This window comes from Homo sapiens, chromosome 12 (genome assembly GCF_000001405.40).
Source record: "Homo sapiens chromosome 12, GRCh38.p14 Primary Assembly".
Lineage (NCBI taxonomy): Eukaryota > Metazoa > Chordata > Mammalia > Primates > Hominidae > Homo > Homo sapiens.
The window spans coordinates 87751252-87823340 of NC_000012.12; the positions used below are offsets into that span (position 1 = coordinate 87751252).

At 36.0% G+C, this 72089-nt stretch overlaps 1 long non-coding RNA gene and 2 pseudogenes across 2 annotated transcripts, besides 1 other annotated feature; 2 read left to right on the forward strand and 1 right to left on the reverse strand.

Annotated features, from left to right (window-relative positions):
- Nucleotides 1–17560: 17560 nt before the first annotated feature.
- On the forward strand, nucleotides 17561–54498 carry LINC02258 (long intergenic non-protein coding RNA 2258). Its single transcript, NR_149056.1, has 4 exons — nucleotides 17561–17593; nucleotides 28266–28531; nucleotides 44484–44637; nucleotides 54457–54498. It is a non-coding gene; the product is annotated as a long intergenic non-protein coding RNA 2258 (long non-coding RNA).
- On the reverse strand, nucleotides 31634–33460 carry MKRN9P (makorin ring finger protein 9, pseudogene; annotated as a pseudogene). The gene has a single exon (NR_033410.1). The product of NR_033410.1 is annotated as a makorin ring finger protein 9, pseudogene (transcript).
- Nucleotides 69346–70545: an enhancer, noted in NCBI's record as "MED14-independent group 3 enhancer chr12:88214374-88215573 (GRCh37/hg19 assembly coordinates)". NCBI's record gives its function as "activates an origin of replication core promoter dependent on BRD2, BRD4, P300/CBP and CDK7 cofactors, and independent of MED14, by STARR-seq in HCT116 cells {active_cell/tissue: HCT116}" and the evidence as "EXISTENCE:reporter gene assay evidence [ECO:0000049][PMID:35650434]".
- On the forward strand, nucleotides 69670–70218 carry GADD45AP1 (growth arrest and DNA damage inducible alpha pseudogene 1; annotated as a pseudogene).

Here is a 72089-nt window from a genome sequence, read left to right on the forward strand (position 1 = left end):
CTTTTGAGAAGTGTCTGTTCATATCCTTTGCCCACTTTTTGATGGGGTTGTTTGTTTTTTTCTTGTAAATTTGTTTGAGTTCTTTGTAGGCTCTGGATATTAGCCCTTTGTCAGATGAGTAGGTTGCGAAAATTTTCTCCCATTTTGTAGGTTGCCTGTTCACTCTGATGGTAGTTTCTTTTGCTGTGCAGAAGCTCTTTCGTTTAATTAGATCCCATTTGTCAATTTTGGCTTTTGTTGCCATTGCTTTTGGTGTTTTAGACATGAAGTCCTTGCCCATGCCTATGTCCTGAATGGTAATGCCTAGGTTTTCTTCTAGGGTTTTTATGGTTTTAGGTCTAACATTTAAGTCTTTAATCCATCTTGAATTGATTTTGGTATAAGGTGTAAGGAAGGGATCCAGTTTCAGCTTTCTACATATGGCTAGCCAGTTTTCCCAGCACCATTTATTAAATAGGGAATCCTTTCCCCATTGCTTGTTTTTCTCAGGTTTGTCAAAGATCAGATAGTTGTAGATATGCGGCATTATTTCTGAGGGCTCTGTTCTGTTCCATTGATCTATATCTCTGTTTTGGTACCAGTACCATGCTGTTTTGGTTACTGCAGCCTTGTAGTATAGTTTGAAGTCAGGTAGTGTGATGCCTCAGGCTTTGTTCTTTTGGCTTAGGATTGACTTGGCGATGCGGGCTCTTTTTTGGTTCCATATGAACTTTAAAGTAGTTTTTTCCAATTCTGTGAAGAAAGTCATTGGTAGCTTGATGGGGATGGCATTGAATCTGTAAATTACCTTGGGCAGTATGGCCATTTTCACGATATTGAGTCTTCCTACCCATGAGCATGGAATGTTCTTCCATTTGTTTGTATCCTCTTTTATTTCATTAAGCAGTGGTTTGTAGTTCTCCTTGAAGAGGTCCTTCACGCCCCTTGTAAGTTGGATTCCTAAGTATTTTATTCTCTTTGAAGCAATTGTGAATAGGAGTTCACTCATGATTTGGCTCTCTGTTTGTCTGTTCTTGGCAATAGATGCAGAAAACGCCTTTGACAAAATTCAACAACCTTCATGCTAAAAACTCTCAATAAATTAGGTATTGATGGGACGTATCTCAAAATAATAAGAGCTATCTATGACAAACCCACAGCCAATATCATAATTAATGGGCAAAAACTGGAAGCATTCCCTTTGAAAACTGGCACAAGGCAGGGATGCCCTCTCTCACCACTCCTATTCAACATAGTGTTGGAAGTTCTGGCCAGGGCAATTAGGCAGGAGAAGGAAATAAAGGGTATTCAATTAGGAAAAGAGGAAGTCAAATTGTCCCTGTTTGCAGACGACATGATTGTATATCTAGAAAACCCCATTGTCTCAGCCCAAAATCTCCTTAAGCTGATAAGCAACTTCAGCAAAGTCTCAGGATACAAAATCAATTGAAAGAATATTTTCATTGAAAAGTCCTGAATTAACTACGACTGGCTTGTGGGTAAATGAATATGGTAGGTTTTTTGAATTTTCATAGGAATTCTACTTCAGAAAAGGCTACTACTGTTTTCCCCTCTCCAGATATGATTAGACTTGATTAGTAAGGTTCAACTGTTCACAAAGATGGTGAATGCCATCCCAACACCTATTGGAAATTGGTTTTATATTTAGATTTATATAACTCCTTATATGAATATATTTAAATAAATGGGAAACACCTCCACTGTCTCAGAATGAAACAAGACTTACCTGTGTTATAATTTGTGTTGAGTCGCTTGTTAAAGGCAAGGGCTGAAGATATGGTAACAATGTCTACTTTATATTTTTGGTCCTAACTATGCCAATCTAATTAGAATTCCCTGTATCAAAAAAATGCTATCTTTCAATTATTGAGAGGCATTTTAGTGTGACTTAATGTCATACCAAATAAAGAATATTTAACACTTCTCACATTTTATCAATGATCTATAAGATCAGATGCTTTTAAAAGTTAGTGGGAAAAGAAATAGTAGCAAGTTATACTTTTGTAATCTTTGATATCTAAGTGAGACTAAATTATAATTTAGAATTGTCTTTAAACAGCTATTCAAATACATTTAAAACTGTAGTATTACTGTGTATGTGTAATTGGTAATGGTGTTTTTTCCAACTCATTAGAAGAATTAAAGTAGAGGAGATATACACAAATTTTTAAAATATGTGTGATTACAAGACTTAAGGTAATTCAAAACAAAATCACAGACTTTTTAAAAAAGACATATTTAGGAGGAGAAACAGAGAGAAGTATATAGATTCATGATACATTTAGGAAGTAGAAGCTACCAGCCTTAATAATTGTGTTGTGGGAACTAGCAGAGAAAAAAAAATGAATGTTTCAAGCATGCTTACAGGTATCTATATTTTTACAACTAGGTGAATGGTGTTCCCATTCAATAAGTGAGATAAGAACCTTGAGATAAGAACACTGAGATAAGAACATTTTATTAAAAGGAAAAAGTCTTCCCTTTCAGGAAAGAAAGGTGGTAAAAAATAGCAAGGGAAGGCTCTTTCTTTGATGATCAGCAAAAAAAAAATTACACACAAAAGTGTATTTTTCAAAACATCAGAGGAAAATTTGAAAATAAATTCCCTAAATTTTTATTTAAAGAAGTTAGGAAAGAATAGCAAAATAAAGATAAGAAACGAGAAGTAAATAATTACCTAAGAATATAAATCAATAAAATACAATGCAGATATACATAAAAGAAATCAACAGATTCTAAAATAAGTAATTTGAAGTTAATAAGAAAATGTATAAACCCAAGAAAAACTAAAGGAAAAAATACAAATTGCCAATCTCAGGAATAAAAATGTAACATTATTACAAATCCTTAGGGATGAAAAAGATAAAATACTTAGAACAAATGTGTAACAATAAATTTGATACTTTTGATGAAATGGAAAAGGTCAAGGTATTATATCAGACACAAGAAAAATGCTAAGTGTTGTATCTGACACAAAAATAAATTAAGGTCTAAATAATCCTAGGTCTGTGCAAATGTTAATAGATAAATAGAAACTTTCCCAAAAATAAAAGCCTAGGACCAGATTGTGAATTATTGGAAATCTTTCAGGAAGAAATAAAACTATTCTTACACAAGCATTTTCAGAAAATACATTACAAACGGAATATTTTCCAATTCATTTCATAGGATTAGCATAAGACTGATTCTAAATGGCTAGCACACTACAAGAAACAGCATAGGCCAATATCCCTCAGGAACATATTTGCCAAAATGTTCAACATAATAGTTTTAAAATAATCCAATAAAAAAAAGAATATGACTAAGTGGAGCTTATTTCATGAATATAAGGTTGGTTTTAATTATGAAAATGCATCATTGTATTATACTACATTAAGAGAATAAAAGGGATCAATAAGGCCATGGCATTGTTATGATCAGAAAAAACCAACAAGAAATAAATTGAACTTCCTTATCTAATAAAGGGCACCACAAAAAACTACATCTAACATGACATTTATTGATGAAATAACAAACATTCCCCACTGGGAATTTGACTGTCATCTCATATTGGTAGAGTGGGAGCCATGTGAATAAGTGAGATTATTAGACAGAATATAAACTGAGAAAGGAAGAGAGCCTAAGATGATTTTTGAGGAATTTCAACACTAAGCTGTAGAAAGAAAAAAGACTGAAAATACCACCCAGAAATGCAGAACAATATACATGAGACCATAATGTCATATATTCCAAGGAAAGAAAGTGTTTCAAGAAGGAGAGCAGTCCGGGCACAGTGGCTAACGCCTGTAATCCCAGCACTTTGGGAGCCAAGGTAGATGGATCACCTGAGGTCAGGAGTTCAAGACCAGCCTAACTAACATGGTGAAACCCTATCTCTACTAAAAATACAAAACATTAGCTGGGCATGGTGGTGGGCACCTGTAATCCCAGCTACTCGGGAGGCTGAGGCAGGAGAATCACTTAAACCCAGGAGGTGGAGGTTGTGGTGAGGTGAGATCATGCCATTGCACTCCAGCCTGGGTGACAAGAGCAAAATTCAAAATTCCATTAAAAAAAAAAAAGGAAGAAGAAGAAGGAGAGCATAGGAGAGCATAGGAGAGCATGAGCATGATCTTTATTATTATTTTCTTCTCCCCCACTGCCAGAAACCAAGTTTAGGCCTGTATAAGTCATCTCTTGCTGTGTAACAAACCAAAAAATATCTTTATTATACAATGATTAAGTATTTACTTTGACCATTGACCATTCACCAGTGAGTTAGTTGGGGTTCAGCTGATTTAGACCGGCTTTTTAGCTGGATAGCAGTAATCCGAAGGTCCCATCTGGGTCTGCTTCATTGATCTCTTACTCTCTTTGAGAATGTTGTGTTTTCTTGTTTGTTTGTTTTCTCTCATGTAAACAGCAGAGATGCAAAAGGGCAAACAAATATATGATTTACCAAAGCAAATCACATGACTGGGCCCAAAGCCAAGAGGTGAGGTGCATTTTTACTGGAGGGCACTGCAAGGTCAACTATCAAAAGGCAGATCTGGAGAGGGATAATAGTGATAGTTGTACAACAGTGTGAATATACTTAATGCCATTGACCTGTACACCTAAAAATGGTCAAAATGTTAACTTTCATGATGTATATTTTACTACATACCAAAAAATAAGTCAACATTGACAGTAAGCAGGAAATTCCATCCTTTGCAGCTATTTAAACTAAGGACAAAACCTTTCTTAGATGCCAACATCAGTGTATGAGCAGGTACCTAGTTTCACAAAATAGCTTTGCAAGGGTGGAGGAAAAGTACCTACATATAAAAGCAAGAAGCCAGTAAATTAGATCATGGAGAATCTTGAACCTGTGAAAGAAAATGAAATAAAATTTTACTAAATAGCAGTTGGAGAGGTCATGAGAGGAAAGATAAACCACAAAATGTTTCCATAGACTTGAATAAACAACTGAAGTCACTGTTCATCATCTTTCAACATCTCTCAGTTGGGGGTAACCTCATCAACTAACCAGTAAGAACAGTTTTGCAATTTAGGATTTTTGCCAAGCCCATGAACTGCCTCTGAAAACACTTTTGTGGAAATCCCCTATGAAAAACATCTCCTACACTTGCCTTAGAAGTCCTAAGAGGTTGAGACTGGATCCAAATATCACTGCCTGGAGGACCCAGCTGGGAAACCAGAAAAGAATCATGCTGGCCGGGCACGCTGGCTCACGCTTATAATCCCAGCACTTTGGGAGGCCAAGGTGGGTGGATCACGAGGTCAGGAGATCGAGACCATCCTGGCTAACATGGTGAAACCCCGTCTCTACTAAAAAAATACAAAAAAAAAAAAATTATCCGGGCGTGGTGGCGGGGACCTGTAGTCCCAGCTGCTCGAGAGGCTGAGGCAGGAGAATGGCGTGAACCCGGGAGGCGGAGCTTGCAGTGAGCCAAGATCATGCCACTGCACTCCAACCTGGGCATCAGAGTGAGACTCTGTCTCAAAAAAAAAAAAAAAAAAAAGGAATCATGCTGCCCCTCATCTGTCATGTCACCACACTCCTCTTACATCATCACTGTACATCTCTACATCATCTTGGCTACTCTAATGTCATCACAATGGCTCCAAGGCATCACAGCTTCTCTTTCAGCTTTTTGTAGCTGTAAGGATTACCTAAACAGGATTGCCACATCTTTCTAGAACCCTCTGAGAATCCAGTGAAAAGCTCTATGCTTGCTCCCTGAGAAAAGCATACAGCATTGTGCAACAAGTTCTGGGTGACCGCACAAGTGAAAGTTAAGAGCCGACGCATTAAAGTAGCTGAAATGGGGGACCTCTAGAAGGTTAAAGGACCAAAGGAAGTTTGAGCACCAGCCTGTACCCCATCCACCCTTGCCCAAGCCAACCATGGCTGCCCAAGCAGTCCTAATGGTGACTTCTGCGGGCCCTAGACATTTTCCCTTAGTGGGCCCCTTCCTCCATATAAAAATTTTACTTTACAACTGATTGGTGTAATGAGGAATATACCAATATTATCTGCTAAAACATTTTTTTCAACCTAAAATAAATAGCACAGGGCATAGGTATTGGAGGGAGTGGGAAATTGTGCCAGTAACTGAATCTACCAAAAGGCCCTATTATCTGGGCTATTTTGTTAGTGTCATCTAAAGTAAGACTACAACCAGAGGCTTTTAATTACACTGTGCTTGTCTGAAAATCCCTAAATTGCCTCCAGTAGTCACAGATACATTTTGAGGGATTTGTTATGCAGTAGTCACCATGCCTGGTGCCACATTAGGTTGCCACCATGGGCATAGCTGATAAAGTCAGCAATGGCCATCCATCCTAAAGATAGTGTGAAATGATCCAAGAGGCTGACAGTCTGTTTAACAGAAGCACTCTGTACTGGATAATGACTGATTAATTCAACCAAATTAATTGTCTTGTGAGAGTTTTAATTTGAGATGGAAAGAGGGGCTGGATCATACCCATGCAGATTAATAAAATTGTTATTAGGTCTTCAGACCTTCTCTCAAGAAAAAATGTAACTACTGTTACAATCTTAACAGCAGTGAATGACACTTCAGGTCTCCATGTGGGTTGGCTGTGCTGTTACTGAGAATTTTTCCTGTCCTTAGGTACATGTCTTAACCAAACTCATACTTCTCCAATCTATCTTCTAATTTTCTGCTAGATTAATTTTTCTTAAATTAAATGTTTTATCACTCACAGGACAAAATACACACTCTTTCTATATTTTAAAGAAAAGGAACCTCAGATTATTGTGACCCTTAAAGAATTTCCTGAACAACATACAGATTATAATGTGATGTTATTTATAAAATATCTCTAGTTTATAAACTTGAAAATCAACATGCAATTCTATCAGGCTGAAAAATCTATTATAGACTTTAGTACAAAGTGGATTGTTTTTTAATTTTCCCCGTTAGGTAAGATCATGTACTCAAGTAATACATTATTGTAAAGGATCATGCACTGGTTACACTTCAATTTGAGCTCACAATAAATTTATTTTTAACATAAATAAACATTAAGAATTTAAATTTAAATGTATTGTAGATGATAAATTTGTACAGAACAGTCAAAAGTAAGATATGGTACTGACAGAAAAAAGAAAAGTAAATATTGTTCTTTGATTGTAAAGCTACCAGGCCTGACCAAAACTTCATCCCTTTTTCAGTACATGTAAACAGCATTCCTTTTAGAAGTATCTGTGATTGACTAAACTGGCATGAAAACTATTATGTTACTGCATATACATATGTGTGTGTGTGTGTGTGTGTGTGTGTGTGTGTCTGTATGCAGAAACTTTAAACAAATACTAGCACTTGTAAGTTGACATTCTCTTACAGTTTTGTAGGACTTTATGAATGATTCATGATTTTGTGCCCACATATTTTTTATTATTAATATAACTTGATTATTTAATTATTATGTTACCTATTACTTTGACAATAAAAACAAAATAGGCCCATTTAGAGAAATGTCTTTTATGAAAATTTGAAATGGGTCATTGGATTCTTATTTACAGTGGTGTCATTTAAACTTACGTTTCAATCTTTTTAATTAAAAAGAAAGCAGCCCTATCTGCTATATGACAAATCAAGACAGTTATCAGCTTTGTATTTATTCTATCTCTATTTGATGCTAAAGGTAATGTGTTACTGACTCAAGTATCCCTTACAGTATTTCCTAATTTTTCTTCTAAAAGTATTTCAACCTCCTTGGTTTAGTCCGAGCTTCTTATCAAGGTATTCTATCAAACTCTTCATAAGCAGGCAAAAGCCTTTCTTTCCAGGCACAACAATAAATCTTTTATTGCAACAAATTTTCTGGCACGATGCAAAATATAAAAATTCGATATTTCCACCTTTTTCCTTCTTTCTGAAAGTGCCTCTCTTCAGTTGTCAAAAATAATTTCAAAGTCTCATTTTTAATATTCAAATATCCCAATCTCTGTGGTGACTTCCCTGAATATTATCTAACACATTGCTTGCTTAGAGTTCCCATGCTGAGAATCATTAGCTATGGAGTCATCATGTTCAGTTGTGCAGTTTGTACACTGCACAAAAGTAGCGAAGGGCAAGAAAGATAACATAAATCCAACCTGTATTCCATTCGCCAAGCCTGTATCCTGGCATCGGCCTGAATCCTCCAGGGGAAAAAAGGGGGAGGATGAGGTCACCTCTTTTATATTTCAAAATACCATCAGTTTTCTAAACCATTTAGTGATAGGACTATTTCTGTTTGGAGGAAGAGCTTGTTCTAATTGATGCACTCAGAGAGTAGTTCCTTCTAATTCACACTCAGTTCTTAGACTAGCTGCAACCCTCACTAACTATAGTATCTCATAGTTACCTCTATATACAACATTTTTCTTGGGCAAATTGTGACATGAGGAAAAACTAGATACTTATTGAACTGTAAATAAATATTTACCCAGTAACTACCCTAGAATCTAGCACATAGAAGATTCTCAGTAAGTGGCAGGTATTCAATGCATTATTCCTCCAGAGGACAAAACTGGGGAGAAGCTTGTATCAAATTTGAGATCCAGAAATGAAACTCTACTATCAGCATTCTTAGCATATTTAGTTGGTTATGATTTAAAATTACTTATCATTATTTTCAAATTGATTATTATATCAATTCATATAAATGGCTAGGATGCCTTTGAATTCAGAAAATATCTACTCCAAAATAAAATTGATTTGTTTTAATTATATATACAGAATTCATGGGATAAAATTTCCTTATTAATTTCTTCACAGGGAGGACAAATGCCTCATTAATTTTAAACATATCAATCTAAGAACACATCAAATAGAATAATGACTGACATTATCAGAAACATAATACACTGCATACCAAAATCAAATTGCTTGTTATTCACCCAGAACAAATACACACCTTTATTTGTGCTTTGTAAGCCTCAAGAGGAGAAATTCAATTGGTATTTAAACTAAAATGGAGGCTGAGAGATAGGCTAGGAGATATTATGTGGTGAGACTACCATTCTATTATTAACAATAATACCTTAATGTGTCATAGTAATGTGTACTATATATGTAAGGATCTCTCTTGTAAAAATACTCTTTTATATTAGGAAATTGTTTAATACAGATATGTCTTTATATCTAACTCCTAGTTTGAGTCAATACCAATGTAAAATGCAGTTCATACACTACAGATGGATTCTGCTTTATCTGAAAATGTGTAACTGTTTTCCCACTGTTGGTTTCTGTGATTTTGTCTGTGTTAATGGGGTTTTAACCATGACTGCACTTACTTATTCATTTCAATACTCACGAATCTTGAGCACCAAGGGAAATGTTAGGACATTAGCAAACAGAACCCATGGGGAATTTTTATGTATAGGGAAATCCACATTCGAATATTTTTAAGACTGTTAGCTGCAGCTTTGTTTATTAGAGAGAAAGTAAAAGGAATTAATGATGCTGACATACATTTCACTTCCCCTACTTTTCCAAACAAAACTTATAAAAGTCACTATGTTTATTATACCTGGTTCAATCCAGGTGTAAAATACGTCTTTACTCCAAAATTAGTTCAGATTTTTAGGTTTGAAGAAGGGAATGCCTTTTTTTTTTTGCTTAAGTCCATTTATTTATTAAGCAAAATTACTTGGAATCTATTATAACTGATACTGTGTTGTGTGCAATAGCACAAAGATTATTCAGACACACCTTGTGCCTCTTACAGGACACAAAGCTGAGTAAAAATCAGCTTTAGAGTCCCTACTCTAAAGAGTTTACAGTCCAGTAGGGAAGACAGGCATATAAAAATAATTATCACAAATATTGTAAGCGGAGCAATCATAACATGCACAATATATTTCAGGACCTTGGAGAGCCTGGAAGCTTTAGGAAGGTCTTTCCAAGGAAAGTGGTGCTTGTGATTTCTCACTAACAGTTATACAAGTCAATGGGTGAGGAAGTAGCATGGAAGTCCATTTCATAGAATACGGCAATGAATTATCATTGGGGGAAAATGAGGCCAGAGAGGACACAGAGCTCACATCAGGAAGGGATCAGGTATTCAGCAGGTGACTGGCATGATCAATGTGTGAATGAATGGAGGGCAGACATGAAGGGGCACAAGACCAAAAGCAGAGAAACCAGTTGGAGGACTTGAGTAATTTGTTTAAGAGAGAGACAATGAGGGTCTGACCACGTTGGAGTGGTAAAGACAAAGAAGAGAACACATATGCAGGTCAATTATCTGGATGTTTTGGTTTATTGGAGTGAAAAAAAAGGAGGTGAGAAGATGGGAAAGGGAATAGATAATGAGAAAAATTGAACAGAAACTCAGTTATAGAAATGTCAATAGCTGACTATTTTAAACAATCTAGTCTGTTTAAAATAGTTTAAAATAGCTGTGCCTTACTCCCTCTGGGTGAATTATCCATTACAAACTGTGGACACTCGCTTTTGCCCTGTGACTTGTTTTAGCCAATGAAATGGGAACAGAAGTGAAATGGCCACTTCTAAGAAGAAATTTTAAGAAAAATTGCAAGGTTCTTCTGGGTTCTATTTTACCTCAAATATAATAAGATCAACAATGTCTCAGATAGGGGCTATTCCTTTAGCCAATGTTTCACATGAGGGCTCTGACTGAAGACAATGTATGGAGCACAGTCTTGCAGCAGAGCTGCTGCTGGCCCAAAATGCACATGTAGCATAAGAAAGAAAGAACCATTTGTGGTCATAAACCGTTGCCATTTGTGGGATGTTTATTTTTAAGCATCTTTTGTCTCATTAATTCAACAGCTAACCTAATATTAGTCTAAGAATAGGTAACTGCCTAAATAACTTATTGAGGTGTAAATGAGGTGAATTTGATGGGAGCTTCGAGTACATAAGTGGTGATAAAAGGAGCCAAATTGTAAATCATCATGAGACATATACAAAGTATAGTAGCTAATTTAACTCAAGTAACTGCAATAATTTTTTTTTTTTTTTTTTGCCTTGAATCCAAAGAGTAAGCTTAGGATCCAAAAAGAAAGGGTTTTATTTTCCGTTATAGCACTGGAGTTTAATGAGCAGCAGCAAAGTGGCTAAAGGACAGCAAAAACCTACAGTAGGTCTTCTGAGAAATGTTGAACTGTCTTAAAGAAGATTCTGCAACTTGGATAAAGGCAGAACACAAAGCCCAGGTGGATACCCATTAATGGTGAAAATATGCTTAAGTAATTTCATTTCAAGAGGCTGCACCTGCAATCCACTGAACATTTACATATATACATATATCCGAATATTCCCCAAAATACAACTAAAGATACTCTGGCATTTTTAAACTGCCAAATGGCAGAAGCTACATTGCAGTAAATGAAATGAGAGGTGTCCATAGAGAATGAATAAATGTAAAAATCATTGAATATACACTTGACCCTTGAAAACCAAAGGTTTGAACTGTGCAGGTCTATTTATATGTGGATTTTTTTTTCAACCTAACATGCATGGAAAATGAAATATTCATGGGATATGAAGCTAGCATATTTAGAAGGCTGACTTTTTCTATAGGTGGTTCCACAGGACAGAATTCTGTGGGATTTTAGTATGCGGGGAATTTGGTGATTAAGGGGTGGTCTTGGAATCAATCTGCCATGTGTACTCAGGGATTGTATCCTTTCAAGGACAGTTTCCACTTCTTTCTGCTTCATACTTCTGTGTAGTAGCAATAAACATTTATCCAAGATAGAATGGAGACTTTTTTGATATTTGAAAATTAATAAAATATATGTTACCTATACCTTTGCTTAGGAGGCTACCTGAAGATGGTGCTTTAAAAAAAAGAATTAAGTTTGCAACGAACATATGCATGCATGCATCTTTATAATAGAAAGATTTATATTCTTTTGGGTATATACCCAGTAATGGGATTGCTGGGTTGAATGGTATTTCTGTGTTAGGTCTTTGAGGAATCACCACACTGTCTTACACAATGGTTGAACTAATTTACACTTCCACCAACAATGTATAAGTGTTCCTTTTCCTCCACAGCCTCGTCAGCACCTATTATTTTTTGACTTTTTAAAAATAGCTATTCTGACAGGTGTGAGATGGTATCTCATTATGGTTTTGATTTGCCTTTCTCTAATCATCAGTGATGTTGAGCTTTTTTTCATATGATTGTTGGCTGCATGTATTTCCTCTTTTGCAAAGTGTCTATTGCACCATTATTCACAAAAGCAAAGACATGGAATCAACTTAAATACCCATTAATGATAGACTGGATAAAGAAAATGTGGTACACATACACCATGGAAAACTATGCAGCTATAAAAAAATGAAATCATTTCCTTTGCAGGAACATGGGTGGAGCCAGAGGCCATTATCCTTAGCAAACTAATGCAGGAACAACAACAAAAAATACTGCATACTCTCACTTGTAAGTGGGAGCAAAATAATGAGAACACATGGACACATAGAGGACAACAACAGATACACCCTATTAGAGGGTGGAAGGTGGGAGGAGAGAGTGGATCAGGAAAAATAACTAATGGGTACTAGACTTAATACCTGGGTGATGAAATAATCTATACAACAAACTCCCATGACACAAGTTCATCTATGTAACAAACCTGCACATGCGCCTTTGAACCTAAAATAAAAGTTAAAAAAAAAAAAAGAACTGGACTGAAAATGAGGAAGATGTGGAAGCCAGAAGAAAACAAAAATTAAAAACTATCCAGTAAAGCAGTGAGGGAAATGAATAGGAGCTATGTGACAGTACTATAGTGTTGGTTGTAGCAGAAGGGACTGAGAGCTTGGGAGGAAAGGGTTCTGGTTAGGATTTCTAACTTAGTAGAGAGATGTAAGAAAAATCACAGTATAGAATAAACACAAATAGGGTAAGGAAAAATAAAGGCAATTAAAATTAAGAAAAATACAAATAAGGAATTAAATTCATGATACATTACCTGGTTCTGCAAGCAAATAATATTTACATAGCAACAAAATATTAACATAGCTTACTTATTTTCTTTTTATAATTTTGAGAATTTAAAACATATATAGAAGTACAAATATAACAAACACACATTGCTGCACCACAAATTTTGCCGTATCTATCTCCAAGTGTTCTATTGTATGAAAAAAATTTTATGGAAGAAATTGAAATACTCATTGATCCTTATATTGCCTTTCCTCATTTTGAGAAACTGCTACTACCATAAATCTATGTATCTTTTGAAAGTTTATAGTTTATATAAATATTTGTTTATAGATTTTTAAAACTGTTACATACACATACTTATTCTTTACCAATGCAAGCTTTTCACCTTTAATGCTGTGTGTGTGCCTGTGTATGCATTTGAGTGAAAAGTCTTGCATTCTACAAGATGGCAGTCTGTGCAAATACCACTCCAAAAAAATAGGGCTTATGGGGAAAACAGACCTGGGAGAAACAACTGAAAATCCATACAACTTTATAATCAGAGCACCAACAAAAGCAATAATTTTAATTTAAAAAATTAGCTCAATTAAAAATATTCCCAGTTATTACTTTAAAATAAAAAGTAGCTTGATAAAAGAGGATGCAAGAGAAGTTTGAGGCTGCTGAGTTAAGAGAGACAAGGGCAAAATGAAAAAAAATGAACAAAGATTAGAAAATACTGCACCATCAGCTTTGCAAAGACAGAACAGGTGGCCAAATTAGGCCAAGAGAAGACCACAGAGAGGAAGAATATCAGAAAAAAGTACTACACTATATTGATTTCTATGTAGTTGGCTCTGGCTGTATTAGTAGACTTCGAATCAGCCACTGTCAAATGCTGGCACAAAATGTCAACATGTTGGGGGAAGCAGCACTAATGAATTGCTGCAACATACTGTTTTCTTAGTCACCAGTTATATATGTGCTAATTGGCATGACAAGAAACATGAATTGCAGCTGAACATACTACATACAGTATTATTATGTCTGTATGTCATTTGCATAAAAACATCACACTGCAAAATAACCACCACTCACTTCACTTACCTTTTTTGCTCAACAATATGTTCTTGAGATTTATTCACAGTCATAGATATATAGTTAATTCATTCCTTTCAACTACTGAGTATTATCCATTCATCTGAATTGTTCTGACAGTCTCTATTTTAATATGTGAATTTAAACTTCTGCATTTATAATTATAAATATATTTCTAATTATTTACAATAATTTGGCCTTTATTACACTCTTTCTGATCCCTTTTTTTAATTTTCCTGGATGTACATGATTTTGTTTTAACGGTTTAGTAATATGTATATAGTTTCTATTCTTTCATATTTGCTCCACTCTCTTCATGGTTTATAAATAATGTCTAAAATTAATCATTGCTCATCCCCTACCAGCAAAAGATAAGGAACCTTAACATAATGGAACTTTTCCTTAATCTCCTCTACACATTATTTCATTTTATTCTTATCTAGAATTTTCTATTCTAATCTAAATTTGTTCATATTACTACTGCATTTACTCTCACAGTAAGTAAATATTTAGGTTTGACATTTATTCTATTATTTTATTTGCAGGCTGTTGTTTTATGCTTTTTACCAAAATCATGTAGCTTTTTTTCAGGGATGGTCTATGGAAGTAAACTCCTACAGCCTTTGTATATCTTTATTTTACTGTCACTTCTGAATAATGATTTAATTGGGAATATAATTCTAGGTTGAGAGTCATTTTCCTTCAGCTCTTTCTTTTCATGTATGTATTTCTGTGGATGAGAAGCCTTCTGTCAACTTAATCTTCCTTCCTTTATAAGTTATCTTCATATTTACTTATTTCTTTTAAGATTTTCTTATCATTGATGTTACACAATTTCTTTCACTGTGTGTAAATTTATTATTTATCCTATTCAGATCTCAGTAAACATTTTCAATCTAGAGTTAAACATTTGTTTCTGGAAACAAGAAATTATTTCTTCAATTATTTATTTTCCCTCATCCTAAAAAGTACTTTTGAAAAATGCCTAGTAAGCATACATTTATCAGTCTCTTTTCTGATCTTAACTTCTCTTTCATATGTTGCATTTCTTTGTACTGTTTCTGTATGGTTTGCTTTGTTATACAATTAAATATACCATTTCTCTTTAAATAAGTGTAGTTTACCATTCATCTCTTATATTGGTCACCCTCTTGTCCTGTAAGCAAAGAGTATATTTTTTATTTCCCAGACTTATTTAATTTCCTTCACCCATCTGCAGACCCTTGTTTGGTAACTTTCTGTTATTGTTGCAGGGACATTTTATCTCTTTAAGAACTACATACATATTAATTCTAATGTCTTTTAAATATAGTTTCACCCTGCAACCTTTAATTATCATGTCTAGTTTCTATGCAGACTTTTGCATTATATATATATACACATAGACATACATATATATGTGTATATATACACAGACATACATATATGTGTGTGTATATATACACATACACATACATATATGTGTGTGTATATATACACATACACATACATATGTGTGTGTATATGTACACATACACATACATATATGTGTGTGTATATATACACACACACATACATATATATGTGTGTGTATATATATATACCTTTCATTTTGTCAGCAAGCTCAACATATTTGAGGCTTTATCATGAAAGTGTTTTCTGGTATGCAGTTTCCATTTGCCTGGGTCCATCTCTCCAGGTGGAACCAGTAATCATACATTGGTTGGTAATTCTGTGCCAGCATTGGCCAAGTTTCCCGTTCTAAATGGCTGCCTCTCTTTCTTCCTCAACTCTTGGGAGGTTGTGAGAACCTCCAGCCCTATTTCTTTTTTGACCAAGCTTTGAGTTTTTTTTCTCCTTATTCTTGAACTTAGTCTCTTCTTCTGATGGGCCATATGGTCACTTCTTATTTAAAATGGTATTTTTTTCTCTTTTTCTGGCTTGTTGAGATGATTCTCTTGGTTTTATGCACACCTGTGCATTTTGAACTGATATGTGCTTGTGTACGTATGTATGAGTATAAACATCTTTTTATGCATTCACAAGAGAGAGAGGGAGGATTAAGTTTCTTTTCACTCTGCTATCTTAAGAAAAAACTATAGTTAATTGATTTCTAACTTTTAATTTAGAAACCCCAACTTCTGGCACTTTCTACAAACCTCATTATTCTTTCTTTTGTTCACTCATTCCCCACTTAAAAAACAAAAGTCCTGAAGTTGAGAACATTGTTTACTGATGTCTACCTACCTTGTAAGAAAAAGTACTTAAACACACTTAGGTTCTCAAAAGCTGTGCCAAATGAAGAAATATATAAATTAAATCACCATAAACAAATTATGGTTATAAAGAATAATGTAAATGTCATCCACCCTGGCATTATAAAAGTATAAATCCAGAGACTGGGAAGAAAGGAGAGTCAAACAATAAGGAAAATAGCAGATGCATTAGTATCCTCATCATATAAATCAAGGATCAAAGCTGCTGGCTACAGTTAAAGGAGAGGGAAAATCACAAGTATAGTCCTTCATGTTGACAATTAATCAACAGAGGAAAAATTTTATATCATGGTATAGTGGTGGCATTAGGAGGATAGTAGATATTTCCCAAGTCAGCTAAGTTGTCTTCTATTATAATAAGAAGTTAATATATAAAAATCAAGAAAGTATATTATTAATAGAAATGGAGACAGCAACCTGAAGAAACAGTTCAAAGAAACTATTGCTTAGACTATAGCTCACAGTGCTTCAGGTGAATGCAACTAGTAATTGGAAGTAGTGAGACTATGGACTAACGCTTTCATTGTAAGCCCTTCGAAATACTTGATTCATTTTTAATATGTGCATATTTTATTTTGATAAAAATAAAGCAATGTTGTTAGATATAAGGATGGAGCAGGAGAGACTGTGGAAGAAAAACAAAATGAAAAAATAAAAGGAAGAAAGAGTCTGGAGTATCTGGTTTTGTATTCCTTTTTGTTTTGATTTTCATGGTTGATATTCATTTAAAAACCTGAACATTTTTATTTGTGATATGCAGGGTTAAGCAGCCTAATGATCATGAGGAAAACATCAACCAAGCAAGTATAGAAGTAAGCATCGTTTGCTCTTATAAGAAGGAGAGAAAATTCATGGAACGATTAAACAGTTAAAAAGCACAAAGAACACCATTATATTTTGTACATTAGTAGGCCAACAACAAAACAGTAATATTGATTCTTTCCCAACAGAAACCAAAGATCAATCTCTTGCCCTAGAATAAATAGATTTATTTCCAACAGAAAGTAAGAATTAATTCTTGCATACAACATTTTCTTGACGGGTAAACTATCCTTTATTTTCCTCAAGTCTCATGATCAATGGCTATAAATTTACTAAACGCAGAGGCAGAAGAAGTTTACTAAAAGCAGCTTTGAAGACGAAGAGAGATAACAAGCCTGTGAAGACTGCTCCTCTGACTCCCATACATCACACTAGAGAAGGAAACGTTGTGGTGACAACAGTCAACTAGAAGATGAACACTAAGGCCTGGTGATTCATCATCATCATCAATCCATTGGAAAAGTCTGTTCTGGAACTCTCTGGCTGTATTTGTTCTGATTCATCTAAATACCGAGGTGGTAGGTATTCACTGTAATCATCTTCAAAATTGATTTCATTATTGAAAGCTTTAGCAGTATCGTGAATATTTAATGACACTAGAGAAAAAAATAGGCTTTAAAATATATCTCAAAATTGCCAATGAAAATGCTCAGATTGCAAACAACAGTTTCTAAGGTGAAAAGTGTTATTGAATAAATGCAGAGACAGCTGTTTTCGGAAAATGACATTTTCGCCATTCCCGAGTGAGACATGTTCTTACACATCACAATATTAATAGTCACGTTGTGTTACTTGATTTAGTGCAACATAATACAGTGTGACTAATGCAGGCCGATGGTACAGATTCATGTAAGAGGAAAATCCATCACCTAGGAAATGTGGAACAAAGATTCACTTTTCTGAAAACAAAGGTTAAATAAATCAAAGTTTTCTGAAGAAGGAAAAGTCATGCAAAAGAGAGTTTTATTCCAAAACTCATTTCAATCACCTTTGCAGTGATCCCTGGATACATTAGAGAAGGGAATAGGCATCAAACATGAAAGCCTTTAAGCTGTTTGAACTAAGCTGTACTTAGTGCTTCTACAATATTTTCCTCTGTAGTACCGATCTTCTAAAGCAATAGCTCCTTCACCAATCTTACCATGCATTGCCCAGATGACTGCTACACATGCCCAGCTGACAAAGTGTAGTGTCCTTTCTCCATCAGCATCTCTAAAAATATACTAGGCTATTGAGGAGATAACACAAAACCACTTTTAAAGTCCACCTTTTACGGCCTACTAAAGAGATAGAAATATGGAGGGAAAAAGGGTCACTACAAGCCTATGGTTGCTTTTTGGTTATGTTTATTTATCTGTATTCTTTCCTTGTCAAGAATATATATGCATCCTTTTCTATCTAATAATATGCATTGGACAGGTAACAATATACAAAAATTGGACCTCTCAGTAAATATTTTGAAACAGGAAGGATTTTTATTTTACTTCTCAGGAAGCTGCATTAAGAAATGTAAGAGGAAAATGTCCTGCATGGGTATTTGGACTTTACTATCAGCACCAAAGTCGTTATATTCTAACAAAATGAGGTCATTTTAATATCGTCACTTCAGGTATTGCTCAATGAATGTCTTCTTTATTTCCTTTATCTCAACGCTGCAATATTGCCAATTAACTCAGAGAATATTTTAAGTCCAAATGCTAAGTGTTAGAAGCTTTTAAAATTTTTTCCTAATTAGACTATATGCCCTTAAGCTTATTTTTCACAATTATTGAGCATTTACTTTTTTGCTTATTACTTTATACATATTATGCTATTTGACGCAGCAAGACTGAAAGATGTGTACTATTATTTCAGTTTTCCATATGAAGAGGTCTGGTAGAGTTGGTATTTTAGTACAAATTTGTCTGGCTTCAAAAATACACTTTTGCATCACCTACAATAGAGTGCTTCCAACATTAGAAATATTCAATAAATAGTCATAGACTTTAAAAGTTGAAAGCGACTAAGGTCTTCATTTACTTCAATGCCCAAACAAGCTACAAAACATCTATATAACATTTTGACAACTGGTGATCCAGGCACAGTGGAGGATTTCATTGTCAGAATCTTATTTATTCAAGGTTATCTGTACTACTTACTGGTGGGCAATTCTAACCAACAGAAAGTTCTTCAAACTAAACAGAATTAAGCCTCCCCAGACAATGTCTAATGACATTTGCAAGTTAAGTTCAATGCAGTCACTGAGAGTAAACTAATTTATTTATATATATATATATATATTTATTTATTTATTTATTTATTTATTTTTGAGAAGGAGTCTCACTCTGTCACCCAGACTAGAGTGCAGTGGCACGATCTCAGCTCACTGCAACCTCCACCTCCCGGGTTCAAGTGATTCTCCTGCCTCAGCGAGCCAGGTAGCTGGAATTACAGGTGCACACCACCACGACTGGCTAATTTTTGTATTTTTAATAGAAATAGGGTTTCGCCATGTTGGCCAGGCTCATCTCGATCTCCTGACCTCAAGTGATCTGCCTGCCTCGGCCTCCCAAAGTGCTGGGATTACAGGTGAGAACCACCGCACCCAGCCAGATAGTAAATTAATTTAAACAAGCACTGCCTGTGCTAGATAGATTGTTACACTGGCAGCTTCTAATGAACCACAGCTCCCAGTATTCACGTTCTTGTATAGTCTCCTCTCACACAAAATCTCAGCTTGGTCATGTTACTTGATTTAGCCAAAGGATTAGTGACAAGCATGATGCAACTGGAGGGTTAGCAAATTGAGGCTTATTCTCTTGGAAGCCAGGGGCCATGGTGTAAAGAACCTGAGCTCGTCACTGAATGAAGAGAGGTCATGTAGCAAGACACCTTGGAGGATAAGAGGTAGTCTTGGACACTGTAGCCTTAGCCAAACTCCCAGCTGATTGCAGCCTTATGAGCGATCACAGCTGTATCATGAGAAATAATTTGTTTTCATTTGTCACTACTAAGTTTGAAGATGGTTTTTTACACAGCAATAGATAATTGGTACACTGCCTTTAAAGGCTCTTACATCTATTAAAGGAGAGATATCTGCAAGTAACTAAAACACACATACATGAAAGAACAAAAACATATATATTATGACAATAAAATTAGCTTTGCCTTTATCAAGGCATCTATCCCAACTTCTGTCATGAGAAGATTTTCAGATCTTTTGACTCCCTTAGATGGTGTACCCAGAGTGTGTTATTGTATCAGTTGCATATATAAGTGGTTCATTTAATAAAATGATCTTGTTAAAGAGAATGTTGATGCTAATAAGAGTATCTATCACTTCTTGAATACTTATTAGGTACCAGGCAGATTTATTTAAATTCCTTTAATAGCTTCCTATCCATGTACTATTATTTTGTCTAGATTTTAGTTCCAAAAACTGGGGCACAGAGTTATTTTGTGAGTTTGCACAAGATTATATAGCTATGATTGGCAACCACAAATTCAAACCTAGGTACATCTGGCACTGAAATTTGTATCTTTATCCACTATATTCTCCACAGATCCACCTCAGGTAGTACTTTGAGGATACACAGTGAAGTAACCTCAAAACATATACATAAGTAAAATGAATTGTCCTCTGTGAGTTAAAATATGAAATCAATACCTAACGTATGATATAAAAAGTAAGCAAAGATATATTAAGGAGACAAGATGAATTTCAGGCTTGAGCAAAATATGGTTGATAATTAATGTCATTAAATACACCTAAGGACAGAGTGGAAGCGATTTAAAGAACAGACATATTTAGAAACTGAAAAAGAGGTGTCAAAGAAAAGCAGTGGCAGAGGTAATTTAGAAACTATTCCAGGGGAAGGTATCCTGACAGCTGTATGTTCAATTGATGTTGTAGGTATTTTTCCATGGGGAGATTGATTCATAAGGTGAAACAGAATGATTCAAATATTGATTTGATCCATTCAGCTAATTTTCTTTGTTCTTCAGACACCGTTCTGATTATAATTTGACTTTTCATGACCCATGGCAGATCTGTAATTTGGTGTCCCAGTTTCTGTACTTCAGTCTAATTAAATCTAAAACACTAAGATAACCTTGGCTGACTCCATCAAGGTGATATTGCGCTGTGGTCTCTGGGTATTCAGCCAGTCTTGCCATAGAAATTTGACCTCTTTAAATGTCAAATTTGTCTTTAAATTAAAAGGTATTAGTCTAGTCAGTGCTTGTCTCATCTATACCCACATTTGAGGAAATCTCTAGCCACTGCCCCTGTTGAATGAGCAGGGAACTACATACCCCTAGCCTTATTCCTTGCTGAATGAAATGAGGTTGCACAAATCACCTACATATAATAAAGTATGATATAGAGAGGAAGTGTCTGGGCTCTAACAGCTAGCTACCTCTGGGATTCAAATACGAGCTCTGCACAAAGTAGTTGTGAATTTTTTTTTTTCACTTTATTGCCATTTGCAGATACTGTGCTGTTTTGTTCTGGTTTTACAAATTGAATGTTTGTGGTGAACCTGCATCAAGCAAGTCCATTGGCATGATCTTCCCAGAAGTATGTGCTCACTTCGTGTTTCTGAGTTACATATTGGTAATCCTCATAATATTTAAAATGTTTTTATCATTATTATATTTGTTATGGTGATCTGTGATCAGTGGTCTTTTTTCATTTATGAATCATTTATCACATACTGTTTTCTCTTTTTTTAACTTTTATTTGAGGTTCAGGTATACATGTGCAGGTTTGTTATATAAATTGCCTGTTGCATGGTTTTGGTGTACAGATCATTTCATCATTCAGATAATAAGCATAGTATCAGATAAGTAGTTTTTCAGTCTTCAACCCCCTACCACCCTCCAACTTTAAGTAGACACTGGTGTCTGTTATTCCTTTCTTTGTGTCTATACATTCTCATTGTTTAGCTCCTACTTATAAATGAGGACAGGCAGTATTTGGTTTTCTGATCCTGTGTTAGTTTGCCTAGGATAATTGCCTCCAGCTCCATCCATGTTGCAGAAAGGGACATGATTTCATTATTTTTTAGGGCTGCGTAATATACCATGGTGTATATGTACCACAATTATTTTTTCCAGCCTACCATTAATTGGCATTTATGGCCTTTGCTGTTGTGAAGGGTGCTCAATGAACATGCATAGTCATGTGTCTTTATGGTAGAATGATTTATATTCCTTTAGGTGTATACCCAATAATGGGATTGCTGGGTAGAGTATTAATTGTTTTAAGTTCTTTGAGAAATCACCACAGTAATCTTGTGTGATCAGTGACTGAACTAATGACCAAGCTAATTTACATGCCCACAACGACTGAACTAAATTACATTCTCACCAGCAGTGTATAAGCACTCCCTTTTTTGCTGCAACCTCACCAGCATCTGTTGTTTTTGACTTTTTTAATAATAGCCATTCTGACTGGTGTGATATAGTATCTCATTGGGATTTTGATTTCCATTTCTTTAATAATTAGTGATATAGAGCATTTTTTCATACATGTTGGCCATGTATATGTCTTCTTTTGAAAACTGTCTGTTCTTCTCCTTTGCCCACTTTTTCATGGAGTTGTTTTTTTGTTCACTTATTAATTTGTTTAAGTTCCTCATAGATCCTGTATATTAGACCTTTGTTGGATGCATTCATTTGCAAACATTTTCTCCCATACTGTAGGGTGTCTGTTTACTCTGTTGATGGTTTCTTTTACTGTGCAGAATTTGTTAGTCCCATTTATCAATTTTTTGTTTTGTTGCAATTGTTTTTGGAGTCTTCATCATGAAATCTTTGCCAGGGCCTATGCCCAGAATGGTATTTCCTAGGTTATCTTACCAGTTTTTATAGTTCAAGGTTTTATATTTAAGTCTTACATCCATCTTGAATTGATTTTTGTATATGGTATAAGGAAGAGGTCCAGTTTCAATCTTCCGCATATTGCTAGCCAGTTATCCTAGCACCATATATTGAATAGGGAATTTTTCCCCATTGCTTGCTTTTGTTGACTTTGTCAAAGATCAGATGGTGGTAGATGTGTGGCTTTATTTCTGGACTCTTTATTCTTTTCTATTTTTCTATATGTCTGTTTGTATACCAGTACCATGCTGTTTTGGTTACTGTAGCCTTATAATACAATTTGAAGTCAGGAACGTGATACCTCCAGCTTTGTTCTTTTTGCTTAGGATTGCCTTGTCTATTTGGGCTCTTTTTGGCTCCACATGATTTTTAAGCAGTTTTATCTAATTTTGTGAAGAATGTCATTGGCAGTGCGATAGGAATAGCATTGAATCTATAAATTGCTTTGGACAGTACGGCCATTTTAACAATATTGTTTCTTCCAATCCATGAGCATGAAATGTTTTTTCATTTGTCATTCTGATTTCTGTGAGCAGTGTTTTGTAATTTGTTATAGAGATCTTTCACCTCCCTGGTTAGCTGTATTCCTAGGTGTTTCATCTTTCTGTGACTTATTTTAAATGGGATTGCATTATTGATTTGGCTCTCAGCTTGGAACTCATTGGTGTATAGGAATGCTACTGATTTTTGTACATTGGCTTTGTATCCTGAAACTTTGCTGAAGTTGTAAGTCATCAGATTCTCCAAGGTTGAAATGAAATTAAAAAATGTTAAAGGGAGCTAGAAAGAAGAGGCAGATCATGTACAAAGGTAACCCCATCGGGCTAACAGTGGACCTTTCAGCAGAAACCCTAAAAGGGGGGGGGTCTATATTCAGCATTCTTAAACAAAAGAAATTTCAGCCAAAATTTTCATATCCAGTTGTGAATTTTTTATTTTCTTTATTTATTTATTTATTTTGAGACAGTCTCACTCTGTTACCCAAGCTGAAGTGCAGTGGTATGATCTCAGCTCACTCCTGACCTCAAGTGATCTGCCCACCTCAGCCTTCCAAAGTGTGGGATTACAGGTATCAGCCACTGCTGCCAGCCCCAGTTGTGAATTTCTACAAGTCACTAAACCATGCCCTAGTTTTCATGTCTACAAAACAGAAGTAATAACAGAATGCCTAGCACAAAGAACTGTAAACTTTAAATGAGTCAATACACATAAAACATTTAGAATAGTGCATGGCAGGTACTAAGCACTCAATGTTAGTAGTGATTATAGTGATGATGATGATGACGTTGATAATGATGGTATCTGGTTCATCTTGCTCAAAAAGATGAACTGAGCTGTAAAGAATATGTCTTTTATCATTTACAAAAGAGACATAGAAAAGATCCACCAGTTTCTGATCTGAACTGTCAAGCTTACTGTTTCATGAGTAGAATGAGAAAGCAGACAAAGGTGGTCAAGGAGATGAAAATAAATCACACAAATAGAGACAAGCAAAACTGAAAGAAACCATGAAACTCCTGAAGCATGAATAAAGTATCCTTCATTCCAGATTTTCAGTTTTTGGTTAGTTCTAGTGCTTCTGACGTAAAACTTAATTTGTTTCTTGTTATTAGATGATTATGAAATTGCCACTTGTGTCCTTACTGTACACAATGCCCTTCTCCCCACAGCCATTTAGCTGGCTTTCTCATTCTTGCATCTGCAAAATGTACTTTTTGAAATGTGTATCATTGAATTTTTTTTAGCTACTCCAGTCTTTTCCATCCTGTTCTGCTTCTCTTGGCATTCATCATTTGAATCTGCCAAATCAGTAATGTGAACAGTGTTATAATTGGAAATATAAAATGATCTGAAATCCATAGGAAATTAGATTGAAGTGAATATAGGAAATACAATCACCTCCCAGACACAGAATGGATTTTTAAGGGCTCAGTAAGATATGCCCCAACCCCCACCAGGACCTAAACCAGAAGCATTTAATTGCTTAGGGTTATCATTTCATTAACACAAATTCTTGACATTCATATCCAACAGCTGATCCTCAGCTTTCTGTTTATTTCTCTCTTTTTGTCGGCTCCTGTCTGTTCTCTGCGTCTCCGTCTTATCTCCTTTGTTTTTGTTTTTCCTTAGCTTCCGTCAAAGCTATCACTTCTAAAGCACTGAATTTTAAGCTCCCTCCTCAAATCTCTAAGGAGTCTGTGCACACTTTCTGAAAAAAAAAATAAACTGTATATCATACAGCTTAGACTCTAATGGTTAAAATTTTATTAATGGGAGCAGATTGACGGTATATTGGCACTTTAATTAAAGAGGGTTATGGAATGGCATTTTAAATAGCAACGCCATTTTCTAAATTGACATAGCTCCATTATAAGGAAAAATTATTAAATTGAACCTCAAGTCAAACAGTTTCTCTTCCAGTAAGATAGGACATTTTAGTGTAAATTTTTAATCTGCTAACAAAATATTCACTACAAAATAAAAGGATTTTCCCTATTTTATTATTTTTGCCTCGAATCTTAATACTAGAGAGGCTCTAAAATTAGTTCCAGATACTTCAAAAAATAAATTCTAAGTGCTGCATGACTTAGAAGGAAGCAGAAATACATTTCTGGACAAATCTAGTGGAATAGCTACAAACTACATGTTTCTAAAAATAGTTGTTTCCATTTCTCTTGACAGATACATCATACCTTTCCTATGATCTCTCTTGCATCTTAGAAAGGAGCCTCGGGTCATTGAATCTTAGCACTAGAGAAAATTGCTTGAGATTTACTTAGAGTCAAACGATTTGGTCTGGTAAAGTTAGACCCACAGTGCTGGCCTTTAGTTAACAATCTGAGGCATTTTTCAACCATACCTTGCATTATTTGCAAATCAGCTCCAATATCTTATACTACTCATACAAAGTTCTTGACTCAAAAATCTTAGGATGTGGAAGTTTCATTATGATTTTGGCAAGGACATTATGCTATTTTTAAGATAATGAAAAAATCCTCTCCTTTGTCATTTTTAAGATTGGTGTCCTAAAACAAATCTAGGAACATATTTTTTACAGAAAACTTTTGAATTTTGGGTTTATTGAAAAAAATAATTTTGTTTTGCTTGGTTTTCAAATTATAAAACAATTCAAATATGTATACAATAGTAGAGAATAACATAATACATATATGTTTACTAAATATCCAGCTGTATTAAGTTTTAAGACTTCAGTATCTGTACTTCAGCTTATTTTTAAGATAAAACGCAGAGGTGAACCTTCTGTGTATTACTCTGATCCATTTCTCTCTTTCTCTGAAGTAGCTACTATCATACTTCTCTCATTTATCATTTTCATGAATATTTTATTTGTTTACTGAATGTTCATGTATCTACAGGAAATATATAGTGCTTATATGGTAATAAATATAATAATCTAAACATAAGCATGTTGAAACTTTCTTGCAACTTGTTTTATCTTGTTGGTAAGTGTAGCTCTAGTTCATTTGTATAAAAGACTGTCATTTCCCATTTCACAAACATGTTGCTGTTTATTTCTTCTACTATTGATAAACATTCTGATTGTCCTCAATTTTTTTACAAATGACTCTATAATGAATGTTTTTATCACACCTCCTTCTGCATTTGTGTGGATTTCTCTGTGGTATGTACTTAGTAAAATAATATTTAGGTTATTTGGGGTGTTTTCTCTTCAAAATGGCTATACCAATTTTAGACTCTATGTATACTTAGAGTCCATCAGAATGTACAGAAATTCTCATTTGTCTACATCTTCAACTACACATGCTATTCCCAGGTTTGTAATTATTTGTGCAACTAACATACATATATAATAGTTTGTTTATTTTAATTTTGATTTCCCTGATTACAATAGAGGGAGAATTACTGCATTAGTTTCTCTATTATAATAACTTACCATGAACTTAGTGTCTTAAAACAACAATGCAACTTTGTTCCCTCACACTTATAGAGGTCAAAAGTCTAAAATGGGTTAGCTAGGCTGCATTCCTTCTGGAAACCAGGACAACTTTGCCTTTTCAGCTTCTAGAGTTTGCCTGCATCCCTTGGCTCACAACTCCTTCTCCACATTCCTCCAACCTCTGGCTTTCATCATCACATACCCAACTACTTTCTTATCCTCTGCATCCCTCTTATATGGGGGCCTAGTGATTACATCGTACCCACTCAGATGATCCCAGGTCATCTTCCCATTTCATTATTCACTTTTATAGAGTCCCTTCTACCATGTAAGATAGCAGTTACAGGTTCCAGGAATTGGACGCAAACAGCTTTGGAGGGGGCCTTTATTTAGCCTACCAGAAATAGGATTGACAATTTGGAATTTCCTCTAAAAGACTTCATATTTATATCAATATACCTATTCTTTGCCTAAGTTGTCTTTTGCCTAGGTGATTTGTGAAAGATTTTGTTTTTGAGGGAAAATTTTATGAATAGTGTCAATTATAGACACTAAAAATGTCTTCTATTCTGTGATATGTGTTTTTACTTTTGGTTTTGTGCAATTTTAAATTTTTTACTGTTTTTAATTTTTATTCTTTGTGGGTACATAGTAGATGCGTATGTTTATGGGGTAGATGAGATATTTTGGTATAACCATGCAATGCATAATAATCACAACCTGGAAAATTTGATATTCATCCCCTCAAACATTTTTCCTTGTGTTAAAAACAATCTCATTGTACTTGTTTAGTTATTTTAAAAAAATGTAGAATTAAATTATTAAATATAGTCACATCTTTGTGCTATGAAATACTAGGTCTTATTTATTCTATTTTATTTTTGTACTTATTAACCATCCACACCTCCCCCACCTCCCCTGTACTCCCCTTCCCTGCCTCTGGTAATCATCCTTCTACTCTCACTCTTCATGAATTCAACTGTTTTCTATACTCATAGAGATACCACCTTAATGGTCCTGGATAAGATCCAGAAGAATTCTTTGGATGACCAGACAGTGACACTTGTTATTTTATCTTACTTTCTCCCAAACAAACAGAGTCTCTCTCTCTGTGTGCTAAGCCACCTGGAACTGAGGATGTGGTGATGCAAGCACCCCTGAGGCTGCCACGACTGGCACTGTGCTAGGTCAGACCTGAAGCTAGCACAACAGTAAGCCTTGTCCAAGGCCCTTCCCTTCAGGGCGGCAAGCTCCCCCAGACCCTGGGAGTGTCCAGAGATGCTGTCTGGGACCCAGAGACTGCAGTAAAAAACATGAACAATTTACCTGATGTTCTATTCTAGTGTGGCTAACCTGGCACTCAAACCACAATACAAAGTCCTTTCTGCTCTTCCCTCCACTTCCTATAGGCAGAAAAGCCTCTTCCTGTGGCCCCCACCACCTCCAGTCCACAGTGAATTCTACCAGACCACCACCAACGTTCACATAAAGCCCGCGGACTCTTCCATCAGATTTTGGTGAATGCTGCCAAAACTGGGACTGACCCTTCAGGGCATTGGGCTGCTATTTGGCCCAGGGAAGGTCTGGAAATTTACCTAAGAGACCGGGCCTGGACTCAGGGACCCCAAAAGCCTGCTAATTTCTCTACCCTACTGTGGTCAAGCTGGTACCAAAGGTGCAAGAAAAAGTCCCCTTTACTTTTCCTTCCACTTTTCTCCAACAGAAAGAGTCTTTGACCATACCCAGCACAACTGGGATTGTGCTGGGTCACCCTAAACCCAGCAGATGTAAGAGCCCAAGGCCCACAGTGTACTCCCTGGGAATTGCTGCTGGTTTTTCAGGGCCAAAGCGCTCTTCAGTCAGCAGGTGATGACTCCTGTTAGAACTGGTTCCTTCCCTTCAAGGCAGTGGGCCAGGATGTATGTAGAAATGTGTAGTCTGGAAGCTAGGGCCTCACCAATCTGCCTGGTGCCCTATACTACTGTGGCTGAGCTGACATCCAAGATGTAAGACAAAGTTCTCTTTACTCTTTGCTCTCCTCTTTTTAAGCAGTGGGAAGGAGTCACTTTCATTTCTGTGAGCTGCACTGCCTTGGGTTGTGGGAGGGATGGCACAAGCACTCCCTTAGCTATCCCCAGCTGGTAACTTCCTAGGTCACATGCCACCCTAGTCAACTGGCTCTGAGCCCAGCCCAACACTAGGAGTTGCCTAGGAATTGCAGGTTTTGTGTCCTACACTGGCTTTCAAGTTTACTTTGGACCCCAGAGCTCTTTAGCCCATAGTGGCAAGGCTTGCCAAGAAATCAAGTTCTGACTGCTGGGACTGGCAATTCCTCTCTGACTAGAGCTCGTGTTACTGCTTCCTCCATGTGTGGATGCTGACTGAGCCCAGGACAGCATTATTCTCCTCTGTGACCAGGGAAGCACTGAGTTCAATATAAAGACCCCCAGAAGCTGGGCCCTGCCTCCCCAAAATGCACAGATTCTCTTTCTGTGCTGCACAGCTGCTGCCAGGGTATGGGGGAGGGGTGGCATCAGTAATTCAAAACTGTCTCTCCTGCCCTCCTCAATGCCTCTTTTAAGGATATGAAGTTAAAACAAGATGCTGTGGTTGCTCACTTGGTTTTTGGCTCTAGTGATAGTGTCTCTCTTTGTGCAGATATTGTTAAAATTTGATGTTCCAGTTGGGTAGATAAATGGTGTAGGCTTCTATTCTACCACCTTGCTTTGCCCTCCCCCGCAGTTTTTAATTTTATTCACTACCCCCTAGTTATTAATTTTATAGTCACCTTCTCCTTAAGAGTATGTTCCTTTCTTATTTTTAAAAATTAGTCACACCCCTTTAAAGGTTTTAATGTTCTAGTTTCACATTTGTATTCATCCGTTCTCATGCCGCTAATAAAGGCATACCCAAGACTGGGTAATTTATGAAGAAAAGGAGGTTTAATGGACTTAGTTCCACTTGGCTGGGGAGGCCTCACAATCATGGCAGAAGGTGAAGGAGGAGCAAAGCCTTACATGGTGACAGACAAGAGAGCATGTGCAGGAGAACTCTCCTTTATAAAACCATCAGATCTTGTAAGACTTATTTACTATCACGAGAACAACATGGGAAAGACCCACCCTTATGATTCAATTACCTCCCACCGGGTCCCTCCCATGACACGTGAGAATTATAGGAGTTACAATTCAAGATGAGATTTAGGTGGGGACACAGCCAAACCATATCAACATTTAAGTCTTTACTGTTCCTAAATTAATTTTTCTGTATAATATGAATGAGAGTAATTTTTTTCCATTTGAATAAATTGTTCCAGCATTATTTATGGAATAATCCAGTCTTACACAGATAACAATGCTGCTTGATTTACATATATTCATAAAATTCCATACTGTTCCCAATGGTCTGTTTGTCTTTTCCTGCATTGAGAATACAGTATCTTAATCATTGCAGCTTTAAACTCATTCTTGACCTCCAGTAGAACAACTCCTTCCACCTCATTATTCAAAATTGTGCTGACTCTTCTTGGTTCTTTCTTCACTCTTTCATATAAAGTTAGATGTCAGCTTCCTGGTTCCTTAAAAATTCCTGTTGGATTTTATTTTATTTATTTATTTATTTATTTATTTTTTTTGAGACAGAGTCTTGCTCTGTCACCAGGCTGAAGTGCAGTGGCGTGATCTCAGCTCACTGCAACCTCCGCCTCCCAGGTTCAAGCAATTCCCCTGCCTCAGCCTCCCAAGTAGCTGGGATTACAGGCACACACCACCACGCCTGGCTAATTTTTAGTATTTTAGTAGAGACAGGGTTTCACCATGTCGGCCAAGATGGTCTCGATCTCCTGACCTCGTGATCCACCCGCCTCGGCCTCCCAAAGTGCTGCGATTACAGGCGTGAGCCACAGTGCCCGGCCTCTGTTGGAATTTTAACTGGGATTGCATTGAATTTATAGACAATTTTGAGGAAGTATCAACATCACTCTGTTATTGTAACTTAATTCATGAACACTCTCTCTACATATACATACACACACTGGTTGTTTTTTTCTTTTTATATTTTCAATGTTTTATAATTTTCTCCAGAATGATTTTGCTGCTTTTGTTTGTTTGTTTGTTTGAGACAGAGTCTCAAACCGCTCTGTCGCCCAGGTTGGAGTGCAGTGGTGTGATCTCTGCTCACTGCAGGCTTCACCTCCCGGGTTGACGCAATTCTCCTGCCTCAGCCTCCCGAGTAGCTGGCACTACAGGCGCCTGCCACCATGCCCGGCTAATTTTTTGTATTTTCAGTAGAGATGGGGTTTCACCGTGTTAGCCAGGATAGTCTCAATCTCCTGACCTCATGATCCACCCACCTCGGCCTCCCAAAGTGCTGGGATTACAGGCTGCCCCTCTTTAATTAAAAATAAGAGGTAACATTGTTTTTGTTCCATTGAGACTGGAATTTTTATTTTCTGTTTACTTTTTCTTATTATTATTGGTGCCTGAAAAACCCTTTTAATAATTTGTCCATAGATGCTATTTTAAGTTCTACATAGATAAGCATGTCTTCAAATAGTTATTGTTTTCTTTCCAATTCTTACCTCTCATATCTTTTCTTGACTCTACTAAGGACTTCATAGTTTTTAACTGTAAGCACAATCTCATCATCTTCCTGACTCTAAGGAAACCTCTAAAATTTAATAATCGATTGGTATTGTTTGCCAAGTTCCCTTTTTCTTTTTTATTTATTTTTTGTTCTTTTTTATTTTTCTAGTTCCCTTTTTCTTTTTTTTTTTTTTTTTCAGAAAACTAACTTTAAGATTTATTTTTCTAACTTTTTTTCAAGAGGGAAAACAACACACTCCTTGGGGAAAGGTGAGGGGTTGAAAAGACAGGCCCTGGGTAAAAATTCTTATGCCAGCACCTGGAGTTGACAGGCCTGCCTAGGAGAGAACACAGGCACTGCCACACCACCACAGGGAACAGCTGCTGTCTGGGGTCAGCAGACCAGTTCACACGCCACACAAGGTTGCTATAGATCCAAGTCATAAAAATCTTCCAGCTCCTCATGAAACAAGTCGCTCTCATCTTCAGAGTCTGTTAGTTCATCGTCCCCAACTGCAGCCAAAAGCATAAGCAACAACTCACCCAGCTCAAAGGTGACAACCTCTTCTTCATCGTTGTCAAAGGGGCTGCTGTTCTCTCTTTCCTCAATGAGTTCCCAGAAGTGGTTCCTTCATTGGGCCGGGTATCTGCTTGATGTTCCCACCTTCTGTCTCTGTGGCTCCTCTCTACGGCCATCAGGGTACACATGCTTATAAAAACCGTTCCCTCCAAACGGGCAGCTCCCATGTCCTTCATCAAAATACCTGCACGCCTTGTTGCTCATTGCCTCCTTGTATTTCAGAATGAGTTTCTGCTTCTCTTCTTTCTCCTCCACACAGTACTCACTTGGAACGACAAAGTTAGATGTGATCCGACATTCTGGGCAGGACTTTATGATCTTGCTCTCAAACTGCTTAGCACTCCTCCACTTGCGAATGCACTTAAGACAGTAGGTGTGGTTGCAGTTGGAGAGGATCCCGAAGCGGTGCTGTCTGGGGTTGGCTTTCTCATAGATCATCTCCATGCAGCTCTCACACACCATTTCCTCGCTGCGCTGCACAGCAAATGAGAGCTCCCTGTCTTTCTCATGGGCCTCAAAGCATGATTTTATATGCTGTGATCTCTGGGCAGCATCCATCAGATGCAGGACCTGCAGCCACACATGTCACACGAATCTCCATATACACACAAGTTCTCCCGATATCGGCACTCTCCCACTGCAGCATAGGGGCACAGCTGCTTCTTTGTTTCCACGGCAGTTTGCTCTTTCTCTGATTCTTCCTTGGTCACTGAGCCCTGCAGGGGTGCTTCAGTGCAGGAAGGCGCAGTGCGGCCACAGTAGGGTTGCCCAGGAACAAACTCAACAGCATTCACCCAGCCCTCTGAACCTGCTCCTACAGTTACAAAGTTTGAATTTCTTGACTCAGCTTCACCCGTATTCATTTCAACAAGTGGTCCGACTATCCATGAGAGACTTGAGGAAGCAGCAAGGGATGACTTTGTAGTTAGCTCTGTAGCAGTTGCTTCTTTCTGTTTCAATGGCTTGCTATGTTCATATCTGCAGCAGTCTCCATAAATACAGTACCCTGGCTGCAAACTCTTGTACACTACATTATACGGACTGTCAGAGAGGTCATGCAACTTGCAACAGTTATCTCCTTCCTTATAAACCCCATGCATAAAATACCTGCAGGTGACCTGTTTAGTCCAGCTGCCGCCGCTGCCATCGCTGCCGCGGCCCCCTCGCCTGCCCCCTGGGGACAGAATGGTGACTGTGGGGATCCTGGTAGGGGAGGCCGCTGCTGCCGCCGCCGCCGCTGCCGCCACTGCCGCCCCTGATGTTGTGGCTGTTGGTCTGAGAGCTGCAGCCTCCGCCATTACTGTTTATCCCACACAGAAAAGGCCCCGGAACTTCCGGGATCACATAGTTCCGGTCCAGCTGCTGGGAGAGGACTGAGAGGCCCGGCGAAGGGAGGGGTAGGACACTGAGGCACCCGCTCAGTCCCTGCCTGCTCCACGTCTAGTTCCCCTTTGCTAAGTGCAAGTTTGCTAAAGGTTTTTATCCTGTATGGTAAACTTCATCAAATGCGTTTTCTGCATCCATCAAGATGTTTATTTCCTAATCTTCTTCAACCTATTAATGTAACATCTTTAACTATAACCCATCCATAAATTCCTAAGATAAACACCTACATAGTATGATCTATGTAGTATATTTCCTTTGAAAACTGCTGAATTCATTTGCCAATATTTTCTACAGAAATCATAGGAGAATTTAGTCTATAGTATTTTTTTCTGATCTGTATTTTATATGAAGATCACATTTGTCTACATTCTCTATTTTTAAAATATTTTTATATAAGATCAGGATTATCTGTTCTTAGAATGACTGGTAGAAAATATTTTGTAACACGGGTTCGTATTAAGATAGCTAGGAAGGATAGATGGATGATAGGCTTGAGCAGAGGGATTTTGATTAATAATTCATTTCTTCAATGTTTGATGATTTATTGACATTTCATGTATTCTTGAATCAATTTTTGTAATATTTTTCTACAAAATATCAATTTTACCTAGGTTTTCAAATGTTCGTACTATTCTCATTCTTTTTTAACCTGTACTATATCTGTAATTATATCCCTCTTCTTTGTGCTTCACAGTTTTATACCTCAATCTTTTTAATGGCTTATTAAAAATTTTTTTGTTTAGTTTTCCTTTTTATAGACTGCTTTTATAGAACAGTTTTTGTTCCTGTTTAACCCTATATTTCTGTTTTTTTTTGTTTTGCTAATCTCTACTCTCACTTTTATTGTTTCCTTTAAGCTACTTTCCTTAGGCTTATTCTATTGCTTTTCCCCAGCTTCTTAAATTGCATGTGTAACATATATCTTCACTCTTTCATGTCTTTTCTTTGCTGGAACTCATACATTTTGGCATATAGCAATTACCTTTAAGTTCAGTTCTAAATACTTTTAAATTTTCATTGAGATGTAAACAAAAAGCTGCTAAGAAGTGCAGTTTGTCCCCAAACATATAGTTTTGTTTGTTGTAAAATCGCATTTCATCAATAAATCCTGATTTCACTTTTTTTCTGATGAGAGTATGTGGAGAGTTATTTAAACATGTTTTACAAACTAATATGTAGTCAATTTTTGTAACTGTTGCATAGTACTTGGGAAGATATTTTTTACATGTGTTAGGTATATGTTCTAATAACTAACTGATATGGTTAGGCTTTGTGCCCCTACCCAAATCTCATCTTGAATTGTAATCCCATAATCCCCATAATACCCATGCGCGTGTCTAGGGAGAGACCAGGTGGAGGTAACTGAATCATGGAAGGCAGTTTCCCCCATGCTGTTCTCATGATATGAGTTCTCACAGATCTGATGGTTTTATAAGGGGCTCTTACCCTTTCGCATGGCACTTCTCCTTCCTGCTTCTTTGTGAAGAAGGTGCTTGCTTCCTCTTTGCCTTCCATGGCGATTGTAAGTTTCCTGAGGCCTCCCCAGCCTTGCTGAACTGTGAGTCAATTAAACCTCTTTCCTTTATAAATTACACAGTCTCAAGCAATTCTTTATAGCATATGAAAACAGACTAAAACACTAACTCATAGTTGTATTTTGCTAATTTGGCAACTAAAGTATTCTAGTCTTGCAACAGCTTTTCTTTCTTGTTTCATCAAATGGTTTTTGATAAATTTGTACTAAAACCTCTCCTTTTTCTTCTTTTAATTTTACATCTTTTCTGAGTGGCTACTGAGAATTTTATAAATTTTTATAACAAGGTATCTAATAATATTAAATATCTCTTTCTCCTAAATATCATAAAGGTTTTAGTAAACTTTACCCAATCAAATACAACCATTATTTTATGGTTTAAGTTTTATTTTTACTCTTTTTAAGCATAAAATGGTGTATTGTTGTTCATTTAAATTTAAGTAACATACTTCATCATTTTGGGTGATTGTGTTATTACTTTATTACATACCTTGCCTCTGAGTTTTCTTTTCCCATGCTGATGCTAAAATAATCCTTAAACATTCTGTGAAGGTCTAGAGATGGTATACTCTTTTAATATTTACAAGTCTGAAAAGTAACTTTATTTCACCTTCACTCTCAAATAATAATTTAGCTGGGCATATTATTAAGGGGTGATCGCCATTTTTCCTAAACATATTGACTATATATCTTCACTCTTTTTTCAGTCTTATACTGTCCCTGCTGAGAAATTTGATAAATTTTTTACTCCCATACAGGTAATCTGTCACTTTGCTCTCATAGCTTTTAAAATTCTAGAAGGTTACCTTTCCTTTCCCCCACGTGTCTACCATCAACTATAAAAATCAACTATAAAGGGAATTTTGATGGAGGGAAACAGACTACAAGATTCAAACTTTTATACTTGTATTTAATAATAAGATCCAACCTGAGTCAAAACATCCCAATTTACTTAATAAATAATTATGGAGTATTATATTTGCCAGACAAGCAGCTAGGTATAGGATATACTATGTCTGACATGGTTTATCAAGATACATGGAGGCAGAGGCATAGGCACACAGCAATTACATTTTATGGTCCTGAATGGCAAGGTTAGCATACACCATTCGTTTCTTTAATATTGTTTTGTTGAATAATTCTTATCTTCAATTTAAACATTTTTGACTTATTTATATTATGTGATAAGGTTTACCACGAAAGCTCTGACTTAATTTGGCCTAAGAAAAAATTGATGTATGTATGAATAAATCCAAGAGTCCCTGTAACTTATTTATTTATTTTGCAGCTTTATTAAGGTATAATTGACAAATACTATTATAAATATCTATGATATACAACATGATGTTTTGATATGTGTATACACTTTGAAATGATTACCATAATCTTGCTAAACTAACATATCCATCACCTCACATAGTTATCTTTGTTTGTGTGTGTGTGTGTGTGTGTGTGTGTATGTGGTGAAAACATTTAAGATACACTCTTAGCAAATTTCAAGTGTCTAATACACTATTATTAACTATAGTCACCATATTGTACATTAGATCTCTAGAATTTATTCATCCTATCTAACTAATCTTAACTAATTTTGAAACAAAATGTCCCCGTTTCTTCAACTCCCTTGCCCCTGACAACCAACATTCCACTCTGCTTCTATGCTTCCCCACATGTAAGTAAGATCATGCAGTATTTGCCTTTCTTGCCTGGCTTGTTTTACTTAGCATTATGTCCTCTAGAATCACCCACCTTGTCACAAATGTCGGGATTTTTTTCTCTTTTAAGGTTGAATATTATTCCATTATTCATATGTATCACCTTTTCTTTATCTACTTGTTAATGAACACTTAGGTCGTTTCCATATCTTGGCTATTCTTAATAGTGCTGCCATAAACATGGGAGTACAGATATCTCTTTGATGTACAGATTTTATTCCCTTCTGGTATATATACAGTAGTGAAATTGCTGGATTATAGATATGATAGTTCTATTTTTAACATTTTTTTAGAAACCTCCATACTATTTTCTATAATAGCTATAAAAATTAACATTCCTAACAACAATGTACAAGGATTTCTATTTTTTTATATTCTGACCACATATGCTTTTGTCTGTCTTTTTGATAATAGTAATTCTAGCAGATGTGAGGTAAAATCTCATTATGGTTTTTTATTTTCATTTCCCTTATGATTAGTGATATTGAATGTTTTTTCATATACCTGTTGGCCATTTGTATGTCTTCTTTTGAGAAATGTCCAATCAGATTCTTTCTCCAGTTTTTAATTAGATTATTTTTTCTTCTTATTGAGTTGATTGAGTTTCTTATATACCTACTTATTAACCTGTCATCAGATTACAGTTTACAACATGGTTCTTCTTAAATTCTGTAGGTTGTTTCTTTATTCTCTCAATTGCTTCCTTTGTTGTCCAGAAGCTTTTTAGTTTGAGGCAATCTCATTTGTTTATTTTTGCTTTTGTTGTCTGTGCTTTGGGGATTATATTAAAAAATTATGGCACAGACCAATGTCAAGAGGCTTTTTCTTATATTTAAGTCTTTAATCAAATAGCATGGTGCTGACATTTAAAACACACACACATATAGACCAACTAAACAGATTAGAGACCCCAGAAATAAATCCATCTATTTATGATCGATTGATTTTCATTAAAAATGTCAAGAACACACAACAGGGAAAGGACAGTCTCTTCAATAAACTGTGTTGGGAAAACTGGATATCCACATGCAGAAGAATAAAATTGGACCTTTATCTCAAACTACACACAAAAATCAACACAAAATGGATTAAAAACTTAAACATAAGATGTGAAATGTAAGATTCAAAAACTACTAGAGGAAAGTATGCAGCCCGGATCTACTGGGGCAAGCCTGGATCCTAAATTCACTAGAATATGAGGCCTTGGGGGCTGGCCTGGTACCAGGGTTCACTGGGGCAGGTCTGGTGCTGGAGTCCACAGCAAAGTTAGGTGCTCACTTTAATCTTCTTTTCCCACACAAAGGGTATCTCTCTCTCTCTGTCTCCATGCTATACTGCCTGGGCTTAGGGGAGAGGTGACATACATAATGTGATACTATCTTTCCTAATCTCTTAATGCGTCTTATTTCTGTGCTCCATCCAGGTGCTGTAATAGCTCACCTGGATTTCTTAGTTCATGTGAAGGTATTTTTGTGCACAGATAGTTATTCAAATTGATGTTTCTATGAGGGGGCGAGTGCTGGAAGTTCTATCCACCATCTTGCTGACGTCTCCTATGAGGTGATTTTTTTTTTTAAAAAAAAAAAGCTCTCAAACAAACCAGCATTTTCTCTAAAATCATTCTGACTGATTATATTAAACACAGTTTAAGGTGAAGGCCCAGCCCATGAGCCACAGACACATAGAACTGCTCTCATATCTATGGAGCTGGGACCATAGAGCCAAATGATGCTGATGTAGCTCCAATTATCTTAGCCTCAGCTGTGTGTACTTAAGGAGGACATTTGACACAAATGAGGCAAATGAGGTTCTTATCTCCAAATGTGAATTCTAGTCCTAAACACTGCTTATCTCCTACTGCCAATTCTAACTGAAAGCATGTAAACTTGACACCTATGAAGAGGTCACATTTTTCCTTTATACAGAAAAGCAGAGAAAATTGGCCTATAGACACACAGAGAATCAAACATAGGAGATCATACAGCCTCTGAAAGAAAGCCCCAGAAGAAAATACTTGCCTTAGTTACTCTAGGACTTCCAGTAAATTGTCCCAGTCCCTCATCAGGTCAACAAACCATCTTGCCTTTCAGGTTGTGACAGAGCTCTTTAAGATATTTATGTATTTTATGTAATGCAATTTAAGTAGATGTCTGCTATTGTCAATCTGAAGGGGCATAAATATATGCCCATTTAGTCTACATAATTTTTCATAATAAAGTTCATTGATATTATTGATTTCCTAACAGCGCTATAATGCCTTGAGTTTATTCTGTATTTAGAGAACTCCATGCAAATTTCCCAAAGTGCTATATGAAGACACATCACTGAAGAAATATCTTCTACTCTCAGGGACGTTACAGTCTAATAAGTGATTGAATTAAATATGAAGAAAAACAAAATATTTTAAGAAGTATGTAAACTTTTCTCTGTAAGCATCAGCATTCCTAGTGCTCATATTTTCCTAAAAAATTTATTTGCCCAAATTAAATTAAAGATTCTAGCCAACTTAATACATTATTTGTGAGAGCTTTTTTGATGAAGAAGAAAATAAGATACATTTTTGTTAATTCAAAATAATGTCTCCTTTACTCTGAACATCATACTTCTGTCAAAAGCTATTTATTTATATGTACCCTCTTAGTTAGCAATAAGAATAATACCATGAGTAAATTACTTGGCAGACGAAGACTTTGAGACCCAGTAAGGTTAGGTGGGTCTCTAAAATAGGAGACCAAGTATAAAAAAGAAGACTTAAAATATTTTCAAGAAGTCCTTGAGATAATTTTTTCTTCTCTATATTTAAATAATAAAATGAATCACAACACAGAATATGTGGTATCTATTACATAATGTTTCCTCTTTTAAAAGTATGTATATTTTACTAAAACCTCGTGATTTATGACTGCAATAGTATATCAAAATTCACCTAGCAAGGAAGCTTCTAGAAATCACATAGAAGAGTTGCCAAAGCTTAAGCTTAATTTTTAATTTTCAATTTTAAGTTATTTTTGAAAAGTGTAAGTAGGAAAACATGTAAGTTTTTAAAAGCCATAGAATTCCTAAAATGATTAAATAGTATTAGGCCAGCCATTGGCAATAACCAAAGGCAAAGAAAGAGGTATGCTAATAGATTCATAAAGCAAACAGTAAAGTCAAAACATTTTATGAATCAGTATCTCTAGTCTCTACTAAGGAAGTATCAAAGAGTTAGGCTGGCAAAGAAATACAGAGAACAAGTAGATTTCCTAGAAATCTGGAAGCCTAAGACTTGGACAAGAAGAAGCAGGTCAGCCTGAAGGGGATCTTGAAAACAAGAAAAGGCTCCAGCAAAAAGAGAGAGAAACAAAGCAAAGAGCCAGAAGAATAAAAATGGACAGAAGCTGATAGAGCAGGTTTTGCATGAAGCATCTTTTCTCTGCTTATTAGGATCTTCCGAAGAAAAGAGCAAATGGCTTTCAGGCAAAGCTTGAGAAGCCAAAGGTTATTAATTCTCTGCTTTATAAGCTATACTCTCATCCTTTTCTTCAAAGGCCTAACATCTGTGTCACTTTTTTTAAATCTAAAGACTCTACAAATTCTGCAAAGGTGTCCAAACCAACTCATTAAGGATGAAATTATTTTGTGTGAGTAGAACTTCACTGTAGACTATCAAAGTAATGTGAAGGCAAGTGAAAAAAGTGTATACCTAGTGGCTTTTCTTTTTTTCCCATACTGGGGTGAGGAAACTTTTTTCAAATCCACAACCAACTGTGATCTAGCAGCTAATATTTGGTTTACGGTATGGTGGGAGAGATCCATTTTATAGACATTACTGTCTACTATAGGGAATACAGGATTATTTTTCTTCTTAGAAATGTCAGTTTCTCAGCTTCTTGAGGCTGCTTTGAATTCCCTTAGCTTCTGCAGTGATACTGGTGTTGTTTATTCTTCCTTAACAGGGAGGGAAAAGGGCAAGGACACACAATGGTCCCCAAGAGTCCTTGTAATTGTGTCTGCAAACAAAGACCAGTTTGCTCAGTTTCCTCACCTGGGTACCCTCCCACCAGGTCAGCTAGGAGTTAAACTAACTCCAAGCATTGTCCCTCCATATTGCCTTTACCAAAGTCAGACGGTCAGGGACTTGAGATCTCATGAGAATTGCTTCCTCAGATCACTGATATTGACATTAAATAACATATTTGCTCTTTTGAAAAGGGGGAATTTTTTATATTTCTTATTACCATCTGAAGATCTATTCCTAATCTTATACTTGAAAAGGATGTTTATTGTGCCAATTAGTCAGACAAGTTGTGAAGCTAAACATTTACCTTTGGTAATACATGACCTTCTTAAACTGGATTCCATGAGAAAATTAGCTCAGTTGGAGATTATTTGATTGGCTATTTTCTCAGTTTTCCAGTTTCACATACCACCATACCACATGCATAGGAGAAAAGAGAGTTCATGACATATAATAAGTGCATTGGGGCAATAGGGTTTAATTCTCCCACAGAATCCCTTTGGAGAAAGCCTGCATAAAGCCTCAATGTTCACATGATTTTCAAGAACTGTGAAGGACAGGAGATTTTATCCTACTTGCAAGCTAACAAATTCATTTGCCACAGTCATTTAGATGCTGGTATAAGACATGAGACTCCTGGATCAGAGGCATAGGACTTTACTACTCACAGCACAGCACAGCAGGCAGCATTGGTTTCATGTTTACATTGTGATCCTTCGCCCTGTAAGTTTCATGGGGATAATGGGGAGTAGTTCAAATGGGTGTACACGTTCTCTAGGTTCATGTAACTGCTAAAGAACCCTATGGTTCAAAACCCCTAATTTTTGAAAGGGTCTGCTAGCATATCTGCCCAATCTTTTACCCAGAGAAAAATATTGTCTTTACTATCTTGGCTAGGGAAAAATTCAGCCTTCTACTCCAGAGGGAGACAGTATCTCTGTCTTCTGAAGCTATTTGCTATATCAATCTCCTTGCAAAAAAAAAATAGTTCAGAGCAAAAGTCTTCAAGGCATCTTCACAAGACATGCAGAAACTCAAGCAACCCATGGAGAATTGTTGCCCAACAATGATCACCCTCTCAAAATCAAAGGTGTTTCAGTCCCATGGGTATGCTTCCCCCATTCTCTGATAAAAAAAAAAAGCTATATAAAAAGGAGTAACTATGAGTGAATATCAGTCATGGCAAACAGTCACTGTGCAGAAATTGTCTCTTAACTTGAAATAACTGAGAAACAAATTAATCTTGGTAAATCACATAGCAGACATATTCAGGTTGGATATAGATAGTGCACACTCTAAACTATGTGTATTTTTTTAACCTCTTACCAAGAACAGCCACCATACTACATGAATAAATGAGACATGAGATAGCCTTCGTAAGGCTACAGTGTTTAATTTCTTGATTTGGGAGCCTATGACACAGGATTGCAGCTGTGCTAGTCATCAAGCGTCTGAGAATTGTACACAGTTTTGGCAGCCTCTGCAGGCCAGCAGTGAAAGAAATCAAGTAAAATCTCTTGTTCCTAAAGGACCCCTGGCACAAAACTTGTCAGTTACACTGGGAGTCCTCAGAGAGAAATTTATTACAATTTCAGTTTCTGCCATAAAATTTTCTTTGTGGTATTTTCCTTTTTTGGTTAATGAGTGAGATGTCTGAGAGAATTCTGAAGCCTCGGCCATATGTCCCATAGTACAGTGGAAGACACAGGAGTTGACCCTCATCGCTAAAAGAATAAACAAATAAAACTAACACAAAAACTAACATATGAATATAGTCCTTGTATTGAACCCCCAAAAAATTTTTTTTAAAGACTTGAATTAAATCAATCAAAACTGATGAATGAAATTCTCTCATTATAACTTTGTTAACAAATCCATTTAAATGGCAAAAAGCAAACCTCAAATATGTACATATTCGAGAAATATATTTGTTGCTAACAGGCTGAACTACCTCACATATTCTCTTTAGAAAATGACAACATAGAGTCATTAAAAGTATCTCTAGTTAAAAATTAATGTACCTCCTCCAAGCTCCTGATATTGGCTATAATTAAATATCACATAGAAAAACAGCAGTTACTGCCCTTGTGAATCTATTAGTTTGAATCATTTTTTCATTCAGTATAAAATTTAATTGCCAAAATCAAGTTAAAATAACTCAAAGGGAGTATTAAGTTGATTCAGCCAACTCTTTTAAAATAAATATAATTCTATTTCTCTAATATTTAGGATTATCTTTATCATTTTAAAATTACTTCCCTCTTAGAGTTACTGTTTTGCTATCAGAAACATATATAGGTAGATAAAATCCAAAGATAAGTTGTTTTATGTTTACATAAATATATTATTGATAAATTTGTCAAATCTATAATTAAGTCATACCATTCAAATAGTATCAGGAAACAGTTAAGAACTAGAAAATAAATGAAAATGCTATACAGGCAGGTCATATATATCTGACCTAATCTATGCAATAAACCATACATAGCCATACATATGAGCACACACTCATTTTGGTTTATACACACTTCTAACAAATTTAAATATGTGGTTCTCAGGATTGCAAAAAGATGGAAAGATCAAAATAGTAATAGGGAAAATCATATTGCAATGCAGACAAGTGAAAATGAAATAAAATAGGCCAACAAGCACGTGAAAATTTTCTCAACATAATTAGCATCACAGAGAATTACCACATGACCCAACAATCACAATCCTTGCTATATGCTGAAGATAAATGAAAATAGTCCACACGAAACGCTATAAATGAATATTCATGGCAGAATTCTTCATAATAATTGAAAAATGGGAAGAAGCCAAATGCCCCATCAAATGTTGAACAGGTAAATAAAATGGGTACATCAACACAATGGAATATTATTTGGCAATAAAAAGAAACAAAGTACTGATTCATAGTACAATGTGGAAAAACCTTGAAAACATTATGCTATGTGAAAGAATGATGTCATAAAAGCCTACATATTTCTTGATTCCATGTATATAAATGTCTACAACAGGCAAAGCTACAGAGACAGAAAGTGGATTAGTGGTTGCTAAGGAAGGACTAGGGTAGTTGGGAGTAATCCAACTGACTGTTAAAAGGTTAGTACTAAAGATTTTCTTTTGGGGGTGGATAAAGTTGTTTTAAAATTGATTGAGTGTGCTGGACATGGTGACTCGTGCCTTTAATTGCAGCTAGTCAGAAGGCTGAGACCAGAGACTGGCCTAAGCAACAGCAGAGTGAGACCCTATCTCCACACACACACACAAAAAAAAATTGACTGAGGTCATAGTTGTGCATCTTTGTGACTATACTAAGCATCATTGAATTGTACACTTTTTAAGTGGGTGAATTGTATAGTATGTGAATTTATCCCAACAAAGCTGTTGCAAAATAAATAAATAAAAATAGATTACATTACAAACAACAACAAAGGACACCATTAAACTCTCTCTGTCCTTTGTCTAATAGAGTTTCCAAAGGCAGAGCATTTCTTCTGTAATTGTATATTTCTGTTAAAGAAAATAATAATTATTCTTTGTAAAATATTTCTAGCATCCCTTGTACAATTAATGTGATTTTTAAAAACACCACCTTAATCTCTGTAAGTGAATTGAAAAAATCTACACATTTCAAATAAGATATTTATAAATATCTCCTAAATAAAACCATATATACTCTACTTCCCAAGAATGTATAATAGAGTACATTATTAATTATACTGTCCCTCTAGCAATAAAAAACAATGTAAAAAAAGAAAAATGTTTGATGATGGTATCATGCACATTTTTGTAGATTCCATTGTAACTACTTTATTTGCTTCTCTAGGCTCTTCACTGAAAAGAATGCCAAATGCCTCTGGAAGTAATAAAGAGACTGAACTAATCTAAAATTGTTTGAAACACTCAAGTCATTTGGAACCAATATATGTTGTCGTTATCCCATTCCAGTCTATCCTCATTCCTGTCCATCCTCAATTACCGTAAGTAAATGATACAGTGTTAGGAAAACTAGCCCTAGCAATTTCTGTAACACAGTGTGCTTAATATGGTTCCCCATAAGCTCTATCCTTTAAACATTTGTTAACTCAGCTTCCCTAAGTCTTTCTTTTAAGTGATTGAAATGGAGCAGTAGACACAGCTACTGTGTATTAAAATGCACAGTGAAGTATGATTCTTCTTTTACCAATGGTTTGCATTATTTAAGGATTAGAAGCATGGAAAAAATTTGCATATTTTAGAGAATATTAAGTAACGATACATGTTTCTGAATAGATTGTAGATATAGCTGTAGGAAATAGCAACCTAAACCTAATATACACACCTACACACACACACACTCACAGACAGTATGCTCATACACACACACACATACACCGGTTGAAAAGAAGTAAGAATCTCAAAGGATGGGACCACCCCTGAAAACAAACCAGGCTGTTGTTCCCCAGGCTGGAGCACTGAAAGAATCTATGAAGTTTTCAGCCTGAAATAGCTAATGGCACCTGCAAACAGCTTAGAGCCTGAAAACTATCAAGCAGTTGTCTGTGCTCTAAGGATAAGACTCTAAAAAGGAGAATCAAAATCATTTGCTCAGAGAACTTTTCTTTTCATCAGAAGAAAACGACATTAAACAAATAAATACACAATACACCATACAAAATCTCTTAATAGTATGAAGAAATAAAGCAAGGAAAGAGAATGGAGAACAATGAAATGTATGTGTGTGTGTGTGTGTGTGTGTGTGCATATACACACACACTAATGTATATAGGGTGCACAAGAAAGACTACCAGGAAAAGGCATTATCAAAGTAGAAATCTAATTAAAATTAGAGAGTGAGAAATGCAACACTACGGAGGAAAAAGATTGAAGGCAGTGAGGAGTGCAAGTATAGTCTTGTTTTTCCATAAAACATCGATTTTTAATTTTGTAATTAACGTGACATAGCAAAATAAGAATGTTTTTATTTCTAACTTAAATATTTTAGTCAAAGTTGCATCAGAAATCAAATATTTCTTTGACCTTTTCCAAGACTTATTAACTACCATTATAGTTGTTAGTATTATATAGTAACACATTGCTTAAAATACATTATAAACCTTTTTTCTTTCTCTTTATATATGACATATAAAATTATGAATTTTGTAACATGATTCATATTTGAAAACATTTTAAATGGCATGACAACTTTCACAGAAAATGCCACTGGAATCACATAAAACGTTCAAATGCTTGAAATGTTTCAAATTTTTTAAAGTGCCAAGCACAATGCTTGACACATATTAGGTACTGCACTTTGTTCACTCATTCTCTCATTTATTCATGTACTTATTCTAAGAAATTCAGGATTAAGGAGAAATTGTACCATAACAAGAATTACAAGCACAATCTTTTATCAACACTTTGGCATTTTGACAAAGACTTTGGCAATGGAGTGTGGAGAAGATGAGAGGCTGATGATCAAGATTTCAAACTGCTTGGCTAAATTCTACCAAGTAAAGCCCTGGTTAAATACTCATTGCATTTCTAAGTCCAAAGCCTTCATGGCAGAAACAAGATTTGATTTCTTATGTAGAAAGGAAGGGAATTGTCACCAGAATGAAATCAGCAACGGAGAAAGTAGCTGAAGGTGAAATTAGTGAAATATCAAAAAAAAAATGAAGCTATGATTAAGATTTTGTGCTAAGTATAATGACAGAAGAATTTTAACAGCTTTTAGAGGACAACTGATACAAACTGAGCTTCACTTTTAAAAGATTACCCTGGCAATTTTGTGGAGAATAGACTCTAAGACAAGAGTGGAAAAAGGTAGGTCAGTTAGATGATTATCTGGGCACACGAGAAGGATAGCTTGAATTAGGATTCGGAGGTAGGATTGGCAAGAACAATCAGGCTGGGTGTCTATTTTGTATACTGATTCAAAATCATTTATTGATGAATTAGAAGTGGGTAAATGAAATAAATAAGAAATTACACCTTTTCTTCCATGGCTGATTGAGTGAAGGAGGGTGCTGTATACTGAAAAGGAAAAAACAAAGAAGAATGCATTCAAAGAACAGAGTTAATCAATCGTTCTTATTAGCAGACATTCAAGTAACAATGTTGAATAGGCAATTGGATACATGTCTGGGATCCAGAGCAAATGTTAGGATTCAGGACAGTTTTACAGGACATCAGTTCATGGTTGATACCTTTGTTAGGGTATAATCTAAGCTTCTATTACAAAAAGATCTAAAAATATAATGACAGAAGTTAATTTCACTTTCATATAAACATCCAGTGGCAAGGGGCTACCCATGTAACTCTTGAAATTAGCATATGTCTAGTGAGGCTCACTTGATTTGATTCACCAATCCTAGGCAAAGCTGTTGCTATTTTAGAGAGAAGGAAGTTCCTTTCCTGATTTGACCCAGAGTACATCTCTTTGTCTTTGAACCATAACCACTTTTCACATAGTGAGTCCCATTATCAAATTAGGTATCCTGTTGTTACAGCACTTGTGTGTTCAAACTTATACACCTATACAGTGCCAGGCTCTGTGGTAGACTCTGAATATACAATAAATAAAAGAGATTTGGTGCTTGCTTTAGAGAGAATGAAATCTACAAGGGAGACAGAATAACATCAAAAAGTGATTCAGTCTACAGGATAAATGCAATGTTTAATAAAGATACCTAGGGGAGAAATGCCCTTAAGCTCAACTTTCAGGTTTCAGCTTATAGACCCCTACCTGCTGGCTTACAAAATCCTTTGTTTTCCAAATTAAGACCTTCCTATCTATCCTATATCTGGTATTTTCCTTAAGTTCTACATTTCATCATTGAATACCACCCCATTTGGTCCAAGTGAGTTTCTTTCTTTTTCTCAGAATAGATGAAAAATTATCATCTTGTATTGAAGCTTGAACACTTAAGAAGCAAAAGGGTTATATCATAAGAGGCTTACAATCTGTGTAGCAAGCAATGTCTGTAGACTGAATAAATATTGTATCTTGTCTACATTTGGGGCTGAATATCAGCTTCCATAATGACTTATTGGAATATTGTTTGCTAAACACTTTCGTTTTTTTTTTCTCTTTCCAACTTTTATTTTAGGTTCAGAGGGTAAATGTGCAGATTTGTTATGTAAGTAAATTGCATGTCACAGGGGTTTGATGTATAGAGAATTATGTTACCCAGGTAATGAACATAGTACCTGATTGGTAGTTTTTCAATCCTCACCCTCCTCTTACCCTGTACCCTCAAGTAGGCCCCAGTGTCTGCTGTTGCCATGTTTATGTCCATGACTACCCAATGTTTAGCTTCCACTTATAAGTGAGAACATCCTGTATTTGCTTCTCTGTTTCCGTGTTAGTTTGCTAAGGATAATGGCCTCTAGCTCCATCCATGTTGCTGCCAAGGAAATGATTTCATTCTTTTTTGTGGCTGCACAGTATTTCATGGTGTATATGTATCACATTTTCTTTATTCAGTCCACTGAATATTTTGAATATAACCCCTGCCTATACACAGTACTTACAAAATCTATATGAATGCAATTGTAATTGTCACATGGAAGACCATGTTAAAGCATTAATAAATTCACTATAGCTTTTTGATAGCATGTAGTTGTTCAACAAAAGGGTACAAAAATGGCAAGTATTAATTTTCCTGTTTATATTTGTGTTTCTTATAATCTAATTCTTCCCATGGCAGCCAAAGTAAATATATTAAAAATAAATCCAAATCATGCATTCCACTCAGAAAACTCAACTGACTTCCCATTTCATTTTATAACCTGCAAGTTCCCACAAGATTTCTTCTTTTTCCTGCATTCCTCATCTCCTTCTGTTCTTTCTCTTGTTCACATGATTCTAGTCATATTGGACATAATGCAGTTCCTCAAGCTAAGTAAGTTTCAGTCTCTTGCAATCACTGTTCTCTCTAGAATGTTCTTCTCAAAGATATTTAGCTATCTTTCTCCCTCACATTCTCATTACCTTCTCAAATGTACAAGAAAATACTGTTGGAATCTCATCTAGACCCCTTTGACAGACTGCAGCACCATCCTCAGCTGCTGTTGGTGTTGACTGAACAAAACTTACACCTGACCCTCATTTATCCAGACCATTGATCTCAGCCAAAAGAAGGTGCCTTCCCTCTAGGTCATGCCACACCACCTCAGCAAGCAACCAGCTGACACAGGCTACCAAAAGCCCAGAGGCTACTTCAAGAAGGGACGGATTCTGTAGTACTATTGCTGCTCCAGAATTTCCTGTGGTTTACCTGAAAGTCTCCAGCCAATCCCACGTTCTTGCTGATCTTCCACCCAGCTCTCTCCTGTTTGCCTCACTTCCCTTGTGCCCATAGTCCTTTTCCTCAAATAAACCTTTTGAATATGAATGTCCATCCTAGGCTGTACTTCTAGGAAACAGACCTAAGAGTTGCCTTCCTTAACCACCACACACCCAAGAACTCCCTGTCTCTCTTATCTTACTTTACTTTTTACATAGCACTGATTGCCATATTGCATAATATGTTTTTAAAATTTATTTTTGTTTATTCACTTTTTCTTTTGTAAATGCCACGTGGTCAGGGACTTTTTTTGTTTGCTATATTCCCAAGCCTACAAAAGGACTTACTTATTATAGTTAATAAATACACATTGCTGAATGTATGAATAAATGAAATGAGACAATGAATATATTTTATCATTACTTCAAGATGCCTTGGCCAGGCGCAGTGGCTCATGCCTGTAATCCCAGCAATTTGGGAGGCCAAAGTGGGTGGATCACTTGAGGTCAGGAATTCAAGACCAGGCTGGCCAACATGGCGAAACCCCCGTCTCTACTAAAACTATAAAAAATTAGCCAGGCATGGTGTAATCCCAGCTAGGCTGAGCTAGGAGAATCACTTGAACCCAGGAGCAGGAGGTTGAGGTGAACCAAGATCATGCCACTGCACTCCAGCCTGAGTGACTGAGTGAGACTCTGTCTCAAAAAAAAAAAACCCAAAAAACCAAAAGTGATGCCTTCTTCTTGAAAACACTGGGAACCAATGACCTGAATTAATTTCATCTACAGTAGAGAATGACTCTGTTTGGAACCACCATGTGTTCTATGTTCTTTCAAACTACATCAACACTGGAATGCTGTGAGAATTGGTTCATTAGCATGTCCTTCACAAGCCTTCCAGACTTTAAACTCAAAGTCTTTATCTTGCTGTATTTTCATAGTCAAATTTCCCTCTGGATCTCTTAATTAGCCTACGTTTCTTAAATAAAAATTTATTTTTTCAATCAGTACTATTTTAAACTCAAATCTTAAAAGCTCATACTGAAAACAACTAACTGAAAATGTATATATTTTTACAATGAAAGCTATTAAATAAGGAATGCATTACAACTATAGAAGGGCCAGTGTGCACATTACTCATATTTAGTCAGAGACAATTCCTAGAAGGAGTCTAGAGAAGTTTCTGAAAATTGATTTTAAAATAAGGTAATAGTTTATTTTATTACACAGAAATTATTTGGCTGTAAAGCCAGCAAAGAAAAGGAACAGAGCCTACATCAGAGCTTTTACATGAAGGAAATACTGAAATTGGATACGACACATCAAAAATATTTAAATATGAAACTACAGAGACTCTGGCTGAGTTGCAGCCTCTCCAGTTCACATGCTCTCTAACAGAACTCAGTCTTGATGAGTGTTTGCAGAAAATTGTCTTCATTGTCAACCACACTCCACAAAATGATGGCTAATTTGACTTTTACAGATTTAAAAATTTGGAAAGCATTTGAGATTGCCTGCCAACTCCACAGAACTCTTTTCATTAATCAGTAAATAAAGTTTTATTTAATTTTTTCACAAAGAGAACTTTGTGGTCATGAACGCCTGCTGTCTGCTCCATTAAAAATAAAGAAGTCTTCTAAAGAGACTCTCTCAAACATATTCAAATACAGGACTTGGGAAGATATTTCATTCTAATTTAGGAGTACATAATTAATGTATTTCTTTGCAGCTAGCGTTTAATGTCATTGCTTTTATGGCTTATGATGTAGTTTGTTTCTTTTTATTTAACAGAAAGGTCAATGTGACTAATAATTAGAACTATGACTGAGAGAAGAAGACTGTAATTAGACTATTTTTCAGTGAATAATAAAGTGTCAGAAAAAAAGAAAGTGAAACCTTTGTGTCAGCAAAACTGGTTTACATAAGGACAGGAAAAGTGATTCTTTTATATAGATGCACACTTACGTGACCTTCCCATAATCTAACTTATTGATAATTTAATAATTATAAATATACATAAAGAGCATGGTCTAGATATTCAAAATAAAGCAATGGTTCTCAACCAAGAGTGATTTTGCCCATAAGAGATTTGGCCATTTCTGGAAACATTTTTGCTTGTTATGACTGGAGGAGTGCCACTAACTTTTAGAGGGTAAAGTCCAGGAAAGCTGCCAAACATCTTACAATACCCAGGCAGTGCCTCACAACAAAGAATTATCCAGTTGCAATGTCAATAGTGCCGATTTTGAGAAACTCAAAAGTTATAAAACCTTTTGATTTTGAAATTAATGAGTAAGCTTTGAAGTAGTCCAGAGTAATTGGAGCTCTGTGCTGAAATGTCTATCTATTGACATTATATTGTGAGATGCATTTTGTAACCATTGTAGATTAAATGGGAAAAAAAATGAAGGGTGCTATACTACTTATAACTGAGCATTCTGAGACAGTACTGAGATTCAGTACACTTAGATCTCATGTAAATGCCTATTGGGGCTATTCATTTATTGGGTAAGAGGCAGGTTAGAAGCACTCTACCGCAAACTCACTATGTAGCGAGTTTTAGGGGAATAAATAGTTTTGAAGATCTTCATATCTTCATTGATCCAGTGACATAGTCAGTGAGCAAATATTTGTTGAGGGCTTACTCTATGCTGGATACTGTTCATGCTTTGGCCAACATGGTTAACATGATCTCTGCATAGAATTCCCTTTTCTAATACTGGTTTCCTTTAGGAAAATGTTAGTTCTTTCATTCAAAGTTATTGTTTTTGTTTCTTTTGCATTCCTGTAACTATTTTCTGCAAATATTTGGGGCAAATTCAGGGTCATTGTATAAAAATTAAAAACTGATTTAGAGAAGGCTTACTTTTCACTTTTCTGGTTTCCAACACACCAGAAAGGCTGGAAAGCATTTATGCTGACCACCAGATATTTTCTTCCTCTGGAGAGCTCCTGGCTCAAAGACAGGCCAATGTCCCTATTACAGGCTGAATTGTGTCTACCCTATTCCCAAATTTATATGTGGAAGTCCTAATGTCAGAATGTGTACCTCAAAATGTGACTGCATTTGAAGATGGGGTCTTTGAAGAGGCAATTAAGCTTAAATGAGCTCATTGGGCATAGATTCCAATCCAATATTACTGCTGTCCTTATAAGAAGAGGAGATTAAACCACAGAAGCAGGCACAGAGGGAAGACTATGTGAGGACACACGGAGAAGGTGGCCATTTACAAGCAAAAGAAAGAGGGCTATAAAGAAATAATATTGCTGTGCCCTTGATCTCAGACTCTTAGCTTCCAGAATTGTGAGAAAATGACTTACTATTGATTAAGCTACCCAGTCTCTGGTACTGTATTATGGTAGCCTTACAAATAAATAACATTGGATGGGTACTGGATAAGCAGGTACTATGAAATTTTCTGCACTTCCCCCAGCTGAAAGTGTAAGCCTGGACAAGTTATCTAAATTATGTGAATCTCAGATGCTCTATCTGTAAAATGACAGTTAACTCAGTGATTTCATTACTTCTGAAGCTAAATTGCCACATTTTTAAGAAAAAAACAAATAATTAAAAATATTCTTTTACCACGTTTCAAACTTGTTTTTAATATCAAAAAAATGTAAATACATAGTCAAACCTCACCTTTTAGAAGTCAGTAATATCAAAAAATGTAGAGCAAATGACTTGAGGTTAATTACTTTTATAAGCTAACATAGTGGAAGATCTTTGAAAGTTTTACCAGTTTTAGAAGCCAATCATTTATACAGCAAATTATTAAAAATATTATTTTTACTAAGAAACATTGCCTCTGAAAATGTTACATGACCAATGAAAGAGTTGAAATTTCATAAATACTTTGTCAGATAGATTGACATAACTTGATTAAAACACGAAAATCTTTCAGGCATTTATATATCTCTGTTTTTCTTTGTTTAACTGCATCTTAATCTAGGTACTATTTATACAAGCTAAAAACAATTAGGTGAGTAACAGCTAATGAGTTTTCCTCAGCAGGACTTTGAATAACATATTAAAGAAAAGTGTTAAATAAAATGAATCCATAAAAGTAATAGGGTAACCAAAGGGAAGATTGCAAAAGGTGGCAAAAACTAATGGCACTTGAATTACTAGAGAACAATGACAAGGGACTATGTGAAGAACGTAATTGAAGAAAACAAGTATACTTTCAAATTGCCTTGCCCACAATAGCCAACACTCTAGCCATTAGCCTTAAGTATAACGAAAATAAAATATTTATCTGCATAATATTTTATATTTTAGTCATAAAATTAAAACTGAGCATCATATTTCAGATCTTGACTGTATCCAGGGGAGGGGAAACAATATGAAAAAAAAATCAAAAGGAAAAACCATTGGCCCAAAAAAACAAACCATCTGGTGAAGTCATGAATGACTGAGTTGAACAGCAGGGGAGCCTACTGTTAATCATTTTTGCAGGCAATTAAGAATTCTGTAGAGAATATATTAAAGAGTAGTATAAAAAAATACAGTGACCCAAATAAATTGCTTAAAGAAAAAAATCAAAATCAGTTAACAGATATTGTATTACTTTCAACTTGAATAATTTTAAAAATTACCAGGAAAAAACAAGTGTTTGCTTATTGCCATGATGGAGCTATGTCCTCCAAATTTTAAGACTCCTCCTCTTGATTATGTTGTTGATGACATTCCAAGAGAATGGGAAAATTTTCTATGGCCTACACTTAGTAAACACCAAGAGATAATTGTTATTAATGCTTCTTGAAACACAGGATAAAATCTATCCTTAGTTGTAGGCAACAAACTGTTTTGAAACTGAATACAATTAAACGTTCTTTGTAAATTAATCTTTTATGTCGCTAGCTGTCCTCACAAATTCAATCTTTCCTTCTTTTCTTTCTTCTTTGTTTTGTTGTGGTTTTTTAAAACAAAAACAAAAACAAAAAACAACAACAACAAAAAAACACCTTATTTTAGCTTACATGGAATTAGGATACACAACTAAACTACAGATTTGACTTTTCATCCTTCCTAGCAGACATGTGTGGCCAAGGGATTAAGTTTAGGTCAAAGAGGATGTGATCGCAAAAGACATGTGCAAGTACAGTGTCACTGCCTTGAAGATGAAGTTATTCTGAACTTCCTTTCTCCCGCCTCCAATCCATGTGGAAGAGGATCATACCCTACATAATGATGGAACATCAAGCAGAATATTATCCTATTCTAAACATGGATCCATGAATGACTCTCTGAAGTAGACCTATTCTACTGGTCTTGATCTCTCTCCTTTTGTGAAAATATGAGGAAACAGCCTTCAATTTCATGTAAAATAATTATTTTTGGTTCATTTGTTATAAAGATTTATCTTATAGCCTACCTAATATAAAAATTTGATCAGAGATGTGAGATACCTCAATAATAAATACTCAAAATATTTGTCATTGGCTTAACAATTAGGTGGATGAAGAGGAAGAAACAGATATTAAATTGTGAGACACTAATAACCTATTTATTCCACAAAATCAATAGGAAAAGAAATGTGACCTGTGAGAAATTGGAACTCCAGCAACATCTATGCTGATCTTACTGTTCTAGAAAACTGATTGGAAAACTCAGGATATTGGTGAGTGTTTATGGCTCCCTGCTTTTTTTAGAAAAGTCCTTCAGGGTAAAAAAAGCTCAGCTTCAGGGTAAAAAAGAGCTCAGCTTCAGGGTAAAAAAGGCCAGCTTGCAAGAAGAGATTGAAGGAAACAGGGCTTCCTTTATGGACACCTTTTCTGTATGCAGCATTTCATCTACTTTGACTGAGAGATGTGTGGCTTCACAGGACTAGAAAAATCAACTGCTTTTGTGCTTGAAATAGCAGAAGCTAAGTCTATCCTTCAGAGCCTTTCTTAAAATCCTCCCAGTAAGAATTTTTAGTCAAATAATGAGAGCAAACTAGGTTCGAAGTTCAGATTAACTTCCTAGTTAAAGTCTGTATTTTTAGATGACCTCTGTATTAGTCAGGGTTCTCTAGAAGGACAGAAATAGATATATATTTATATGGGAGTTTATTAAGTATTAACTTACAAGATCACAAGGTCCCACAATAGACTGTCTGCAAGCTGAGGAGTGAGGAGAGCCAGTCCAAGTCCCAGAACTGAAGAACTTAGAGTCTGATGTTCAAGGACAGGAAGCATCCAGCACAGCGCAGTAGAAAGATGTAGCCTGGGAAGCTAGGCCAGTCACTCCTTTTCATGTTTTTCTGCCTGCTTTATATTCGTTGGTGGCTGATTAGATCGTGCCCAGCAGATTAAGGGTGGATCTGCCTTCCCCCGCCCACTGACTCAAATGTTAAACTATTTTGGCAACACCTTCACAAACACACCCAGGATCACTGCTCTGTATCCTCAATCCAATCAAGTTGACACTCAATATTAACCATCACAACCTTAGACTAGCCAGTATTATATTGAAGGTGAGAGGGAGGGCTCAAGCACAGAAACAGCATGTAATAGAAAATCTCACAGGCTTAAAAACTATGAATAAAGGAATCTTTTAGTGTGGTGACTTTTACATAAATTTTATTAGACACAAGTAGGCTAGAATCTTAATGAGATTTGAAAAAGGAGACCTCATTGCAAAGAAGCCCCAAATCTGACCAACAAGAACCTACGATTGTCCCTAAAGCAGTGCTTATAGAGGGCATATTCTCAATGCATACTTTAGTTGTGGCAGAGAAAGGCAGCAGAAAGAATAAAAGCTTTCCCCAACCCAAAAGGGAAGAGCCATGTGACTTAAAGGACAATGGATCAGAGAGTTCCTCTCACAGATCAAGTCAAGAGCCCAGCTGAAGAATTTAGTCCAGTGCAAGAACAAGGGCCTTAAAATCATTGCATACCAGAGTTTTGTCATTTCTATAAAGCAGTTGTCTGCTCCTATTCTTCCTATTTTTAATAACAGGAGTTTATCACGGTTGTTCTTATGTTCCAGCTTCCCATTGCATATTAGGTGTCAGGGACATGCAGAATTTGTATATTAGTGTATGAGTTATCAGATTGCAAAGGTCAAAGTTCAAACTTGTCAGAGAGGAAAGTGCAACACTCACAACAGCCTCAATTTTTGTGAATAGGATAAAGGAACATTGACTAGCTGATTTTGAAAAAGAAACCATATGCTGACATGTGGGGAGAAGGTACTTATGGAGTGGTCAGAGGAGCTGACTGAGTCAGACAGTTCACCAGTATTTGTTGCCTAATTTTTCTTTTAAAAGACAGACTCTTTGGGATTTTCACTGGCCATCTCTTCACCCACCTTACAGACTATGCTTCCCAGTTTTTCTTGCAGCTAAGCAGTACATTGTGTCTAAGTTTGGCCAATAGGATGTGAGAAGTTTTGTGAGTACCTTCTGGATTTTCCCCTTTAAAACAAAGATGTTTGCCTTGGATTTCCTCTTCCTAGTTATTGCAGTTAGATGCTGGACATGGTGATCTCGCTTTGACAAAGTAGATGAGAACATCATAGAGGATAATGGAGCAATAGAATGAGTGAAACTAGGTCCCTGAATGACCTAGGAAGGCACAGCCACCCCAGCCAGCCTAGACTGTTCACTTCGGGATTGTTACCTTCGAGATGAATAAACTTAGGCTTCAAGTTTGTATCTTGGACTCCTTTATAGTAGCATCTTAGTCTACATCCTCACACAATGTATAAATTTAACCTAATAAGCTCATGACTACAAAGGACAGTTAGGATTGAGAAATAAAACCAAATTTATAAAGGCATGTATCTGAAAGAAAATAGTAAACTTTTACAGAACAGGCATGATGAAAGACTATTTTTAGTGGAAGCAAAGAAAGTATTAGATAGTTTCTGGAAGACCTGCTGTGATGAATGTTTTCCACACAGATGTTAGACTCAGGCACTTTATTTAATTTCAAAAGGTGCACCATATGTACCTCTGTCTCTATAAACGATCATATTTTATAATTATAAGACTCTTTAAATCATCTGTCAGACATATCCAGATGCCAAATAAGTCAAAACCTTCAGTGTTAAAATCACTACTCAAAAATAATTTATACACTTGGGAAATGAAAATTAATAATTCAGAAGGCATTTCTGAATGTGCTGTTATATGCCCAAGATGGTACAAAGTCTTCAGGACATGGACAAGGGTAAAACATTGTACCTACAATCAAAGATGTTCTAACCTTATTGAAAGTACAATAATCCACTTTAAACTATTTTTAAGTTGCTATTTAAAGTTAATGCTTCTAGCTATAATTTAACTGAAAATTATTAGTGTTTACATGTAATATACCAGTGTGTTAAAAACTAAATAACTAAGACATTGGTCCTCTCATAAAAGAACTTATAATGTGAGATGTGGGTGGGAAAGAGAAAGAAAAGATACAAATATAGTCTCTCACACAGACACATACAGATACACACAATTACACACATAAATAATACAAGGCAGATGTCAAAAAAAAAGAACAAATAAAATGTATCAATTCCACAGATAGTCTGGTAAATTATAAGCACCAAGATTCCTAACCATTGTGAAATGGTTAGGAATAGAGAACATTTACTTACCCATCCATTCAACTTATGTTGTTTAAAAGGCATTTATTATGTATCATGTATTATGTTCTAGGTACTAAGCTCCTGCCGCTGGCCACAAGAGTGTCCACTGAACAGCAGCTTAGTTCTGCAATGCAGCTATTCTGGCCAGGTGCTAGGGATGCCCAGGTCAGTGGGAATGCACAACCCTCCTCTCAAGGAGCTTACAGTTAAGAGAAGAGGTAGGGGTAAGAGAGAGAGCATTGCCCATCGAGAAGAGACAAAATAATGAACAAAGTCAAAGAAAATGACAAAGTTGAGGAAGGAAAGTAGCATAACAATATTCTGACAAATTAGGGGAAATATAGAAATACAATAGAACTCAGTGTCAAGCATTAGGAATAATATATTGTAAATAAAACTATAAATAATATTTGAGAAACTCATAATCTAACGGGAGAGGTAGAATTGGAAATAAACTATTATAAAATACTAAGATAAGTACTTTAATCAAAGACATGCAGTATCATGGGAGCAGAGGAGTCAGATGGCTTCTGCTTTAAGAGAATCAGGGGAGGGTGAACAAATTGTTTACTAAGTGTTGTACTTATTTTTGACTGAATGAATGAATAATTCATATTTATGGTCCTTCATTCTTCTCTGGTTGGCACCAAGATGTGTGAGAGAGAGAGAGAGAGAGAGAGAGAGAGAGAAATTCAAGACGTGTATTTAAAGTGATAAAGCATACAATAAAAAAGGAGCCAATAACTAGAAAAGGGCATCTACATTTAAACTTTCAGAATGAATTTGTTTTTGTCAGCCCTATGTGCTATCTTACTAACCAAAAATACCCAGATTAAAAATGTATTGTGCCCCAGATGTCAGATATCTTCTTATTCTCTAATTCCTATAGCAGCTTGCACTACATTTGTGTTGACTTTGGCTTACAATTCAATACTTCTTTGAGTGTTCCTGAAAGGATATATTCTTGCATAAGTAAAATTAATGATTAGTTTACTGATGATTCCATAAAAGACTCAGAGGAGGGCATTTACATCCTCTCCTCTACAGTAAAGAACCTAAAAATTAATATCAGTCTTTATGTATGTAAAATTTTCTTCCCAAACATTCTGCCATCATGAATTATATTGGCCCTTCCCTCACTCAGAGCCCAGCCTAGATGTTTCCCTCTCTCTGACCTTCTTTTCATTCTGTTATCCTTATTTCCTCTTGCCCCTTCTCAAGAGCCTGAAAGTTCGCTTCTATGTCTACTGCACAAGAGTTTAGCAATAGTATTTTTTTCTTGAGCATGTATTTGGGGTCTTACATTCCACCTTCATAGACTAAACAAAGTATATTTTCTCAAGAAATGCTGATAATTTCTCTTAAGAGAATTCCATTGACCAAGATGAAATTTTTCGTCTTACTGCATTATGAATCATCTCATGTTGTTTATTATTGTTTAACAGGGCCCATGTATTCTAATCAAAAAGTAGTAGACATTCTTTCACATACACAAGTTAAAAGTCCTGCTAGTACTATAAATGGATTAAAACAAACATAATAGAGGGTCCTCTGTTTCCTTCTGGCCTTTGATCTTTGTCTACTACCCCACATTGTGAACTTTGACCAAGTGAACAACCATAAGCCTTACAAAAACAGTTCTCAGAAAGTACTCTCCTTACATTTACTAAGATGGGATTGCACTAACAATTCCGAGCAAGAGGCATAAAAATGAGACTAAACTTCAGCTGAAAGTTTTGCAGGAATTAAAGACAAAAACTGTTAACCTGAGCCAAACCATAAGGACACATGCCCATCTCTTCTCCTTTCCCTATAAAACTCCAATCTGGTTTCAAATCAAGAAGCTACCTGATTTTTAGATGCTCCGGATATGCAACAACTGTATCCTATCTTTGAGTCACTTAAATTACATTATTTTGATAGCACAGAAATACAGTGATAAGCTGCACCAAAAACAACAACAACAACAACAACAAAAATTATTTATCATGTGATCAGTGGCTTACAGAGAAAAGTAAAAAAAACCTCCTTTTCTTCATTTCTACAATAGCAGATGGCTGGTCTTGTGAACAAGTCATTTGCTTGAAATATCTGAAGATGAGAAAAGTTGTACCAATTAAGTCAACCTCCTTCTTTTCATGTGAACTGCAATCTTCTCTATGGCCTACTTCCTGGTGCCAGCACATCCTGTTCTTCCATCCCCATTCCAGACATTACTGGCTTATGGCAAATTTTGGCTGCCTCCTAACTGTCATGTAGAGTCTAAATTTCTAGCCCCGCACCCAAGGGCCCTCTCTAGAATCACAGGAGAGATCTTCAGAACTTATTTTTATTTTATTCTCATTCTGTTAACATCTTTTTCCTGTTTCCTGTGAAACTTTCTCATTTGTCTGCAAAGGATAACCACCAGTTTCTCTTGGATCTCTTTGCTTACTTGTCATCAAAGTGAACTCTATACCATAATCACATTGTGAATTGCACTTAACAAAGATTTCCAAACCCCTATCCTCATAAACATTAATGAGGATCGAGCGCTATGAGGTTTAGAGTAGATTTATCCCCAAGGAAATTTTAAGACAAGAGAAGGTAAGGCAGAAATCACATCCCAGACAAAGGAACAGCACCAGCTAACAGACCAGCACTTAAAAGCCTGCAGCACCCTGCTTAAGAAGTACTCCACTTAGACTTTCCCTCCAAATATTCATAGTGATAAAGGGAGGATAAAGCAGGAAAAGCAAGATGTAGTCATATTTTGGAAGAATCATTATACAGGATTGAGACATTTTCTTATAATTGAATACATGATGATAAACCATGAATGTTTTGAAAAGTGGGTAATAAAATCAGGATCCTCATTTGAGAAGATTAATCTCGATGTCATGTACAGAAATGATTGGAAGAGAAAGGTTCAAGAAGAAAGCAGACCAATTAGAAGCTGTTGAAATTTTAAAAAGGAAAAAACCAAAGGAACATAAAAAATGTAAGGCCTTCAAAAGTTGACAACTTTGATGTTGAAAGAAAAGGAGAAATGGAATCAAAGATGATTCTGGATGTCGATCCTTAATAACAGAGAGTACGTCAGTGCTAGAGACAGTGATGAAGGAGGATGGGGGTAAAAGGCAATATATGATGAAATCATGGGCACTCATACTGGAATCTGAGACTATGGAGAAAAAGTGACTTTTGTATTTTTTCTGTAAACTGGCCTTTCTCCAGAGCCCCATCCATTCTTGGGAATAATTACATGTGCAAAACAGTTTAAAAATTAGTTTGAATCCAGTATCTCTTGGATAAAATATGTTCACATGATTAATCCCTGCTTCTGGGAGAGGAGTATGGCTTACTGCCTTTATGGCAAGAAAGAGGAAACACTGACTCCTCTGATTCTTATGGTGTCTTGCTCTTACTCCTAGGTGGTTCAACAGTGCCCTTTGTCCTCCTGGATTCTGATTGCTTTGCTCTCCTCTGATGCTCAAAGCCTATGACTAACACATCTCAAAGGCCATGGCCTGGCACAAACACTGCTGCTTGTGAAATTCATATCTCACTACCTTCACCACAAATCTTGCTGTAGAAACCTCAGAGGTCTACCTGCAACCCTTATTTGGCCCGGGTTGGGGTGCTCCTCCCTTCAATCCTTATTTGGGAATCACTTTATTTCATCAATAGTGACCTTCTTCTGGCAAGATCCTTAGGGAACCAAAGGTGCCTTAGAAAAGCTACACTTGGGACCACTTTTTTACCTTAACAGGCTACACTGACACATCTTGAAGTCATTCTGCACCAGTGTTTTTCAGAACCCCTGCAAGTATCTTCCTTCTTCTGAAGTCCGAAATGGAAAATAGGGGTCTCTCTCTGACTTTGCTAGTATTCTCTCTCTTTTTTCCCACATATCTCTTGTCCAGAGCCCAGAGAAAGGAAAATGTGCACCTATAATTAGTTTTTTCATTCTATGCTCTCTGTCTCTTTCTTCTTTCCAGAATCCACGGGACAAGACTTCACAGAGAGCAGAGTTATGCTCTTTAAATTATAGAGGAGCTCTGAATTGACTGCTCCAAGATGGATTATTTATTTGCAAATATGAGAAATATAAAAATAATGGAACTCCTCTCTAGAGAACAGCTAACAATCTGATTTATCATTATGGAGGCAAACCGCCAGAACCAACCTCAACCCCAGGAAGCCTTTCTTTCATCTTACTCATTTATCTTTCTCATTTTTATTGTTTGGGTGCTTTCTGTTTGCATTTCTACTGTAACAAATCCTAATCTTCCTCAGGCATATTGCTGCCTCAAGCAAACTAAGACAATGGTCTTGTACTGTGAAAGGCAAAATAAAAAGCACATCAATAATTTTTTAAAAACATTACCCCCACTGTACATGTTTAGTTTAAGCTACCTGCAGAACATTTAGGAAAGTAAATCCCCCTTCGTAACCTGGAGAGATTTGTTTTCCCTTTTTAACTTAAAGTCTAAGCAACATTCTAGTTTTTATTCAGCCTCTCATTATGATTAACCATCACTAATAGAGCTTGGCCATAAACCAGGAGGAGTTTTATATCTTTAAACTCAAATGGTTTAAAGAACACACAGGGTTTCTTGGAAAGTATGGTAAGAATTTAATATATCCGATCATAATTTCTGGGTACCACAAGTCCCAAGACAAACCCTTATTTAACAATGGTAATTATCCTGTAGTGCCAGCACTGTAAAAATCAGCGGAGAACAGAGACAAACAGGTCATCAGATCTGAAAAACTCCTAGAAAAGTCAAAGGAAGAACCACAGAAGAGAAATAAGATAATCAGATCACAGCCAAGAGTCAAATATTTCATAAATGCCAAGGTCAAAGCAAACATAGACCTAGGAAGAGATACAACAAAGTCAGAGCCAAAGGGTGCAGGAAGAAGACAGACACTGTACTGTTGATTGGGAAACATTTAGGCTGGCAAAAAGTTAAAAATTGCAAAAGGCTGGTAGGCACCAGGGTGAAATAGTTTTAGGAAGCCATGGGGATAAGATAAAACTTTAGAATTAAATTTCTAGGTTCCTTTTTCTCATAGGAATGGGTGCTAGGCTGGCCTGTGGGCAGTTGAGAGGCAATGATTATTTTTCTTGTGGCTGAGTTTACTTCTGGCATTTGCCCCACACAATAACTACATATTCTAGATCCTAACTGAATGAGTCAGGTTGGACTTTATAGAGAAAAAATTGAGATCCAAAGACAGAGAATCCAGAGTGCTACAAATGGGGGTTACTTTTGAGTTGGCAGTACTTTAAGGTGAAGGGAAAATAGAGATGGGATCAGAGTTCAGCAGAGAATATGGAAGCCTTGGGTGATTGTCTGGAACACTAAGTGGAAACTGGGAGATCCCTCTGGGTCTGATGATTCAAGATATATAGGTGAGTCAAAGAAAATGTAATGTGGACAGTGTTCAAGCTAGAGCAGTGTGAGTCAGGAATTCAGAGAGATTAACAAGACATCTGTAAGTGGCCTTAGGATAAGGAGACTATTACTAGTAAGCAGGTTATTATTTCATTTAGAATAATGAAAACAATTTATATCAAAAATGATAAAAGTTTGGCCAGGCGCGGTGGCTCACGCCTGTAATCCCAGAACTTTGGAAGGCCAAGTCAGGTGGATCATGAAGTCAAGAGATCGAGACAATCCTGTCCAACATGGGGAAACCCTGTCTCTACTAAATATACAAATATTAGCTGGGTGTGGTGGCACATGCCTGTAGTCCCAGCTACTCGGGAGGCTGAGGCAGGAGAATAGCTTGAACCTGGGAGGTGGAGGTTGCAGTGAGCCAGGATTGTGCCACTGCACTCCAGCCTGGTGACAGAGTAAGACTCCGTCTCAAAACAAACAACAACAAAAAAATGGTAAAAGTTCAAGTCCTATATGGTATGAGAACAGGACAGATTTCACTTATCTAGGCATTTTCAAATCTGTGTATTTCAACAACAGTAGCTCATTAAACTTCTTTTCCATGACAATCAATGTGAATTTAAATGTCATCAACACAGCTGTCCATGGCGGTGCATGCCTGTGGTCTCAGCTACTCAGAAAGCTGAGGCAAGAGAAGGATTACTAAGTCCAAGGTTTCAACGATGTAGTGCACCATGACCATGCCTGCAAATAGCCACTGCACTTCAGCTTAGGAAACACAAGAAGACCAAGTCTCAAAAAAAAAAAAAAAAAAAAATGCCAACAATAAGCAGTTAAAATCCCTCAAGTTAGCAGAAAGTTAAGTTCTTAATTGACACCTTTAAAGGGTTTGAAAGTATTTCAACATTTGTGTAAATACCGCTTTTTACTGAGTTACTCTCAAGGACATGAAGTCAGATACTTTCCTCCACATACCTGTTACTTTTTCTTTTCATAAGCCATCATTTTATATAAAATATAGAGTATTTAATGCCCCCTCATCTAATCAACACCTATCAGTATCTTCTTGATGTATAATATGACAAGCATTCAGTTCAGTGCTGTGAGGGATGTAAAGATATATGACATAGGGTCCTTCTCCTGAGGACTTTGGAAAAAATATACTTTTGACTGGGGATGGGAGAGGATTACAGGGTTATGTTGGAGAATTCCATTTCTTCTGGAAAAAGTGATGTTTGCTAGGACTAACAGCAGGTTTAACAGAAAAGCAAATCACACATCTTCAATAGTAGCAGTTAAAACTTCAAAGTACCAAAACTGTTTACGTTCACAGGAAAAAGAAGACTAAGAAAACTAATGATCTTCTATATGCAGTTCAAAAGGAGGCCTCTCAAATTACCAAGGTATCATGAGGTGAGGAGATATAAAGAGGACTTTATCATTTATCATACTTATCTTTCATGAAAGCTTTCATAAATCACAATAATTGTTATCTATTTTATTGTTTATGCAATGCCTACTCTTCCCATTTGACTGTGAGTCCCAGAAGGGTAGAGACCACATCTGCCTTGTTCATCCTTGCACAACCAAGCCTAAAAAAAATTGGAACATGGTAAATAGCCAAGAAATATTTATTGAATGAATAGAATTTGACCTAAATTTCAAGACTGTGAATACGACACGAAGGAGGCCCAGATGAACTCTCAAAGTCCACAGTCGCTGGGGATTGAGTTAAGAGCAATATCGTGTCTCATTAAGCTTGAGGTCATCCCATATTGAAAGATGCCAAGAGACCAGATTGGTTTCACAACCTCTAGAAGACCTTGATCCTTTCCTGATCACCCATGCCAGTGAGCACACAGGGATTTCCTGAAGGACCTTTGAAATAAAGAACATTTCATGGCAGAGGGTCACCCTTGACATTCCTGCCTCGTGACACTGTAATAAAGCCATTTAGCCAGGCAGCTTCAGAGAGAGGGCTCAGCCCAGACTATTTTCTATGCTGTGACAGATTCAGCTCCTCCATGGATCAGCATACTCAGGTCAGTGAACACTGCCCTTCAACCTGTTTGAAACATTTTCTAGTTCATTCTTGTTGGGGAATAATTGCATTCTTTCCATTTTAAATTAGTTTCCCTATTGTGCTTTAACGCTGAGTTTTTATGTAACATTCTAGTAAGATCTTCAGACACCCCAGCAGGGGGTTATATTACACATAAAATTGTTGCTTAAGTGACATGATTTTTGGACCCCTGCCATTTGGGTATAACTTCTCATTTTTGCCCTTCAAATGAACTGTATATAAATAGACTCAAAATAAACTCATTATGGAGATGGAAGTTGAACATATGTCTGAAATGTCACAGCATTCTTTGTAGCCACTGTAAGATTGTCTACAGATTACCATTTTTATTTTCAATAATAAAACTTTTACTTTGAAGCTAAGTTCTAGAGTTTAAAGCACAGCTCAACAAATTTTTGTTTGATACAGAAACACCATTTTTTAAAGTCTTATTTTCTGCCAGTGGAGTACCACTGGGAATTTTATAATAGTTAAATGACAAAAATTCATGTCACAACTCTGTTAACACAAATAGCTTTTTCAAGAGTTCAGCAACAATCTGGCTTTATTTGCCCATATTCAAGTGTCAAAGATAATATAAATCAAACATGTTCTAATGTATATGTGTAGAAAGTCCTCAGTATAAATGTGTTCAACAAATAATTGTAAATGGAATCAAACTTTTAGGAAAGAAGAGGAAAATTAAATGTTTGGAATAAAAAATTTGAGCTAAGACCATATAGGCTCCAAGTTCAGACTACTGATTAAGCTGTGAGCTATAAACTCATATTAAAAGATGGTTTGGGGTTTAAAGAAACTTACGTTACTCAGAATTGTCTATATTTTGCTTTGGTAACAAATATCACCAATATCACAGTGTCATAATAACAAAAGTTTATTTCTCACTCAGATAAAGGCCACTGTCCAGATGACTTTGATGTGTGGCATTTCCTTCTCAACACCAAGTTTCTGGCATCACTGGACCAGAAATAATCATGGAGACATCCACATCAGCTCCTCAGCAGCTAAGTCTCAAAGTAAGTCTTTTTGTTTTGTTTTGTTTTGTTTTTTGAGATGGAGTCTCGCTCTGTCACCCAGGCTGGAGTATAGTGGCTTGATCTTGGCTCACTGCAAGCTCCACCTCCCGGGTTCACACCATTCTCCTGCCTCAGCCTCCCAAGTAGCTGGGACTGCAGGCACCTGCCACCACGCCCAAGTAATACTTTTTTTGTATTTTTAGTAGAGACGGGGTTTCACCGTGTTAGCCAGGATGGTCTCGATCTCCTGACCTCGTGATCCACCCGCCTCGGCCTCCCAAAGTGCTGGGATTACAAGCGTGAGCCACCATGCCCAGCCCAAAGTAAGTCTTTTAATTCCCAGTCTTGGACCACTGTGCAAGACTAATCGCAAAGTCCCATGCAATGCAAAGGGGCTAGGAAATGTAGTTTCCCTAACTACAAAAAGGTGAAGAGAACTGGTGACATTGAATTCTAATAATAATAATGTTTACCTCAAAACTCCATCAAAATAAGACAAGTTTAACTTGAAACTGCACCTGTCTGTACTGGGTTGAATAATATTCCTCAAAATTTATGTCTACCAGGAACTTCAGTGTAGGATCTTTCTGGGAAATAAGGTCTTTGGAGATGTAGTTAGTTAAGATGAGGTCATACTGCTTTAGGATGGGCCCTAAACCCAAAGACTGGTGTCCTTAGAAGAAGGTCATATGAAGATTTAGAGAGGCACACAGGGAGGCTATCTGTGACAATGGAGATAGAGATTGAAGGGATGCATCTACAAGTAAAAGAATGCCATTGGTGGCCAGCAGCCACCAGAAACTGGACATGGAACAGATTCCCTTCAGATCATCCAGAAGAAGCCAGCCTTGTCAAAACCTTGATTTCAGAATTCTAGCTTCTAGAACTGTGAAAGCATAAATTTCTGCTACTTTAAGGCAAGAAGTTTGTGGTAATCTGTTATGGCAACCCTAAGAAATTAATATACCATCCCCTAAAAAAAAAAAAAAAAAAGTAGTAGGTAGACAGTTAATCACTTCTCACTTGTTCCTGACCTACAGACAAATGCAGAAACACAGTCACAGCAGCTCCCCGTAGGGGCTTGGCTTTGTTTTAACTCAGGATATTCATTTTGAAGGAATAGTCATAAAATACATTACGCTGAACTATTTAAACTCAACGGGGCATCATTTAATGTTCGACCAAAGGATCCATCTGCTTTCCTTAGGTTAATATTCTGTTAAAGTATTTGTTCTGGAACTCTGGAAATTTGTGAAGAATTTGAAGTCTCCAGGGAAGCTAAGAGCATTTAGAATGGAACTAATGGTCTGTACATTTCATTGTATTTTTACTGCTTCAGCAGCAATGTAGAGGTTAGGCATATTGAGTTGGGGTTAGAAACTAGGGTTAAACACTTAAAAGAATGTCAGGCATTCTGTGCCAAGGTCACCATTTAGCAATTTCACAAATAACTAAATGGAATGCCAAAAATAGGTTACAATAAAAATCAGGCCAATGAGAAGACAGAAGTGAAGAACTTAAATTATTTATTTATTTTAATGATATATCAGACATCTTGTAAGATACCATCTCTCTTCTGGAGAATACTTTATTCTCTACTCCAATTGCAGTCTTCCAGCAATAGATTAAATCATGCCATTTCCAGAATGTTTTTAGCCTGTTTTGTTTTCCTAAGATCACTCTCTACTGAATGTTTGCAATGAAGCAAAATAAACTACAAAACACTGCAATTTCTATTACATCAATTTATTGACATTAATATTTAGTTTCACTTTGCAAATGCAACCACCTTTGAAGCATGCTTATTGTTCTTTGCTGCATCTTATTTCAAGCTAATTTCTATCAATGTAGGTATCTGAGCTTTCGTGGCATATCTAGTTAGATGAAAGAAAAATCACTGAAGTGGCCTACTGCAACAATGAAATACATTCCGGCATTATCTGTGTTAACACTGCCATTTGTACCTCTAAGGGTCTAATTTACTTCAGCAATGTTCCATGAAGGGCATTGGCCAATGTAAAAAATCTGTATTGAGGATTATAGTCAAATATATAATTTTAACATATCCAAATGGATGTATGTGTAATTACTGAATCTATAATAACTAATACCATCATATCTTGAAAGATAGGATTTTCATGCTTATATCTCCAATAAATTGACATGGTTTTCCTTAAGAGTGAATTGATTTTATATTACCATAACTGGACTAAAATAGACTGAAATGTTCTTTGCGATGATTGCCATTAAGTGAAACAAGAATATTAAAATGAGTAGCTAGGCAAGAAAACAGACCTCTTATATCTCTGTAGAATATAGTACTTATTTGTTTTGGAATGTAAAGACCAGAATCAGTATCAATTTTCTTGATATAATTCACATACCTAGGTGATTTATGTTTTTCCAATTTGCAGAGAATACAATTGTTCTTCCATTTCTTCCAGTCTTTCAAGTGCAGCCTGGGTATTTTTTCATCATTTAATAGAGTCTAATTGTTTTTAACCCGCATGTCAATACTGTCCAAAAGTTTGTTAAAAAACATTCCTTCAGAATTTGGATCTGCTGAATTGAAGAGACCTGATTTCAGCTCCACCAGATGCAGATATGTGTTTTGTTTTCTGGTTATCACTGTCATACAGCTTAAAACATGTATGCTTTTCAGAATATAGTTGTCTAGGCAAACTGTCAGATGTATGAAATTCAATATTGGTATATGCAAACACCGCAAACTTTTCTTTAAGGAGTAGATGGGAGAATATGTTTATAATATTAGGAATCCTAGACTATATTTTCAAGTTATCTGAGCAGCTATGACCCTTAGGTGGAAGTGTTATATATAATACGTTAAAAACATTTTGCTTTCCTCGCTAACGATTTGTTCCTTTTCAATTCAAATTTGAATAATTTGTCATGTATTATTATTTCTGTTAAATGTATACTGTATTTAAGATGGATATATTTGGTGGCTGTATTTGTTCTGATATCTTATGATCTAAATTATGAGGTACCAAGATTGTTTCTCTGTTTATTTTTTCAAATTATGTTTAGAAATACTGTAATAAATATTCAGTAGTGATATAAAATTAAGAATTATATCAAATACAATATAAAAGCCATTACCTATGAACTGATCCATGCCTCATTTTGTATAAGTTTTATTCTGTGATCTCTTGTTCACTTAATATCTTGTTAAATGCTGATATCTCAGTCTTTCTGAAGCCCTGAAATGGTAATTTTAGCAGTTCAGAAAATGTCTTTCATTTCAATCAATAAAAAACTTCTGTAAAAAAAATTACTGAATAGACAACTGTTCCACATTTACACTTATTAAAAACTGACATAAACAAACACAATCTGTACAAAAAATATCCCAAATCCCATGTCACTTTGGAACAGTAATATTGAAAGACATTGTCGCCTAAGACCCCCTCTTCCTCTGCCACGGCCATGTCCTCTTCCTCTACTTCTGCCTCAGCTTCTTCCTGCAACAGCTTCCCTTTTCTTAGATTTCACCTTAAGTTCACCATCCACAAGTAGTGTATCCAGAGATAAACTGTCTGGTAGAATAAAATATCAATGTTATTTCTTCGAATACTCAGTGTTTCCAGCTGTACAGTTTCTCTGTTCTTCAGGGTCATTTTCACAGCTTTAAGATGTGTATTCATGCTGACATCCACACCACTGGATCAGTGGGTTCCAGTGGTTAATCTCCCTGAACGGTGATGGCATCTGAATGAAAATAACTGAACCAAATTGCACTGAAGTTTTTGAAATACCTTTGTAATTACTCAAGCCGTTACTCCCTACACTGACGCAAGGATTACAGAAACTGATGTCAAGGAGGTGAGTGAGTTCAACTACCTGTTCTGGGGGCCTGGACATAAAAGACTTTGCAAATAGAAAGAGGTGAAAATGAAGAAGAAAGCTGTATTGAAACAGAAATACAAGTCAAAAGGAACAATTACAAAGAATCATGCAGGAAGGAAAACTAGGTATTGATTTAGAATGGTTGAGTTACATTAAAATAAACCAAATATGCTTTGTTAAAGTTTAAATGTGCAGCCACAATTTGAGTATTTTTGGTTTATATGCCCTCAAGTAAAGGAAAAGCTGAAAGAATTAATCATATTTGAAAACCATATTTTATTGTATTTTGATTAGATATTAAATTTGCAGTTTTATTATAAATTGTACTGTTATTTTATGACATGAAAACTTATACTATAAATTTGGACTGCTATAGACTGCTTAGGTCCAACTTCAAGCGGATCTGCATTTTTTTATGTCATATTAAATATTTATTTTCTGCAGACTGACTTCGGAGTAATTCTTGAGCCAGGAGGGGAGGAATTAGTGTTCAAATTGCTGAGATCTTAGGTCAAAACGCTACAGAAAATAATCACTATGTAAAAAACAGTGACTTAGAGGCAGTCACCCCTTGCCAGCAATTCCAAGAGTTGAGGCTTCATGCCTCAAGACATAGTGACAAGAGTTGAGTGAACCAGAAATTGAGGCAGTGAAGGTTTTTACAGGGAAAGAAACAAACTGTGGGTGTATGGGAGAAATGGAAGAGGGTGACAGACTGGGGAAATGATAAAGGCCATTTTGGAAGCCCACAGGGAAGTGGTCTTGGGAACCTGGAGACACTGGCAGATTCAGAAGGCCAAGGGGATCTAGCTTATACTTTGGAGGCAGGGTGCTGGAAGTGAAGGCAGGTAAGCCATGTCAAGAGCCTGGGAGGCAGGGGAAAACTGGAAGGGGACCCCAGGTGAAGAAGGGTTTGGGATGGGGTGCAGAAGTCCATGGAGACGACTGGCAGATCGACTTTTTGTTTTGTTTTGTTTTTAAATGCAAGTTGACATTTTATTAATATGTTATCATTTCAAACATGTATTAGCATAACTGTTGTGGTTGTAAATGGTGTAACCATCACCTTAAAAATCAGAAGCAAGACAAAAACATATGACTACTATTAGTTAACATTGTTCTGAATTTTCTAAATGAACACATTCAGAAAAAGAGATCTGCAGTATAAAAATTGTAAATATTGCCATTATTTTCTGAAACTGTTTACCTGGAGGATCACTTATAAATAATTTACTAAGAAATCTAGGAACAAAACAATCACTCAAATCAATGGATATAAAAAAGACACCACTACTTCTATGATGAAAATATTTATGAGGACAAAATATGAAAATAGAGGAAAGTATGAGATGGCAATAGCTTTCAACTAATTTTCAGAGATACTAGTAAATGAAAATAATTAAAGCAATGTAGTACTGATGAATTCACAGACAGATCAGGAGAACAGTATAGTGTGTGTATCTACTTCTGTATCCCTTCTAGGTATCTGTGTATCTTTCTATATGCAAGATATATATCCATGTATCTTGCACCTGATGGAGAAGGAAGGATCTGGAGCTTCTGCCCAGAATAAATACAGCAGACACCACTTAAAGAAGCCCAGAGTCAAAAAATATTAATTCTATGGAGAAGTTTATTCAAGTGAAATAGCTTAATTTCAATTTTTAACTTTCATGTTTTTGAAATCAGTAAGAAATTGCACTGGGAACTGAGAGTCAGATATACATGTAGAAATGTTGCCGCCTACATCACTCTGCCAACAATCAGGCATGGGAATGGCCAAGTCCTTACTTCAGGGAGTGGGGAGAGTGATAAAGTTAAAAAATATTAAACAGAAGTTTTTCTTAAATTTTTTCCTTAAAAATATTTTCTTTCCATGTTACAGAAAATGCTATATGCTAATATTTGGTTTATTCTGTGAGCTTTCAACTCTGACTTTTATGTAATGGGCTTGTATATCATCTACTTGATCATATCTCTGTCTCATGTCCCCACTAAACAGAAGAATTCTTAAAGTCAAGAATGATTAACAAGATTGATTCTTTGCCTCAAGCATTGTAGGACTATTTTTTTAAATCTCATGATATTAACAATAGTGCTCGAACTAATAGGAGTAAAAAAAATGGACTTATCTGGCTCTTAGAACATTTTATAGAATTATGCAACAAGAGTAAATTAAAATATTTTTGAATGACTTCTGCACAACAGTTACTGAGGATGCAATTATGAAGGCAA